Here is a 72,089-nt window from a genome sequence, read left to right as displayed (position 1 = left end):
TTTAATACATACACCAAGGTATTTTAAAAAAATAGAAATGTTGCTTAATCCAATGCTCTTTTTTTAAGGTAGTAAAAAATAAAATTTTAAAGAAATTGCCACGAGTTGAATCATATAATGTAAAAGAACAAAATAATATTATACTTTTCGTTATTCGTTAGGGGTATACTGTAGTCGGTCAGAATCGATCTTTGGACCAAACCACCGTCGAACTAACTAGGGTAAATTTAATTCTTTTAACTTTTTAACCACCATGGAACTGACTATGGTCAATTTAGTTCTTCAATTTTTTTTAACCATGCCTCTCTTCTTCTCCGACCAACTTCGATTCGATTGACTCAATTATTCGGTCCATCACGCTTCCCCCATACTTTAGAAGGTTAATGTAAAGGGAGGGTTAACGTAAAGGGAGGAAGAAGAAAAGGAGTCTTACTTTTGCAAAGGAAAAAGATGTTATGAGAATAAACCCATATAATTTGATCAATAGAAAACTTTCTTCATGAGTAAGGAATAATCTAAACATAAACACAGTTCAATTTCACAGGAGACGTCCCCCTTTCTTGAACATGATCTGAATTTACTTTTATCCAAATTCCCGTACTAAAATTGTAAAAATATAGTAAGAATTTCATGCACCAAATACAAGAAATCGATATATTATATATATTTGACAAGAAATTACTTGCGGAAGAGAAGTAGTAGGGGAGAAAATGGATTTCTTCTTTTTCTTTTTCTTTTTCTTCTTTTTTTTTTTTTTTTTTTTTGTTCTGGGAAGAGAATTGATCAGAGAAAGTGCACGAGTTATCAGGTAGAAGAATCGATACCAGAAGAAGATGAAGAAGAGCTTGAAACCAAGTTGACTATGGCGCTCAGGACTCGGATCTGCATCTCTAGTGCTGGAATGTAATCAGTTACTTCATCCAGAATCACCGGCAGCGGTTGTTTCCGGCAGCCGGGAACTAGCCGGCCTAGAAGCCGGACTTTTCTCTGTACAGTTGGTAATCCTTTCCCTCTCAACCGCAAAACGCTAACACTCGGCTTCTTCGTACGGCTGTTTCCGGCCACACGCGCCTTCTGCCTATTGTGCTTATTACGAAACTTCAGCTTGAGACGGTTCGTTAAGATTGCTCTGCTCCACCTACTTCTTCCTTTCGCCGTCATGGCTAGAACCGTATCGGAAGCCTCCCGCACCGCCCGGCCACGGCGCGGCATTTCGTTTGGTGTCGACTCAGGAGAACTGATCCTGACCTGACTCAAGGCGCGCAACAGCTTCGAAGAGTAAACTTGATGCTGAGCTTGCGATTTCCATTTGATTTGATCCTGATCTTGACGATCATCTTCCCTTGCTGCTTTCTTCTTCTTCTTCTTTCTGGATGAATCACGCGATCGCTCAGAACTCGCCACAGGATTCAGAATCAGAGACGACGCCATTAAAAAAAAAAAAAAAAAACCACACACCGATCCAAATTCAAGATATTCTCACTGCCGTAACCACCAAAACCTTTTTTCCAAAATGATTCCACAACGAATTTTTCCTCTCCGAATCACGTACGGACTGCCTTCTTCACTTCACAAATCAAATCAAATCCTCCTTAGGAAAAAAAAGGCACAGACGTAAATTCATCGATTCAACAAAACAAAAGAAGAAAGGTTCCATTCCGCTTCATTGAAAACATCAATTGATCAAAAAACAAACTCCACACAAGCAATCAACGGAAACAAGAATAAACAAGCAGAGCAAATTCAAAAGAGACAGAACAATCAATCAAATCAACATCATCAGCGCAAAAGGAACAGAACCGTGATGGAAAAGGCGAAAATCCGATAAGAAAGATACCTTTCACGGCGAGACAAGAGAGAAATGAAACGGAATTTTAGGGAAAAACGGTGGCGGAGAGAGAAAGAGAGAAAACGGAACGGAGTTTGTTGAGAGGAGCCGACTGTGAAGTGGGGAGAGAAAGCGGGAACGGTGAGAAGAGATGTTATAAAGGGAATTAAAAAGATAAGAGCACAGTTTTGATTTTCCTTCCAATAATAATAATAATTTTAAACCAAAACTAAAATCACAGTCACAGTTGCATTAACTTTTTAAAATTTTATTTTATTTAACTGTTTTTAATCGCTTTTATATGTTTCTTACACTCCCACAACTTTGACTTTGACTTTTACGGTTTGGCTCATTGTGGCTGCCGAAGCTGCCCAAGCTGCCCAAGCTGCCCGAGCTGACCGGACACTTAGTTCCGGTGAAAAACTCTTAAGACACCGCTGCCACATCCCCCACCCATCAAACTTCCACTTTATATAAAATTATAAGTCTCTTTTATTTTATTCATTTTCTTTTTTACAACAAATTACTTTTCTTTTAAATTACAAATTTTAATTCCAAATAATTAGCTTACTAAAACTTTCAATACAATCTAATACATCTTTAATCTTTAAATTTTGTTTTTGCATCCTTTCCAAATAATATATATATATATATTTTCTGCTTCATTCCTATATCTTTTTAAAATGACTTAATTTTTAAACTTAATATATATATAAATAGTTCATAGGTAAAAATTTAAACGAATTATAGACTATAATAATCACCTCTTGTTATATGGGGATTCGAACCTCCCACCTCTAAGATGATGAATCATGTCAATTATCGCTGAGTTAAGTTCATTTGAAACCTCATAAATTATTAAATATTTTTTAAAGTTTAAATGATCAACTAGATACAAACTAGAAATTAAACTTAACTTTAACCTGAGATTTTTGATAGAATTAAGTAAAAAAATACCAAAATAAATTACTTACTAATAACTAGAAAATAGTTTTTTTAAATAGAGTTTATAATGATTGAACAACTCAAGTACAACGTAACTTGATATAAAGATTAGAGGATAGACTCTAATTAATCTCCATCTTATTAAACTCGATAAAAAAAAATAAATCAAAACAATGTAGTAAGTTCATCTATCAAAACTATGATATAATACTTTTACTACTAAAAATCCATTTAAAAACATATAATGCTTGAAAAAAATCTATGTAAAAACATATAATATTAACAAGTTCTAAATGATAAAAAATTTATGTAAAAATATATGATACTCTATATCATTCTAAAAGTAATAGGTCGATTCTTTCCCCTTAGTAATTGTTGAACTTAAAAAAAGAAAAAGAACGATCAAATACTCTTCTATTTGAGACTAATATAGGATACTTGTTGATCAATTCAAACATTTCTAGAGTATCTCGTGTATCTATATAATTATAAACTTCCAAAATAAGAAAATACAACAAAAATCATAAAGGTATGTCTACTCTTTAAAAAAAAGCTCAAAAGAATGAGAATATGAAGAAAAAAAGAAAGCGAGTATTCCATATCTAAAATGTTATATCTTTTATCACATGTTTAAAAGGATAAGTAAATGAGTAAAGGTGAAGAAAGTTCAATTAATATAAAGTGTTAACGAGTAAGAAATACGTGGTTTAAATCTTTTTATTTTATTAAAAGAAAAAAAGAAAAGAAACTATTAAAAAGGTAGATTAAAATTGAATGTTGGGTGGTGTAACACTCAATAATTTGTCACAAGTTACAAATTGTTTTCAATCACAAAATTTCACCCATGTGTAATAGATATTTTAATCATTGAAGAAATGATCTCAGTAGGCAGCAATAAAGCCATAAAAAGTGGGATTTTTATTTCAAAAATATATATGTTAATGTACTTTTCAACTACATTTGACAGTGTCATTATAAAATCTCTCTTGGGACAATTTTATTCAAAACAAACCGCAGTAAAAAGGCCATTTAATTTAAAAACGTGTTGAAAAAATTGGTTAAAAATAGTGACATTTTGTCAAATTGATTAAGCTACTTAACTTGATCCGATAATCTACTTTCTTTCTTTGAAAATTTATTAAAATCAACCAATATTTATCAAATAGTCGGATTATTGTTACACGATATGAACTACACGAAATTACTCTTCAAAGCTTAGACACGTAACTAAAACTTCTAAAAATGGAAAAACAAAATGCTTGATTGAATGATTTCTTTAAGTATTTAAAAACGTGTTTTTAAACCCTCGAAAAATCTTTTCAAACACATCCTAAAACTAAACCCAATCAATCAAATGTCAAAATCTAAATCAATAATTCTATATAAGATAAATATACCACACATTTAATCTCAAATCTAGAGTCATTTCCGAACCTAGTTGTTATTAAATTTTATTCTAAACTAAACTACTCTACTATACTTGATCGAACAATCTACTTTCTTCTAACATGTGCGAAATCAACCAATATTTGTAAAATAGTCATGTTAGACCATTGTTAAACATCATAGACTACACAAACTCACTCTTCAAAGTTCAAACACGCAACTAAAATTTTTAAAAATGAAAGAACTAAATAGTCATTTCTAATGCATCCTAAAAGTAAACTCCGTCAATCAAACATTAGAATCCAAATAAAAAACTCAACAAAAGATAAAACGATACACACAATTAATCTCAAATCTAGAGTGATGTCCAAACCTAATAATTCATAAGCTACTTTACTTGATCCAACAAGCCACTTCGTCCTAATATCAACCAAGTCATGTTAGACCATCGTTAAAGAAGAAGATGTACACAAAATCGCTCTTAAAAATTCCGATACGTAGCGATTCATAAAAAGGTAGGGGAAAGGAATCAGGCAGTGCGGGAATTTGGCAGCCACTAATCGAACAAAGAAACAATGAAATAAAAGGGTGGTATCAGCTATGGTAATGCAATATAATGTTTTGTTTTTCAAAATTATTTTAATTCCGTGCAATGATTATTGGTAGTGGAGGTGGTGATGAAATATACAATATATATAAAAAAAAAACAATAAAGTAAAAGGGGATGCATGTGCAATGTGGGTCGGTTTTTTATTTAAAAATTTTTAATTAGGCTTGGTTTCGTATTTGTTGGTGCTTTGGAATTTTGCTACTTTAAGAGATGTAGACAGGTATGCTCCACATTTGCTGCCACTACCATCTCTGTCGTCTTCCTCTTAACAGATTTACAAACAGCTTGGCTTTCCACTGTTTCTCCCATTTCAAAATTCACTTGTATTTTGGTCAACTCACTGTGTTTGTATACCCATTTTTGGTACCCCATTCATCATCATTTCAATATAAATTATGAGAATTGGATTCGTCCTCTATTGCTTATTGTTGGGATCAAGGAGCTTAGAAACAAAAAGTCTCCTAATAAAAATGTTGGGAATCAATTGCCGGCTTCTACTGCATTTTCGAATCCGCCTTTTCAATATTTCCACGTCAAGGACGTTTGTTGTTTAGTATGTACAAACAACACAAGTGTTTTATGTAATTTGTATTATTCCCGAGGGGTAAAGTAAAGTTTGTGTGATTTTTTATGGGGGTGACAATGTGTTTTTTTTAGATGTCGGTTTCATAATTATTAAGTCTCATTTGGTAATCGTTCATTTCACTTTCAAATGAAATCTATTTTTTTATTGATGGTTAAAAAAATAAATCAAATTTTGAAAACTAAAAAAAAAAAAATAGTTTTTTGTGCTTGGAATTTGGATAAGAATTCCGTTCTTGTACTTACGAAAGATTGAAATTATTGGAAGAAATTGAGAGGAAATAGATTTAATTTTTAAAAACTAAAAATAAAAAACAAAATGGTTGTCAAATGGGGTTTTGATTTTTTTGTTTTTAGTTTTTTGAAAATTAAGCTTATGAACATAACTTTTACCGATGCATTATTTGTTTTGTTGTTCACTTTATATGAATATTTTCAAAATACAAAGTCAAATTTTGAAAATTAAAAAAAAAAAAAAAAAAAAACTGACTTTTAAAAACTCGTTTTTATTTTTGGAATTTGACTATGACTTCAAATGTTTGCTTAAAAAATACGAAAAACAACCACAATGTTTAAAAACTAAAAAATGAAGGTCTTGTTACATAACCATTTACTTTTTAAAAATTAAACTTATAAACATTATTCCATCTCTAAATTTCTAAGTTTTATTATTCTCATATTTTAAAAGACCAAACCAAGTTTTGAAAGTTAAAAGAGTAGTTTTTAAAAACATATTTTTATTTTTAGAATTTAACTAGATATTCACGTGTTTTTTTTAACAAAAGTGAAAATTATAACTAGAAAATTAAGAGAAAATAAATATAAATTTTAATAAAGAAATCAACATCACATATAGTAAATGATTATCAAACGAAAGTTAAAGTTTTCTTATGATTTTGAAAATTTTATAAAAACTTTTTTTAGGATTATTTAATGCACATAGAAGAGAGTGAAAGTTTTGGGGAATGGCAACCAGAAGGTAGGGGAATAAAAGGTATATGTGTTGAAATCATTATGTTTTAGGCCAATTCTCAATCCTAAGAGTCACCACAAAAATCATTTTTGCCATGTGTAATCACTTCACCATTTTTTTTTTAAGAATAGCCAAATGAGAAAAACCTATAGATATGATATGAAGGTGATACATATTATAAATTAAATTACCTTAAAAGATGAAGAGTCATTATGATGTGCCACAGAAACTGCCTCCCTAGCAGGCAGCTGAATGGCAAGGACCATTCTATTTTAAGAATAACCAAATGTGCAATCTAGGCAAAGTCTTCTCTGTGGTGGAAATTCACTAACAATGGTTCTTCAATAGTTGTGTAAAGAAAAGAAACATTTGGATTATGTATTGTAAATCAGATTCTTATTAACAATTATCATAGACCTAACTTAATTACCTCCTTCACAGAATGCCATTGGGTTGAAAATTCGATTTGATTATCGCAATAACGAGTGTAAAAAACTCAATGACCCAACAAATCCAATCAACTCTGTCCAAACCATTTGAATTGAGTTGGCTCATGGTTCCAATTTTATCTAATAATTGGAACTATGAGCGCGTCTGACATAAGAAAACTACCGATTATCCATATATCAATTCATTTATGCAAAGTACAATAGACATCCAGAGAGACAGTCTCCACAAATAATTCCATAAAAGGTTGATAAAGAGGAGATTATAACATTAGTTGCAAGAGCCTTCTAAATAGTTTTCGTGCTTACATGCCCAAGATGTTTATGCCATAGGTTCGCTTCATCTTGTCTAGAGAGATGACAAACCTACAAAGAATAATCAAAACTCCATAGATAAAAATTATCAGAAGAACGCAAACCTGTCATAATGAGAGCTTTGACATCATCTGTGACAGTATATTTATCTTTGGTAAAGCTCACATCCACTCCTTAGTCGCCCAACTGACTAATGTTGATAAGATTGACAGTAAGACCTTCAATCAAAATTACATCTTTCAGTGGAGGAAGACTCGGATTATTCAGTTTTCATTTCCCAATGATTTTTTCACAAGCACGATCACCAAAAGTGACCTTTCCGAAACTGACAAATTTAAGATTGGACAAATAACTCTTTTCACCAATCATGTACCTGGAGCTTCCACTATCAAAATACCAGTCACCTTTAGCAGAGGACCTAAGCGAATTTAGAACCACATTACATTTTTTCTGAAGATTTTTCTCTCTCCACGCCTGTTTGACTATTGTCTGTTTTTTTATAATGGTTCTATGAGAAGTAGGGAGTACTTCTGGAATAGATAGGTCTATAGAGAATCTTCAGTAATTGATAACAAAAAGGACGTTTATGCCCCATCTTTCCACAATAGTGATACACCCACCTTGGTCTAATCAAGTGATTATCTTTTAATATAACATTGTTGGTAGATGTGCCTGGAAAGCCATAAGACTCTGGATCTTCAGCTCTAATGAACTCAATCTTTTGCATACCTTTTAGTTTTGATTGATTGTAATGCTGACTTCCTCTTTTAGAAAAACCAAGCCCAGAGTTATCACCAATAGTTTTTCCTCTTGTCAGAATTTTTTCCAGAGACTCAGTACCAGTGTTCAACATTCTTACATTCTTGCAAACTGACTCCTTAGCTTTAACTTGAGAGAGTTCGCACTTCAAATCTACAATAGTAGATATAAGTCTACGATTATCAGCTATCAAAGTCCCAATTCTTACCTTATGCACATTAAGTGGTTTCTGATCATCTTGCCATTTAAGAAAAAGAGTATGATAAGAATGATCTGTAGACTCAAGTTCGGCAGTATCATGATCAATTTTTGCATACACATCATAATCATAAATATCACATGATGAGGTGTCCGTGTAGATGTTACTAACAAGCACTTTGACACCATCGTCTGAGCCACTACTATCTTCAGATTCAATACTAGACAAAGTTAATATATAGCCTTTGCTCTATCTCTTCAAAAAAGTGGGACATTTTGCCTGTATATGACTGGATCCACTACACTCTCTACATTTGATGTTCTTTTCCTTGTGAGAAAGTAGATTACCTGACATGTTTGTTTCCTTTTTACTATTATGAGATCTGAATTGAATGGGAAAACTAGAGCCTCCTGACTTGTTGTTACTGTAAGAGCTAGACCTCTTACCAAAATGCTTGAGTACACTGTTAAACTATTTTGAAAGCAATGTAATCGATTCAGCAAGAGTGTCTTCTACTTCTTTATCGTTATCAATCAATTCTTCTTTAGCAGCGGATTGAAGAGCAATTCCCTCATTTTTCTTTTCGATTTTTCTATCAAGGGACATTTCAAAAGTGAGTAAGGAGTCAAATAATTCATCTACTCTCAATTTTGTTATGTCTCGGGCTTCCTCAATGGCAGTGACTTTCATGTCAAATATCTTGGGTAGAGATCTAGGTACCTTCTGAACAAATTTTTCCCTTTTTCTGAAATCTTCTCCCCGAGAGCCAACGACTCATTTGCAATATCTAACAAACGAACATTGAATTCAACAATGGATTCTTCATCGTGCATTCTAAGATGCTCAAACTTCGATGTCACCAACTACAGCCTAGACATCTTTACTTTAGACATTCCCTCATGAACAACAGACAAGATATATCATGCCTCTTGAGATGAGACACAAGTATTAATTAATCTGAAAATGTTGCAATCTACACTATTGAATATGGCATTCAAGGCACGTGAATTTTCCAAAGAAGCTTCATCTTCATCTCCAGATCATTGAGCCTTTGGCTTCAAGATTTCCTTCCCATCAAAAGTTTTGATGGTAGGATGTGTCCATCTGGATACAACTTTCCAAGTTTTGTTGTCAATTGACTTTAAAAAGGCAGTCATTTGAGCTTTCCAGTATGAATAATTTGTTCCATCAAGAACAAATGGACAAGTGGTAGAGCCTCCTTCCTTGATTTCGTCCATGATCGAAGCACCTGAGATAAAGGTGACCCGTTCTGATACCAATTGAAAAACGCAATAGGATGATTTGTCACTCAATATATGGATGTTAAACAGAAAGCAATGATGACAACTGTAACAACGAAAACCAACAACAAGTAAATAAGTAAAAGCACATAGTAGTTGGTAATTGATGAAAAAGGAAGAGTAGAAAGAGAAAAAGGGCACACAGAGTTACGTGGAAAACCCTAATACAGGGAGAAAAACCACGGTATGAAGTTTTTTCATTAGAATTGATGCACTGGATACACAGAGGTTGTACGTTTAAATAGAAAAGTAGGAAACCCTAGAGTACAGTAAAAAGACATAAAGGCCCCTAGGGCTTAAACCCTACTTTCAACACTCCCCCTTAAGTTGGGGTGTAGATATCAGTGAGGCCCAACTTGCTAATACATGAGTCAAAAGTCTGCTTGAGAAGCCCTTTTGTAAGAACATCTGCCATCTGTTGACTAGAAGGAATATAGGGAATACAGATGTTGCCACTGTCAAGTCTCTCCTTGATGAAATGCTTATCAATTTCCACATGCTTCGTTCTGTCATGTTGCACTGGGTTGTTTGCGATACTTATTGCAGCTTTATTATAACAATAGAGTTTCATCGGACAGTCACTATCTTGATCAATATCATTTAGGACCTTTTTCAGCCAAATTTCCTCACATATCCCAAGAATCATGGCCTTGTATTCTGCCTCGGCACTGCTTCTGGCAACAACTCCTTGTTTCTTATTCCTCCAAGTGACAAAGTTACCCTACACGAAGGTACAATACCTAGATGTCGACATTCTGTCTACCACAGAACCTGCTCAATTAGCGTCCGTGTATGCCTCGATGTACCGTTTATCAGACTTCCTGAACATCAATCCTTTTCCAGGAGAGGTTTTTAAATATCTCAGGATGCGTTCCACTACTCTCATATGTTCTTCATAAGGGGACTGCAAAACTGACTGACTACACCGACAACATAGGATATGTCTGATATGGTATGAGAAAGATAGATTAATTTTCCAACAAGCCACTGATATCTCTCCTTGTTGATCGGAACACTGTTAATCAAGTTACTGAGTTTAGCATTAGCTTCCACAGGAGTATCCACTGGTTTATAGTTTGTCATACCAGTCTCCTTAAGTAAATCCAGAGTATATTTCCGTTGAGAAGCTGAAATCCCTTCTTTCGACTGAGCCACTTCTATTCCGAGAAAGTACCTCAATTTTTCGAAGTCCTTAATTTCAAATTCCTTAGCCATTTTCCTCCTCAATTTGTCAATTTCTGAAGCATCATCACCTAAAATGACAGTGTCATCTACATACGCAAACAGAACTACAATTTTTCCAAATACTGATTTCTTCGTAAAGAATGTGTGATTTGAATGTCCCTGACTGTACCCTTATGATTTTACAAAGGTAATAAATCTGTCAAACCAGGCTCTTGGAGACTGTTTCAATCCATACAAGGACTTTCTTAGTTTACATACTCGATGATTGAATTGTTTCTCGAACTCTAGGGGAGGACTCATGTAAACTTCTTATTCTAATTCTCCATTAAGAAAGGCCTTCTTCACACCAAACTAGTGGAGAGGCCAGTCTTTGTTAATTGCAACTGAAAGAAGTACACGGACAGTGTTTAACTTTGCCACTGAGGAGAAAGTCTCGGAGTAATCTATTTCGAAGGTCCGAGCAAAGCTTCTGGCAACCAACCTTGCCTTATACCTGTCAATCGTTCCATCAGGCTTGTATTTAATGGTAAACACCCATTTGCATCCAACTGCCTTGTGCCCCTTTGGAAGAGTAACCCGGTCCCAAGTGTTGTTTTTTTCAAGTGCCACCATTTCTTCCATAACTGCAGTTCTCCATTCAGGAATCTCCATCGCTATGAATACTGCTTGGTATCATAACTATGTCCAGGCTTGTAGTAAGGACCTTGAACTCGGAAGACAGGTTGCTATAAGATAAATAACTCTGCAGTGGATAAAGGAACTCTAAAATTAGAGAACCAGTAAGCGGAAGTGGATCGTTCCAAACTCCATTGAGAAAGAACACATACATTTACAGTCATTTAGAAACAGTTATGCACAAAGACTAAATTATAGCATGCTTCTTAAAGAACAAATAAGGGATCAAGTAAACATACCTTTGAAGAACCCTTTCTTCACACATTTCACTTGATCAATCTCCAACGCGTCCAAACAAGATCTCGAAGGCAACGATCAACACAGCAAACAACACGAACTGAAAAAACCTCGATCACAATCGAGTGCAACTCGATCCTCGACCCTCAAACAAAACTCGATACCACCACGAGGTTACCTTGGTATTCTCGGTGTGAGAATCTAGGAGTTGTGGGCTTTGTATGACTTTGGATAGAGGAATGGAGGAAGTAAACGATTGAGTAGACGATCGAGTATGCGATCAAATGATCATGTAGAAGAAGAAGGCTATCATATAGACTTGCTACTCGATCGTGTAGAAACGAGTACTATCGTTTAGTCTCTGCTAATCTATCGTGTAGTAAAACCTTTTTACTCGATAGTTAAATTCTTTGTGAGGCGATATGATTGATTTGAAAAAACTATTTTCTTTTTTTATCTCACAGTTACCATAAAATCGCAAATAACCTCCCACTCAAGTCGGTTATTAAGAAAAAGAATTATTAATTATCATATAATTAATAAATTATAAATAAATACAATAACCAACTTATCATATTATATATATAACGTATAGTTTTAATATAGCATCATATGCAATATATAAACCATAGTTCATTTTCTAGTTTATGGCATTTAATATAAATCATATTTATATTAATTCCTTCAATCAAATAATGTATCAAATACATCATATCAATTATATCACATATAATTGAATTAATTTAACTATATCATATATAATCAAATTCCCTCTTGTTAATTTGAACACTTCAAACAAACCCAAAATTTGATTCTCAACTTAAACCCATTGAACTACCAAGGAGACCTTATGGACCTGTAGTTTGAAGCTCTAACGGTATGTGAATAACTGACTAAACTATTTAATCACGATATCCACCATCCGTTAACTGTCGGGCACTCCACTAAAGATCGACATTCGCACTATTCGCACTATAGATATATTTCTGTGTCCATTGGATATAACCAATCAATAGTGCAATGACCTTTCATAAATCTCTCGTAAGTACAACTGAGCTAATTTACCATTTTGCCCATGTGGTTACATCTAACTCCTTAAGTACCACTGATTCCTCTAATGAAAATAAGTCATAGTCCCACTATGACTAAGTCCTCTCTTCCGAAGAGAGTGACCACTATGCTCAAGACCCGAAATCAGCCCTCAAGGGAGCAATTTATCTATTTACCCCTGCTTCGAGGAAGGAGTGAATTCCGTCTTGTGTAGCTGAGTTCCCCGCTCACCAATCAGACGAATCCCCAAAATGGTAGGCTTGTTGAGTTGGCAATCTGGCCACTCTCACTCATACAAATTAAAAGACTTCTTTATAGGCAAGAGTTCCCAACTCACTTAGGATTTAGGTCATGTCACTTATGGTCATCCTAGTGAAATGTAAGTCTCAATTATCAACGACATTATATAAAAAGACTAATCATTTCATGGTCCGATCTTATACAAACTCTTTGCATAGGATACCCCGCTCGCATGTCTCCACATGAATGAACAGGATCAAACCATTTGTAGTACTTTACAACACCTGTAACATCTACAAAGCGGGTCGTATCTATAATGTCACCAGGATAAGGTATCCTTCCTTATCCATCTACTACAGACCATTTAGGTTATTATTTAACCAAGATGCACCTGTATATCTTTACATACTTGTTTAAATTCACATAAAATAATCACAGATCTTAAGTTATTGGATTGAGTAAATGCTTATAAAATAACACTTATTATATTAATAACAATACATTCGCAGAATTTACAAACTACGAGACTACAAGGAGATTTAGGACACCATTCCCAACAATGGATACTTCATGCAGGATCTCGTACTTTTTCCCAAGGCAATAGGAAGAACAAGAAAGGCATCATGGCTTTTCTTCTCCTCTAATTTTCCACTGCATTCAACCTTCTGCTGATGAGTCTTGTCTTTTAAGGGATCTTTTTCACCTTCAACAATGTTATCTATTGGAATAGGTTTTTCACAACTGTCATCACTTGTATCAACAACATCCTCGGTACAATCGTCGCCATTTTTCTTGTCTTTACTTACATCACCTTCAACACGAGCATCATTTTAAATACAAACGTTACTATTATCAGGGGTAAGATTACTAGTACCTGGAACGATGCCGGTTCTGACTCATGGATTGGAGTCGGAGAAGTAACAGACGACATTATTTCCTTTCTGAGATTCCTCCTATAATATGTGATCCATGAGATTTGTTCAGTAGGAATAATGGGTTCGTTGATACTTATGACAGGAACAGGTTCGGGTAAACTTGGACCCCATTTAGTCTCTTCACTAGTACTCTCCCCCTGAAGATGACTAATGGGAAAGAATGGTTGATCTTCGAGAAAGGTCACATCCATTGAGACAAAATATTTTCGTGAGAAAGGATGGTAACATTTGTACCCACGTTGATGAAGAGGACACCTCACAAAGACATATTTATGAGCACGAGGAGTAAACATGGTGCGATGAGGACCATGGATATAGACAAACACAACACATCCAAACACCCGAAGTGGAACATCAGGGATAAGTCGATTATCGGGATAGGACTCCTTGAAACAGTCTAAGGGGGTTTGAAATTTTAAGACCCAAGAAGGCATTCGGTTTATCAAATGAGTTGCTGTTAAAATAACATTTCCCCATAAATAGGACGGAAGTGAAGTTGACAACATAAGGGAACGAGTAACTTTGACAAGGTGACGGTTTTTCCGTTCAGCTACCCCATTTTGATGAGTAGTATAAGCACATGAACTCTGATGGACAACTCCTTTAGAGACTAACAATTCCAAAAAAGAACTATTAAAAAACTCTCCACCATTATCACTTCAAAGGATAGCAATTTTTGTGTTAAATTGAGTTTCTGCAGAATTATAGAACTGTTGGAAAACCGACATGACTTTAGACTTATCGATGAGAAGAAAAACCCAGGTTAGTCTAGTGTGGTCATTAATGAAGGTTACAAATCAACGTTTGCTAGTAGCGGTAGTAATAGGGGAAGGACCCCAAACATCACTATGGAAGAGGATAAATGGTTTGGAAGGCTTATAAGGCTTAGGGTTTAGCAAGGCACGAGGTTGTTTAGCTCGAATACACATATCACAAGTCAAGTAAGAGAGATTAACATTGTGAAACATATGGGAAATAAATACTTCATATAATGAAAACTAGGATGTCTGAGTTGATAATGCCATAACATATAATCAGTTTCAGAAGTAGGATTGGCAAAATTCCCCGTGGGGTCCGGTCCCGGTTTGACTGGGGATGGGGTCAAACCGGAAAAAAATTTTGGGACCATGTTCGAGGATGGGCATGGTATCCCCGCCTCGTCCCCAACCCCGACCCCAATATGATATATTTATATTTTTATAAATATATAAAATAATTTATTTATATTTTTATAAATATATAAAATAATTTATTTATATATATGTTTATAATATATAGTGTTGGATTGGAGCCGATATTAAATATCCAATTTTTAACTCTATGCCCAAGAAGCCAAGCCCAAACTTAAAAAACTAAAAAAAAATGCCCTAAATTGAATATGGTAGGGGATTCCCCGCGGGAAACGGGGAATGGGGCCCCGCGGGGACCCTATTACCCGATGGGGAATCCCCACCCCCGCCATTATGGCGGGAACGGGGGCTAGGATAAGGGTGAATTTCCCCCCAGGGCCCGGGATGGAGGATGCCCCACCCCGAGCCCATTGCCAACCCTATTCAGAAGTAGAAAAACATGATGAAAGTAAACTAGTCCCTTCACATATCCTAGATGAAGCATATTCAGTAAGGAAATAGAGCCTCCTATCATGTCGGACAGTGTCAATCGTCGTTCTCGAGTTTAGGTATTGAAAAACAACAACATCAGGTGAGAAAGTAACTCGACATTTCGAATCTCTTGTAATCTTGCTAACAAATAATAGATTATAATAGATTTTAGGAACATGTCGCACATCTTGTAAAATCAAACCCTCAAAGGGAGAAAAGCGGTCTTTCCCAGCCATAGGATCAAAAAACCCATCAGCAATTTTGATTCTTTCATTTCCAGCACTTGGATAGTATGAAATAAACTGGTCGGAAGAGCCAGGTAAGTGGTCTATAGCCCCTGAATCTAGAATCCACGGCTTGCTACCAGTTATACTAACAACGCCAAAAGATTAAAGAGTATCTAATTGGGCGATCGCGCTCACACCCACTGCACTAGAGCTACTGTGGCTAGTTTCCCGACTCTAAGGTTGAGGACCCCTGGTTGCTGATTCACTTTCCAATGCTCATCCAGAACCTGACTGCCATAGTTTGCCATTAGGTGGATGACCATGCAACTTCCAACACTAGTCTTTGGTGTGCCAGAGCTTCTTGCAGTGTTCACATACTGGAGTTGGCTTGCCGTTCTGTTTGTTATGGAATGGACTTGACGTTTTAAATGCAACAGAGCCAGTTGACGAAATCAGCATATTATTCATAGCATTGGATCTGTCTTCCTCGAGGTGGATTTCAGAACAAACTTCCATCAGGAATGGTATTGAATGGTGTCCCAGTATCCAACTCCGTACCGTGTTAAACTTAGAATTCGGTCCCGTAAGAAAATCATAGACTCGGTCAATTTCCTGAGACTCGTAATGTAAGACTCCCCTACAAGAACAATTCCAGACCATCTCGTAACATAGGTCCATTTCTTGCCAAAGAAGAGACAACTTGTTGAAGTAAGTGTAACATCCATCGTTCCCTACTTGCATTTATGGACTTGTTTGCGTAAAGTATAGAGCCATGAAGCATTCTATCATTTGGAGTACATCTTCTGAACAACCTCTCAAATGTCTTGCGTAGTGGCAACATACAGTAGGGGTTTTCCGATTTGAGGCTCTATATTACCTACTAGAATAGACCGAAGTAAAGAATCCTCTCCCTTCCATATACGTTCTTGAGGATCACCCGGTCTCGGTTTCGGTATTTTGCCTGATAAGTATCCGAATTTATGACGACCCTCAAGGGCCATTTTAATGGATTGAGACCATGAAAAGTAGTTCTGACCATTGAATTTCTCCCCTACAAAAAAACCTACAGAATTTCCCATTGCCCAAAAAAAATAAATTTGCTATAGATAAGGAAGGGAAAGAGGTTGCCGAATTTCCAGAGTAAATAGATGGATTTAAAAGAAGGTATGACTGGACATTTGAGGTCGTTCCCAGTGCTTCTCCGAGAGCAGCTATCTGTTGCTGAACATACTCTTTCTGCTGTTTAATCTGAAGTTGGAGTTGAGTGAATTGGTCTTGGATTGCACTGGCTTATCCTTGATGGTGAGATGGTGACTCCTCAATTTCGAATCCACCAATTATAGGAGATGACTGACCCAGGCCACTGTTCAAATACAGCTGGAACGGAGAGCTATCGTTGGTCGATGTGAGGTGGCAGCCTCAGATTGGATCAGTTCCAGCAGAATGGAAGGCTGCGTTGGTTGGAATCGAGAACCTTGGCTGAGTCCAACTTGCTGGAATGGGTGCACCGGCTGGAGGTCGACAATTAACTGGGATCGCGCCAATGAGGTTGCGCTGGTTGGACATCGTCGATCGAATGGGCTGCACTGGTTAGATCATGCCGATCGCTACGTGAGCTGCTGCGCGTTGATCCGTGAGGTTAGCAGCTGTTGTGCGGCATGGATCACGCTGATCGGCAGCACACCATGAGTTTCTACTTTGGCCAGCTGCTGTTCGTTCGGCTGGTCACTTTGGTGAAGATGTGGAAAAGCAGTCTAATAATACCATTCTATGGCATTTTGCACAAAAATAGCTATATCTGTGTCATTATTGTCAACTACTGACAATTGCGATTCTCCTGTTGGGTTTTCCTCAATGGTGGCCCGAGTTTTGTCTCCATGCTCTGATACCATGATGAAAAAGGGAGAGTAGAAAGAGAAAAAGGGTACACAGAGTAACGTGGAAAACCCTAATACAAGGAGAAAAAACCACGCTATGAAGTTTTCTTATTAGAATTGATACATTGGATACACAAAGGTTGTATGTTGAAATAGAAATGTAGGAAACCCTAAAGTACAATAAAAAGACATAAATGCCCCTAGAGCTTAAACTCTACTTTCAACAGTAACCCATTTCAACGATAAACACCTACGTCTAAGGGGCAGAGTGTCGAGGAAAGATAATCCACTAATATTAAAGAGTTAAGCAGTTTGCAACGTAATACTTATCTGTAATACATCAACTACTACAGTAGCTCATGTAGAGCTTAACTCACACGTCGCCTAGGTTCCCCCTAGATGTGAGACTCACTTTCTACTGAACTTAGACTCCCCCTAAGTATGTTAATATTACCGTCTGACACTTCGGCACCTGATAATGTGTGAGTCTCCTCTCAACTTGATTATCCTTCTTTTGAATCAACAAACTCCTTTCACTGACAAACCTTAGGTCCTTCTAAGATAGAGAACTCTTTATTTGAAGCTGAGTCTTAGGCTCCCCTAAGACTGAGAATCCCTTCTCTGGTAGCTATGGCTTAGGCTCCCCTTAGGCCACGATAATCTTCAAAGTGTTGCAATCAATGGATTGAGAACTTACACAATGGAATAAAGTGAGCAATTATTAAGAACACAAAGTAGAACAATTTGGCCGGAATACTGCAAACGTCTTTCTCTCAAAACACAAATCGGCATAATAAAACTGTTTACCGAAAGTAAACCAAGATACTCCTTTTATAGATGAATCCAGAAAAGGAAACATCTCCCAAAAAGGAGAAAATAAGTCGCGCCACAATAAAGGAAAATATCAGACTAAATGTCACGGTTGGATATTTTCAGATAAGGAAAGTATTTCGTAGAGAAATAAATTTGTTGTCACAACCTGATGTTAATACTTTTTTTTTAGACAACTACAGAACGACTTCCTTAAAGAAAATTATAAAGTCAATCAACATATCTCCAATAGTCTGCTGATCTTAATCTAAATTTAAAAATTAGTAAATAGCTTACTTTAAGTTACTTATAATTTCACTATTTTGTTTATGTATTTCTCTAATATATAATCCAAACACCATAACTAACTCCACCCAAATAATTCACATTACATATTTCTCTAACCCCTTGATTGATGATATATGTCTTAGCTAGTTGATCTATGCTCAATTTGATCATAAAAGTCTTTCAACCTAGCTAAACCTATAAACACCATTTACACACGCATCCATTAATAAAAGTAGAAGCAAATGCATTGTCTGGACCAATAAAACTGATGAACTGGTCACTCAATAATCTTCTTGCATTTTCAGATGCCATGAAATAAAAAAGGAAAAAAAATAAAAAATAAAACGCCGGTACACTGCACTTTCTACCCTGATTCTTGCCTGTAAAGGTTTCCATTTCCTACTTTCCTTTTCAGTGCCAGAAGGCATCATTTTCATTGGTTCTACTTTTCAGTTCATTACAATGTATTCACATTTACCTGTGTTAGAAAGAATAATGTGCAAGTTGACTCCTGCTGTGCTATCAATTCATTTGATATGTGACATCAGTTTGGAGAAGGAAAAAAGGGGAGAGAGAGAGAGAGATCCGCGAAAGGATTCCATCTGCCAATATTCAGATTCTTTCATAATGCATTAGCATGTGATGTGAAACAATACATCTTGATGGGAAACATCCCATCGATAATTCTGCTACAGAAATAACATGCTATAAGAACAATTATCGCGAATCATACTTACAGTGCAGAAGTTCTAAGGTCTCCAAGGTACCCACATTCTATCATAACGGGTTCATTGTCTTCACCTCAACAGGAGAACTACTGAGCCTCTTTACCTTTGGCGAAGTCACCAAACACAAAACTCAAATTTCCATTCAAATTCCAACAAAAATAAAATAAAATTCTAGAAAACTAAAGGACTAATTTAAAAACTATATCACTGGAACTAGAAATTACTAACAGCTAGAAAACAACCATAGTTAGGAAACTCAATCGAAAAAATTTGAGACAAATTCATCCGATTCTTTAATATTTAAAAGTTTAAATACACATTTTTCCCTTCCATTATAATCTTACCTTCCCAAAAAATAGAATCATTTGTACAACATTCAAACAAAAAATTATGTTTATTATTTTTAATAAATTGATGCACACTTTGACTGACTCAATAAATCTATTCATTGATAATCCAACAATTAGAATTATGAAATTTATTGGATAGGACACAAATGTCTTAAGTGGTTACTAGTTAGTCATCAGGTCAAGATCTGGTAAATTTCATCTGAGAGATCAATTTCATAAGCTTACGAGTTCTACAATGCTCTAATTAGCATCCCATACGGCAATTCACCAACTTTCCAAGAAGTAACAAGCATTCCAGTATATAGATAAGAATGCAATACTGAAATAATAGGAGTCAAGTGCCAATATAAATTCAGAGTTGCGAGCTAACTTTCCAAGAAGCATCATAATACAGTGCACCATAAACTATGAAACAGATAATGGAGGAAAACAAAAGATGGAAGTATCATTCTTCAAGCAAGACACTTCAGTTAGCAGAAGATAAGTGCCCTAGAAACATGTTTTATCGTAAAATCTAAGTCCATACCATATACAAAAACTCAATATATGGTGTCGAGACATGTCCCTTACGGAGCTATGCAATCAAATCCATGAAGCTATCATTTTAACATGCAAATATAGACAAAGAAGATAGTAAGCGGATGCAAACATAAACGTTACTATGGACATCATAGAGTAATCAAACTTGTACTGAACTAATTCACAGGTTTTGTATCAATCAGTTCACACTTCACAAGTATATAGGTCACAATAACAAGATTCATGTCAGCACAACAACTCTGCAACTTGCGGAGGCAGGAAAGTAGATACACATGGAGAAAAACATGCAAGAAATTTAAAATTCGTGCTGATTTGGACTCTAGAGAATAATAAGCACATCTTGCATAACAGTTAGGAATCAGAAAAGGGTTCAACGCTAGACCTTCTAAAACCCAATTTAAAAGGAAAATGATTCACAGAGCGAAGATTCAATAAACCTTAGATGGCTTTTACTCCGATTTTATAAGGAAAATGATTTACAAACCAAAGATCCAATAAACATTAGATGACTTTTCATCGATAAAAGTACGATAAACCTGAATTCCCCTTCAGGCGAAGGATTTATTTGAAACGTTCTCCATCAACACATCTGGAAGATTTATAGATTGAAAATCCACATCAACCGGATTCAAGACCTGAGAAAGAGTTTGCCTGAGAAAATCTACCACTACAGGAAACCATGTTGGGTCCATTCACATCAAATCAACGACAAATCGTTGGAATCAGCAGCACCTCCGTTAATCACCAGAGAAAGAGACAAAACAAACAAGCTGGAAACTATAAATTTCAAAGTACTAATCCCTGGAACAGAATAATTTATGACGTCACTGTGCAATTCGAATATCTATCCAATCAAACAGTACACTCCAATAGCTTATATCAATTTCACCCTGATTCAACATTTAGCTTTAAAATAAATTCATGAAACTGAAGCATCCATCCACTCTTTTCTACGTAGCCATAAAATCGATGGTTTTTTTAGATGAATCTGACAAATTAGACTAATCCTGTCCAAGAATCTACCACAGCTACTCAAGACAAAATAAATAACTACAACGATTTACTCACGCACCATATAGAGACTCCAAGAACAATCGAGCAAGATGGAGAACATACTGATTCAATCAGCTTCCAGTTAAAATATCATCCAACTTCTTCCGCTTGATTGGCATCCATCTATGAAAATAACAGGGAAATACCAGGGATTCTTGTAAAACATCAATCGACTTGTCCTCAGAAACTGAATAAAATGCAGTAGTTCCTCTAATTGAAGATATTCGGCAGTAAATGAGAGACTAGATTCGAATGCGAAATCAAGCGAATTCGATCGCCGAAGAAAGGTATTGTAGCAATTGCGATTGTGATTGCTGTCTACAGGCTTTGAAGGTCGTGACTCGTGGGCGATCCTTTCTCCAAGTTCTACAGTTTTTCCTTCCCCCTTCGCACTTCACCCTTTGGCGGGAGGATATCGATTTTTTTTTCTTATTTTCTTTTTCTCACGCTAAATATATGTTTTGGTGGCTTTTTTAAACGAGGTTAAATTATAAAAATAAAATATCACTAAACTTTATACTGGGTTAAAAATGTCATTGAGATTTCAAAATTTTAAAAAATACCCTTAAGTTTTAAAAAATAGTTAAAAAAGAATAACCTTCTCATTCGTTTTGGATGACACTACTAAAGTTTTATTTCAAAAATATCATTAAACTTTCAAAAGTTTAAAAAATATCCTTAACTTAATAAAAAAAAAAATACCTCTATCATTAGTATTTGAATAGAAACCGTTAATTTCTTGTAAAAAAACAACTTTAAAAATTAAAATAAAAAGTTAAGAAAATGCTCCTACCATTAATATAGTGATCAATTTATTTGAAGTTTTCTTAAGTTCGAAAAGAACCAATTTTAAAACAAATTATACAAATATCCTCATTTTTTTAAATACAGATACTCACATATTTCTCTTAATTCTCCAATTATTAGCTTACACCAATTTTCTCAACAATCAAAATTTTAAGTTAAAACATAAAATCTCACAAAATTTCACTTCCAAAATCAAAATCCCCTCTTAAAATATACTAAAGCGATAAATAGGCAAATTTAAAAAAAAAAAAAAAATTTGGTTATTAACACACACAACTCCTATCATACCATTTTGTTAAAATATGCAAGTCTTAAAATCATTTGGTCCTTTATTTATTATTTTTCTTCTTCTTATAGTTCTTATACCTTAAGTGTGTAATTTTATTTTTATTTTTTTTATATACAAGTGTCAAATAGTTAACAAGAAAAAAAAGTAAGAGTGTATTGAAGAAGGGAGAGGCGGAAGAGATGGAAAATAGAGAGGTAATATGGTATTAGCGGTTTTTGTTCTTATAATAGGAAGGATATTTTTTTAAAAAAAAACTTTTTTTAAAGTTTAAGGATATCTTTGAAATTTTGAAAATTCAAAGGTATCTTTGAAATTTTTGAAAAATCAGAGTTATCTTTGAAACATAACTTTAACAGTTTCTATCTAAAACTAGTGACAAAAGTATTTTTGAACTCATTTTGGAAGTTTGAGAGTATTTTTTAAACTTTTGAAACTTCAGGGATATTTTTTACACAAAGTGTAAAGTTTAGGGTTTTTTTTTTTAAATATATAATTTAGCCTTTAAATTTCAATTTTATGAAAATGCAGATGAAAAAAAAAGTTGGTTAAATGTCTTTCGGACAGTATCGTACCCCATCTAAATGTTCAATCACAAACATATTTTTTATTAGTTAAAATATCATTTTGATTATTATACTTTTAATGAATTTTAAATTTAGTCCTCGTCATCATACTTTCAATAAATTTTAAATTTAGTTCACATTACTAGTTTATTATTGATTTTTCTAAAAGAATTGTTATCAATTAGCATTTTTTCTACAAATTTTTAAAACATATTCACATATTTTATTTTCTTGCATGGAAATTATTATTATTTAACAAATTTCAATAAAAACTAACTTTAAAGTGCTAAGTTTAAGGGGTTGTTTAAAGCATTGAGTTGAGATAGGTTGTCTGGAGTTCATATGTTTGTGGAGTTCATATGTCTCTGTTTGGGGTGCAGAGTTATTTAGTCTAAGTTCATATGTCTAGGGTATCTAGTGTAGTTGTTTGAACTCTAAATAATCTACTTTTAAGATTACTATTTTGTTTTGAACATTTTTTATTCAATAATGCTAAGGCAGGATATGTGTACCCAATGCCTTAGTACTTAAACAGGCTCTTTTGGAAGAGGCACATAGTTCAACTTATGTTATGCATCTAGGCAGTACGAAGATGTATAGAACACTGAATAAGTCGTACTGGTGGCCTGGCATTGAAAGAGAGATAACATAGTTTATTGATAAGTGTTTGATTTGTCACGGGTAAAGCTTGAATGACGGAGGTCGGAAAATTTTTTTAATCCACTCCCAATGCCAAAGTGGAATTGGGAGCATGTTACGATGGATTTATTGTTTGGCTTACCCAGAACGCCATCAGGTTATGATGGAATTTGGGTGATTGTGGACAGGTTGATTAAAACAGCTAATTTATTACCAGTAAAGATCACTTTTACCCTAGACAAGTTGGCTAAGTTGTATGTTGATAGAATAGTGAACCAGTTTAGAGCTCCAGTGTCGATACTATCTGATTGAGATCCAAGGTTTACATCAAAGCTCTGGCCTAATCTACCGAAAGGTCTAGGCACTAAGTTACATTTTAGTACAGCTTTTCATCCGTAAACAGATGGTCAATCAGAGCGGACAATTCAGATGCTAGAAGACATGCTAAAAGCATGTGTACTTTAGTTTAAAGGAAGTTGGGATACACATTTGTCGTTAATCAAATTTGCATATAACAACAATTATCATTCCAGTATTAGGATGGCCCCATACGAGGCTCTGTATGGAAGACCTTCTAGAACACTTGTGTGTTGGAATAAGGTCGGAGAAAGGAAATTGGTAGGCCTAGAACTTGTTCAGCAGATGTCAGATAATGTTAAGTTGATCAGAGAGAATTTAAAGATAGCTCGAGACAGGCTGAAGAGTTATGCTGACAAGCGAAGAAGGGAGTTGAAGTTTGAGATAGGTAATCAAGTATTCCTTAAGTTATCCTTCGAAAGAAATACTCAGGTTTGGCCAGAAAGAAAAGTTGAATCTAAGGTATATTGGACCTTATGAGATAGTGGAGCGAGTTGGTCCAGCAACTTACAGGTTAGATTTACCTCTAGAACTATTTCATATACACGATGTCTTCCATGTGTCGATGTTTAGGAAGTACATACCAGATCCTGCTCATGTGTTATCAAAACAGCCAGTGAAGTTAAAAGAAAATTTGACTTATGAAGAAGAACCAATAGAAATCCTCGACAGGAAAGAGTAGGCATTGTGAAACAAACGATAACTTTAGTAAACGTATTATGGAAGAATCACGGAGTTAAGGAAACCACCTGGGAGACTAAAGAGTAAATGAGAAGTCGTTATCCTCAACTATTTACTTGATGAACTTGAAGCAAATTTCGATGATGAAATTTCATAAGGGGGAGGTAAATTGTAAACTTTAGATTTAAATTCCTTAATGTCTATGCTTGACAATTTACAATGTTACTTATTGTTTTAAAAGTATGCTGGATAAGATAGGTTTATTTGTTAAGGTGTTTCAATAAAAACGAGTATGTGAATATGCAATTAAAAGGAAATTTCCTAGGTGATAAAGGAAAAGAGATGAAACTTGGTTAAGTAATTGGAAGACTGAAGTGATTAAGTAAGAATTAAATATGGAATTGGAAGAAAATTATTTAATATTTTTCTATATAAAAATTAAAAGGGAATAATTGTTTAATTATTAACAAAAGGGGAGTAATTTAGTCTAATTGAGTGGGGTAATCAATTTAAAGTAGTTGCTGGCAAAATTTTTAAGGAAAAGAAAAAGGTGCTGGCGATGCATATAAAGTAGCAGATTGTGAAGGTTGGTGTTCGAATTTCTTTCATAAACCCATAGAAAATTTAGTGGAGAAGTTGCTCCAAATAAACCTTTTTGTTGCTAACCCCAAAATATGGTGAAAAACAGAAAAGACTTGAGGTTGATCTGAATTCTGGCAATTTCAAGCAAGTTATGGTGTTTTGATGACACCGAGCTGTAGAAAAGGAATTAGAAGCTTAAATTTTGGGGTTAGCAACAAAAAGGTTTATTAACAGTTTTCATGAAAGATGTTCGTGCAAATTGTTGATGGAAATTGACGAATTTATAGGTAAACCGAGGCTATACAGGAATTCAGTTGAAGCAAAGTAGGGGTAGTTCTGGGAGCTGATTTTGAAGTATTCGAGGAACTTTAAAGCTACAAATCCTCATGTTAGTAAATTAAGAGGTTGTTCATGAGTTTAGTGTAAGAAATTTGAGGGAATTTGGTTTAGAAATTGATGAATTAAAGGTTGAAAGCTGTAAATGCTATTGTCACGTACAATTGTATACCCATGGAGAATTTGAAGAATTTTTCTCAAACCAGTTGATCAATCGAGATATTTGCTTCATGAATGTTGAAGAGAATCGAGTAAGGAAGAACTTCGAGGGCTGCTTAAAGAGAACGAATTTGGGAAGGCCATAAATTTTGAGAAAAACAATGGGTTGCACAAAATTTTGCAGAAATGGGGTAGTCGGGATTCAATCGAAATTTTGAGCTATCCAAGGTAATTCGTGAACTCTAAATTATCGAGTGATTTAATTTAGAGGTAGTTAATGAGTTTTGTAGAAGAAATTTGAGTGGTTTTGGGGCTGGATTGGGTGAAATTGAAGCTTAAAAGCTTGAAAGTAGTTGTCGTAAAACAGAGCAACTTGTAAAAAATTGGTGGTCTAAAGGAAGAAGATGATGTTTGTCATCTTTTGACGTCATCAAAATTCTGTTTTTGAGATTTTAGGTTGTTTAAATAATTTGGAGCAATGTTTAAAACTATCTTTGAACTGAAGGATGCTTCAACTCGAAAAAGGAATTTTATAATAAATTTGGAAGATTTAAGGTTATTTTCTTTTTTTGAATTTGTTTGAATAATTTAAAGACTAAGGATGCTTAAAACCTAAAATTTGGTCATTTTGGGGATTATTTAGGGGTTAAGGTGTTGTAGTTTGTACCCTAAAATCTCGTGTCTTGTAGTTTGTAAATGACTTTGTACGAACACTTGTGATGTATAATATAAATGATGTTTACTTCACTGCTTGACTTTGCACATTTAGATGTTTTTCATTTTACCACAAACCAATAAACTTAATATCCCTGGTTGTCTTTATGTAACTTAAGCATGTATGTAGTGACATACAAGTGGATCATGTCTTAAGTGACAACAAAAATAGTCTATACTATATGGATATAAGAGGGAAACTTTATCCTGGTAACACTACGGACGCGTAGTGAAGTAAATATCATTTATATTATATATCCATAGTGTTATGTAACTTAAGCAAGTATGTAGTGACATACAAGTGGATCATGTCTTAAGTGATAATAAAAATAATATGTAGTATATAGATATAGGAGGGAAACCTTATCTTGGTAACACTACGGACGCGGCCCACTTTGTGGAATTGTTACAAATGTTATGACTTGTCACAGATGGTCTGATCCTGATCATTTGTGTAGTGGACATGCGAACGGGGGCATCCTATATAAAGAGTTTGTATAAGACTTGACCTCGAAGTGTTAATGTCTTGTCATATAACACCGTTCATGACTGATACTTCACTTCACTAGGATGACCATAAGTAACATGACCTCAATCCTGAGTGAGTTGGGAACTCCTGCCATTGAAGGCGGTCCTTTGATCTGCATGGGTGCAAGTGGCCAGAACGTCGACTTAAACCTACCATTTTGGGGATTCGTCTGATTTGGGAGCTGGGAACTCAACTTCACAAGATGGAGTTCACTCCTTCCCCAAAGTAGGGGTACGTAGATAGATTTCTCTCTTAAGGACTGATTCCGGAGCTTGAATGATGTGGGCCCATGCATCTTTTCATGGCCCGAGAGGTGTTCACACATAGTATGACTATGTTGTATTGTTCATTAGAGGGATCAGTGGTACTTAAGGAGGAAGATGTAATTACAGGTGCAAAACGGTAAATTGGTCTGCTGTAATTACAAGCATTTGTGAAGGGTCATCGTAGTGATGATTGGTTATATCTAATGAACATAGAAATATATCTATGGTAAAAAGAGTTCAACTGTCGGTCTTTAATGGAATGTCTGGCAGTTAATGGATGGTGGAGATCGTGACTAAATAGTTTAGTCAACTATTCACGCACCGTTGGAGCTTTGAGTCATAGGTCCACAAGGTCCCCTTGGTAGCTTAGATATAAGTTGAGAATAAGTTTTTGGGTCAGTTTGAAATGTTCAAATTGATAAGAGGGAGTTCGATTATATATGATATAATTGAACGAGTTAATTAGATATGATATAATTAACTTTATATATGAGATACATTAATTTGGAAGAAATTGGATATAAATATGATTTATATCTAGTAGAGGAAAATATTATAATTAATATATGATATTAATTATATGTTATGAATATGATAAGATCACATTCATTAGACGGTTATAAAGGAAATGGGAAGGCGCCTCTTCTGTTCTAAATAACGGATGAGTGCATTATAAATAGCAGACGGTGTGTTGATCTCGTTGTGTGCGGACATTGTGAAAAGATAGTGTCATCGTTTAAAATCAGTGCCTATACGATAGTGACTGTACGGTCATTTAGATATACAATATTGCTAAGCGATCGCATACGGATTATACTGTCGTGTGCTATTATCTTAACGATCGTTTACCTTTTTCCTAAGTGATTGTTTAGCTCCTGGTATTTACTAAAGGATCGTATAGACGATCGCTTACTTTTTCCTACGCGATCGTTCGGACGATCGCTCACTCTTTTCCTACACGATCGTTTATACGATCGCTGACATTTTCCTACACGATCGTTTAGACAATAGCTTACTTTTCCTATACGATCGTATACTTCACCTAAACAATCAAGCATCTTGTCTATACGATAGACGACCTCTTCTCCCACTTGCTTGATCGTTGTGTACGGTCGCTCTTCCTACTTTCCTCTACTAAATCCGAATAAAGCCCACATTTTGGATTCTCACTCCAAGAATACCGAGGGCTTTGAGTGGTGGTGTCTTCTCCGTTTTCTTCTATCCGAGTGGTGATTGTTTGAGGTAGACGGTTGGGTTTCAGACTCTCTGTGAAGAAGAAATATTCATCTGGTATGATCTCTTGATCTCTTTAGTATTATGAATGCATATTAATATGTTTTGAATGTATTTGCAGTAATTCTGTCATAATAAATTGGAAAGATCCGCTTCTGCTCGTAGGTACTCTTGAATAAGAGTTCATTCATAAGGGAATCATGGTAAAATGATGAGTTATTTATGCAATGTTTGGACTGGATAACCATAAGTTAATTATGTGATTTTTAGGCGAAGTTCAATTAAGACAAGCTTATAAATCTGAAGGATCGAGTCAAAAATTGTGAGTGAGAAAACTAAGTATTTTTCAAATGTTCTAGTAAGCACATGTCTACTTAATTTAGAATCATGTTTGCCTCATTTTATGATATGCTTAAGTAGTTTCCAAGCAAACTAGTTTTTCAAAGAGCTTATTAATGCATACTCAGTTTAAAGAAATTTTTGAAAGCATGATTCTCAGTATTTAAGTTTTATATTTTAAAAGCATGTGTTAGAAATTCATGATCGCATGATAGAGAAGTTAAGCACATGTTTTTATGTTATTCATGCTTTCAAGTATACATGTTTACTGTATGAGTATTTATGATGATTATGTTAAACTTAATACTGAAGGACTTGAGAAGGTATCTGGGCAATAGTACCTAAGGTATAACGGCACTTAGTTATTACCACGTGCATGTAGGTAGAGTTGATGCTGATAGTGTTGAGATTACTCCATACCAAATAAGGATTGACGTTGAGGAATTGAGCAAAAGGGTTCTCTCTCAACTAAGGATTCAGAGATACTATGTTTTAAAATGTTTTAAGTATGAGTTTATTTGGCAGCTTTCAGTTTCAAGCATGATAAATATGTTTTATTACTCCCTCACTGGGTGAGTAGCTCATTCTTTCAGATGTTTTCCTTTTCCTAGGTAGCGACCATCTCCCCAGAGATTAGCTACCTTGTTGCTCTGCCACTCAAGGACTTCAGTTCAAAGTTCAAAGTCTAACGAGAAGTTTTAGGTGTTTATTCTATAAATGTCTGTACATATATGTTGCTCATATTAAGGATAGTGAAGTATGTTGAGACCCACTGAACTCTGTACCTGTTAATATGATGTAGTTATGTGGTTGTTGATGCCTAGTGTTTCGAGGTTGTTTTTAAAGTTTTATTAGTTTGGTGAATGTTATATATATATTCCAGGGATTTCTAAGAAAATTAAGGATGTAAGTTAGACATTAAGTGCCACAAAAGGGTTGGTATCGTCACATTCTCTTTTGGATTAAGAGGGTAATCTGAGAGGGGGTATGACATATAAAGTAGCAAATTGTGAGGGTCGGTGTTTAGAAATTCATCGTGCAATTTTCAAATTTCTTTCATAAAACCATAGGAAATTGAGTGGAGAAAATGACCCAGGGTTGTCGGAGTGAATCTCAACCGGAAAGATGGTGAAAAACATAAAAGACTTGAGGTTGGTTTGAATTTGGGCAGTTTCGAGCAAGTTGCGGTGTTTTGACAACTCTAAGTTGTAGAAAAGGAATTATAAGTTGAAATTTTATTAACAATTTTCATGAAGGATCTTCCTACAAATTATGGATGAAAATTGACGAATTTGTTGGTAAATCGAGGCTATACGAGAATTCAGTTGAATTAGAGTAGGGGTAGTTTTGGGAGCTGATTTTGAAGTATTCAAGGAACTTTATTTTAAGCTTTTATTTTTTTTATTTCTCTTTGGGTAATAAACAACAATTAACCCAATATATTTCTTGCATAAATTTGGTTAAATAAAATGTGAAACCAAAGAGAAATCAAAACTTTTGATATCTACTTTTTCTCCATAAATTTCATTATCATCTTCTTCTTTTTCTTTTTATTCCTGTTGTTGCTCTATATATTTTACTTTATCATGAATTTTTTTAATTCAATCTCCTCCATCATCTTAGCAACCAATAGAATGTCACCACATTTACTCAACAATTTCACTTTCAATTCCTCAAAATTTGGAGGATCATCATATAACAAATCTCCATTTTCACTAATTCTTGCTAGAAAATGTTCCAGAAAAATAAATCTTCATTTTATGTTTTTTTTGTTATATATTCAATACTTTTCAACTACATACATACTTTTGGTTTAAGTATTCTTAACACTTGATATGGAAATTCGATTAAATAAAAATATATTTTACAATTTTTTACATTTTAATATTGCACTTAATATAGAAAAAATACTATTATTTATATAATCAACAACACTACAACATATTTTAAAAATCATCAATCTTATAATGTCAGATGTGGTTGTTGAAGTTGATTATCGAAGATTATTTTCACTGGAGTTTGTAGTCGGAGGTTGTTGTTGGAGTTTGAACATGGTCGTATGAAGGTTGTATTGGAGTTGGTCGTCAGAGGTGGTTTTCGGAGCATAGAGTTAGTCGCACGAAGGTGGTCGTCGAAGTTTATTATCGAAGATGATTTTCGTTGGAGTTTGTAGTCAAAAGTGTTTTCGGAGCCTAAAGTTGGTCACATGAAGGTGGTACTTGAGTTGGTTGCCGGAGTTTGTCATCGGAGGAGGTTGTTGAAGCCCCGAGTTGGTTGTCAAAGTTGCTCGAAGGTGGTCATCGAAGTTGATTATCAAAGGTGATTTTAGTCAGAATTTGTAGTCGGAGGTGGTTGTCGGAGCCAGAAATTAGTCATCAGAGTTGGTCGCGTGAAGGTGGTTGTTGGTGTTGTCATCGGATGTTGTTTCTAGAGCCTCGAATTGGTCGTTAAAGTTGGTTGCGTGAAGGTGGTCGTCGAAGTTGGTCGCCGAAATTGTCATCGGAGGTGGTTGTCGGAGCCTAGGGTTGGTCGCTAGAGTTGTTATCGGAGGTGGTTATCAGAGCCCAGAGTTAGTCGCGGGAGTTGTCATCGAAGGTGGTTGTCGAAGCCCAGAGTTAGTTTCTAAAATGTGACAGCGATAGTTGTCGATAGTGATTGATGGGTGGAATCACTGAAAACATTGGAAGAATGGAGAGTTGGAGTAGTTGGTAAGATATACGAACTCAACTCCACCAACATTTAAAGTTGGCAGGCCAAATATTGAGTTGGTATAGAGACCAAAATTAAACTCATGTTGGTGAGTCAAATGCCCCCTAAAATTTATTAAAAGTATAGAGACCAAAATAATGTATAACTTTTTATATATTTTTTTCCATTGGTGATTAAAGGGGATGCATAAACATATGTGCACCCAAGTTGTATCACACATTACTTGGATGAAAATATGATAAGATGTGGATGTTAATGAAAATTTGGAAGAAACAATATATAGTAACAAAATCTGAAAAAAAAATTATATCAATAAATCAACTTTTTACACTTTTCAAACAAGCTAAAATATATTTTATTTATATTATATCCATATTAGTGATATTTTATTGCTTATTTCAATTGTTTCGTAAATATTTTTACAGTATAATTGAAATGTCGGTTCACTTCTTGTGGCGATATCAAATTTATAGATATCTGAAAGTATTGATAATCTAGATATAGACTTGACACCAAGAAGTAAGAATGACTGGAAATTATAAACCTGTGAATAAGATTGATGGAATTAAGAATGATTGTGTTTGGTTGTACATGAAAATGCTATTTAAATTTTATGGGAACAAATTATCTTTGTATTTAATTTATAAAATTAACTGTGAAGACTCTATAAAAATTTTTAGATTAATTGATAAACAATAAAATCAATTCAAAATTTTGAGAAAAATAATTATTTAACAATCAAATAATAATAATAATAATAAAAAAATTATTAATTACAAGTATTTGTAAAATGAGTAATTTATAATTAAAGTTACTAGAATAATGAGCAATTATAAAGTATTAAATTAAACCAAATTTACCTTTCAATAATTAATTTACACTACAATATTTTTAAACAAAATAATTTAATTTAATCTTAATTCATAGAATGGAAAAGCATGAGAATAAAATGATAAGAATGAAGTATGTAAAATAATAAAATTAAATGAAAAAAATTAATAATAAATAGAATGAAGAAGGAAAAAATAAATAAAATAAATATAGAAAAGAAAAACATGTAAAAATATCTCATAAAGCAAAAAAATGATTAAAAAAAGTTGAAGTAATATATATAAAAAAGAAGAGAAAAATAATGAATAAAAATAGAGAAAAATAGATTGAAAAAGAATAAAAAATGGAAAAAAAAAAAAAAAAAAGAAGAAGAAGCAAAAGTGGAGGTTTATTAAAACCCACCAATTACGGTGGGAATAAAAAGCATGCAAAGAGAGTCATCCTTGATACCTGGGAAAAATGTTTTTTTCCAGCTAAATACTTCAAATTCTCCAATCAAGGATTTTATATATTTATACCCATTCTCACCCTCTATTCCCTCAAACCAAACGACCCATTAAAGGCATATATCTCCGAGCAACAGAGATGGGAGTTTTAAACCGTCTCGTTTTTCTACTTGTCTTAGAACAAAAAAAAAATAATAAATCCATAAGTGTTAAATTATATCTATATTTGAGTAGCATGTAAAGAAGAACTAATAATTTGAAATACTTCAATTTAATGGTTTTATTACTTTTGTTTTGCCATACTTTCCTCCTTAATACAATCTAGTTCTTAAATTTTTTTTTTTTTAGATGGGTAAAAATGAAAAATCCACACTAGGGATATTAAAGATTTTGTTAAGAAATTGTGTTATAGCAAATATGAAAGAGATTGAAATGTCAAAATTACTTTAAAAAAATTAACCATTGAAAATAATTATTATTATGAAAATGGTAGACTTATTAAGTGGATGAAATTGACTAGTCTCACCTATATAGATTGAAGGATTATCCTCATAGACAGAAGTTTATAGCTCACTAGGATTTACACTACAACAAAAATACATACCATGACACATGCACATTAGCACATTTAGAGAGGGAGAGAGAAAAACAGTTATAAAAGTTCATTTCACGGGTTTTTGGCGAGAAAAAAGCGGAGTTTTCCTGATTTTTTGAAATTCATGACAACTATTTTGTGTCTTGATGACCGTAAAAATGAATCATTGAATGTAGGAAAATGAATAAGGCGCGATTTTGGTAGGAAAAAAGGAAAAAATTTCGGGTTTTTTTTTACTATTGTGATATTTTTTTTTTTTTTTTTTGTGTGTGTGTGTTAATAATTAATGAATATAATTAACAGCCAAAAGATAGTGGCAACTACTAAGAGTCATTAAGTTATAAAAATAAAAAAATTGCTTTTAGCATGAAACATTTTTTTTTTTTTTTAGAGTTTCTAGACTTTTATGAATGCTATTTAGGTCAAATAACTATTATTTGTATGAATTGTCATTAAAAAGTAATTAAGAAGAAACTTAGTTGTGGTTGACTTTCTCAACCACAAAGACGAGTGGAAAAAACATATCAGTAAATTTTGGCTATAATTTGGAAAACGAATACCTCATAATAACCCTTAGTCAATGTTGAAAATATCAATGTAGACAAAAATATCGAGGTCTTAGTTTTACAAAAATTCAATGAAAATATCAATAAAAATTCGATTTTGATGGATATTAGGGAAAAATTATAAAAACAAAAAATTTTAAAAATAAATTTACATTAGTAAATAAACATTTTAAGATTTTTAAACAATTTAACATATTTATTATGTATATTAAATTTACATTAGCGATATTTTGTTGTTGAATTATTATGTTTTGTGGATTTTTCTTTGTATAATGGAAATATCGATGAAAATATTGACATTTCATCGGAAATTTAATACTATAGCCTTAGCTAAGTTAAATTAAAATTATTAAATGATTAGAAATTAGAATCTTTTATTTAAAAATTTTCAAAAAGTAGGTTTTGGAGTTTATATTTTAAAAATTGCCTAATTCTAAAATGAAAACTCAACCTCTTTGGTTGAAATTAACAATATATTTAATATTTTTAACATTGGGGGTATTTAAGTAAATAATATTCAATAGCAATCTTAAAATTATTATGACATTTCATTTTTTAGGGCTTAGACGATGAAGAGCAAATCGAGGACTTTATCATCTCCCTCTTCTCTTTCTCCTTCGCGCAACCGTTTGGTTCTCATCTCCCTGCGAACTGCCTACAAATTGCCAATAGAAGCTCGTCGTCGCTGTCCGTCTCTGTTTGAAGGTCGCCTCATGCAGTGGCGGAGCCATGATATTATGCAGGGGAAGGGGGACACAAGTTCAGCTAAACATAATTTTAGATGCATCGACATAAGATTCAAATCATATAACATTGTCAAAACGATCATAACTAACTAATATATGAACAGTGGTAGATAAAATATTATATGTTAAGAGGCACAACTTAATATAAAATTAAAAGTTTAGCTCATTAACGTCTAAATTTGTGTCATATATAGTTCTTGAACTTTAAAAAATATATACTAGACTACCAACATCTCGATAAGTGGGTATAATATGTAGTATCAGACGTTAATGATTTTAGTTTTGATTTTTGATTTTAAATATAAATATTTTATTTAAAATTAGTTTTATAAATTAATTCAAAATTAATTAATTTATATAAAACTAATTTTATTTTAATTAAACCTTTTTAATTAAAATAGTATTAATTTAATATCTTAATAAATCAATAAAATATCAATTTCACCAATATGACTCAATTTCATATTTAAATTATAATTTTAAATATTAATTGATTCTCTAATTTCGTTTAATTTCAACCAAATTAAACATTTTTAATTATATCAAATACAATAAATTGAAAACCCTAATAATTGAATTTGAACATTTCAAATTCATAACCCTAATTCCAAAATTCATCCAATTAATACTCAGTTTGTTATTCCAATTCATGAGTCAGTAGAGGGACCTAATGGACCTACAGATCATGAACTCCAATGATTTGTAATCAATCAGTTAAACTCTTTAAACCGGATTAATTACTATTCGTTAACTATCAATGCATATCACTATAACTCGATAGTTGCACTCTCCTTATTGTAAATATATTTCTGTCCATTTCGACTATATCAGCAAGTCGATCATTCATAGGTCATTCGTATTTATAGCTAGGTCAAAATTATTATTTTACCCCTGTAAATATATCTTGCACCTTAAGCTCCCACTGACCCTCTATTGAACAACTGATTTGTAATATCATTTATAAATCATATCTCTCTCTAACAAGAGAAGGTGGGGCCCCGTTGTTCAAGACCAGGCATCAGTGCTTAAGAGAACAACTTATCTGCTAATCCTAAGTCGGGTAGGAGTGAATTTCATCTTGCATGGCTATGTTCCTAGTTATTTACCCAGTCTTACCCCAAAATAGAAGGTTTATTGAGCAATGTTGTTGAACTACTCTCACCTATGCAGATCAAATGATAATCTCGAAATAAACAGGAGTTCATAGTAAGCTCAGGATTAAGATCGTGTTATCCTAGGTTGAAATAGTTAGTTTTAACATTAAACGGTCGTTATAAGAAAAAGTGACTATTTCGAGGTTCATTCTTATGCAAACTCATTGCATAGGATGCCCCCACTCACATATCTCTACAAGAGTTATTTGTGAATCACATCATTTGTATCAATATACAAAATGGGCCGCATCCAATAGTGTTACTTGGACGAAATACTCAACTTCATCCATATACTTATAGACCATTTAGGCTATATACTATAATTTGATCCTATTTATATCAACACGTAAAGTTAAAGTATTCATACTATAGCCATGGATATGTTTATGGGATTTTCATAATAGAATGCAATATCAATAACTTTATTTGAATAAAATACTCTATAATATTTTATTGATAAATAGAATGTTTAACACAAAATTTACGAACTGCGAGTTCTAGGACATTCCCAACAATCTTCCACTTGGACTAAACTCGAGTGAGAATAAATATATATAATACAATGTTGAGAAACATAGAGGAAAAATACAATAAACTAGGGCATCACCAATACCATAGATACTCTCCCACTTGCCCTAGATTACGTTGCTCAGAGTTCTAATACAACCAGGTGGCCCTCAAACACTTTAACCAAGAGGGCCTTCGTAAATGGATCAACAAGGTTGTTTTCAGAGGCTATCTTCGTGACAATCACGTCTCCTCGGTGTACCATATCTCTGATGAGATGGTACTTTCTCTCAATATGTTTTCCACGTTTATGACTTCTTGGTTTTTTCAAGTTGGCAACATCACCACTATTGTCACAATACAATGTGATGGGTAGGTGCATATCTGGAACTACTTCCAAGTCAGTCAAGAATTTGCGTAGCCATATTACTTCTTTAGCGGTTTCACATGCAGCTACATATTCTTCTTCCATTGTGGAGTCAGCGATGCTACTCTATTTAATGTTTCTCCAAACTATAACTCCTCCATTAAGAGTGAAAACTGATCCTGAAGTAGATTTCCTTAAATTTTCGTCAGTCTGGAAATCAGAATCAGTGTATCCAGTAAGGATCAAATCCTTAGGTCCATACACAAGCATATAGTCCCTCATTCTCCTTAGATAATTGAGGATATTTTTTACAACAGTTCAATGACTGTGTCCTGGATTGGATTGGAACCTGTTGACGATTCCAACTGTAAAGCATATGTTAGGACGTGTACATAACATTGCGTACATCAAACTCTCAACTGCAGATGCATATGGAATTATTTTCATTTCCTCAATATCTTGAGGTGTCTTAGGACACTATTCCTTTGACAAATGAATTCTATGTCTAAAAAACAACATACCTTTTTTGGAATTTTGCATATTATATCTTGATAACATCTTGTCTATATAAGATGCTTGAGACAGTGTTAGGGTTCTATTCTTTCAATTTTGAAAAATTTGTATCTCTAAAACATATTGAGCATCACCCAAATCTTTCATTTGGAACTATGTTGCTAACCATCTCTTTACGTTAGCAAGGAAGCTTATCTCATTCCCAATGAGCAAGATATCATCAACATAAAGTACTAAGAATGGTACAGTCTTGTTGACTATTTTTTTGTAAACACAAGGTGCGTCAACATTCTGTTCAAAGCCATAAGATTTGATCGCAGTGTCGAATCTTATATTCCAAGATCTTGAAGCTTGCTTTAACCCATAAATGGATCGTTTAAGCTTACAGACTTTCTGTTCTTGTCTTTGTTCGATGAACCCTTCTGGTTGAGACATAAAAATACTTTCATCAAGATGGTAGTTCAGAAAAGCTGTCTGGACATCCATTTTTCATATTGCATAGTCATAGTATGTGGCAATGGATAGAAGTATTCTTATAGATTTTATCATGGCAACAGGAGAAAAAGTTTTTTCATAATCAACTACTTCTCTTTGAGTAAAACATTTTGCCATGAGTCTGGCTTTGTAGGTTTGTACCTTGCCAATTTAGTCTCGTTTTCTTTTGTAGATCCATTTGCAACCTATAGGTTTGACCCCATATGGTTGATCTACAATTTTCCTCTGATCTTCGTCTATTTGCTTCGGTTTTGGTCTTCTTCTTCAAAAACACTTGCTAAAACTCTAAGACCCAGATTAACAAACATGATTGCTGAATTAAGTGCCCAAAAACAAAGGATCCTTGCAAGATCGAATCAAGTAGAAAAACAATCTAAAGTGCCAAATCTGGAAACATATATTTCGCAAACCATATTCGGAATACAAAAAACAACCCACATTTTTCTCTAATTTTTGTTTCTAAAATGAAAAACAGAGGCACGATTTGGCTCCGATACAAATTGAATAGATCGAATTCCTCAGCAGAAGCATGTGAACGCATGTGCCTTTGAAATTCATTTTGGAAAATATGGAACCAAAGAAAAACGAAGCACATGATAAACACATTCCTATAAGTATTCTATAAAGAGAAGAAGAGACATTACCTCTTGAAGATTATCTTCAATATAATTCTTCTCTGCGACTCGAACTCCCTCAAAACCCAATAATAATCACGAATACTTTCACGAACAATCACAAACAAGTACCAAGACATTACCACCAAGTCTTCTTTGTTATTCTCCATACGAAATTAAGGTTTATGGGAACCTTTGGAAAGGAAAAGATTTACAGAACAATGTTTCTAAAAAAAAAAAAAGGTTGAGAGAGAGTTCTTTTGGTACAGAGATTTTGTAGAGATTACCCACATAATCAAGAGAAGGCATACATTTTTAATCTTCTGCAAAACCTCTTCCTTAATGTGAGAGGGAGAGCTAGTTGGAGGGGAAGTTTAAACTTGTTGGGTTTGATGCCCTAAATCTCATGGGTTTTGTAGTTTGTAAATTATTTATACACAAATTATTTATTTAATAAAATAAAGTGTTATTTTATTTGATATTTATTCTACTAACCTAATCTAATAAAATAAGATTCAAGGTTATTTAATGTAACTTAAACATGTATGTAATTAACATACAAGTGGATCATATTTAAGTAATAACCTGAATGGTCTGTAGTATATGGATGAGGCTGGGTACTTTACCCTGATGACACTACGGATACAACAAACTTTGTAATTGTTACAACAGTTATAAAGTGTTAATGATTTGTAGCATTGTAAATGAACTTACCTTGATCATTCTTGTGGAGACATATGAGTGGAGGTATCCTATACAAAGAGTTTATATAAAACCATACCACGAAATGATTAGTCTCTCTTTATAACACCATTACTTGAAGAGACTTACATTTCACTAGGATAACCATAGGTAACTTGACCTTAATCCTAAATAAGTTGTGAACTTCTACCTATGAGGAAAATCCTTTGATTTGTACTTTGATCCGTATGGGTGAGAATGACCAGTTTGCCAACTCAATAAGCCTACCATTTTGGGGATTTGTCTAAGTGGGGAGCTAGGAACACAACTACACAATAAGGAATTCACTTCTTCGCCTCTTGAGAGTAAGTAGATGAATTGCTCCCTTTAGGGTTGATTCTAATTCTTGAACAATGAGACGTCTCGCCATCTCACTGACCAGAGAAGGTTCTAGTTTATAGTTAAACTATAAATAATTGTTCATTGGAAGGATCAGTGGTATATAAGAAGTTAGATGTAACTACAAGGGTAAAATGGTAATTTGACTCAGTTGTAGTTATGAGCAATTTGTGAATGGTCAACTTACTGTAGATTGGTTATATCCCTAGATACATAAATATATCTATAGTGCGAAGAGTGCAGTTATCTGTCTTCAATGGAGTGACTTGCAGTTAATGAATATTGATTAATTTAATTAAAGAGTTTAATTAATTAATCTCACATCATTGGAGCTTCTAATCTATAGGTCCATAAGGTCCCCTTGTTAGCTAGTAAGGATAAAACAAGGGAAAATTGTTTTTGGAATAATTTGAATTGTTAAGATTATTTGAGGAAATTAAAGGTGGTAATTATATTAATGTGATTAATATATAGTATAATGTATGTTGATACATTATAGTATATAGTTAATTATAAATATGATTTATAATTAAAACTATATAACATGTGAAAGATATATGAATAAGATCCAAATATTATTTATATGAATAAGATTCATATAAAAACTATAGGTTAAAATTGATATGAATAAGATTCATATTAAAACTATCCGTTATAAGGGAGAATTGCATTTTAATATGATCTGAACATATGGTTCATTGATTAATGGTTAATTAATCAATCATATCAATATAATATTAATTTTTATTAAAATAACTCCTCATTACAGGGGAATTATGTGTGTAACTTGGTGGGATGAATTTATTGTAACTTCGTTCCCTTCTCCTATATGTTAGTGGTGTGAAGATACACAGAGGTTCCTTCTGAGAAACACATAGAACTCTCACACTCTCTCTCAAACTCTCACACTCCCTCTCAAACTCTTTGCCTTTTCCTTCTCCCAAAAACACGAAAAGAGACATTCTTCCAATCTCTTATCCTAAGAATCGCAGAGGCTCCAAGTGGTGGTGTACCGTGTTGAAGAGTTATCTAGGGTTCAGGTCATTCTGGTGTTCGTGAACTTTGGAGAGGAAAAACAAGAAGATATTTTCTACAAGGCTAAACAATTCTACTTCTCTTCTCTCTTTAGAAAAGCATGCATATAGAAATTTAATATTTATTCTATATAGTATATTTACTCTCTGTATTTTGAGTGTTTCAAAATTGGAAACCAATTGCACGCTATTCACACACTTCCGCAAAGGAATTCTATTCCTTCAAAACTTCCATCCGCTAACTCGTAGAATAACTCTCATTGGGAATTATTCTCATTTTATTTTATTTAATTTATATATTAAATGTAAATTAAAATATAATTAAATAAATAATATTTATTTATTTATTTATAATTAAATATCATATATTTAATTTCACTTGAATCATAATAAAATAATATCATCTCACATAACTTATAGTTTTGATATGAATCTCATTCCTATTAATTTTTATAGTTTTATAATCTCATTTAGATAAATAATATTAGAATCTTATTCATATATTTATCTATCTCATATAATAAAATGTAATTTTGAATATTATTCAAAATTAACTTTATATTATAATATTTCCATATACATTATATTAATCATATCTCATACAATTAATTTCTTTATTTAACTTGAACAATTCGAATTAATTCAAAATTAAATGATTCTCGTTTTACCCTTAGTGAGTTAGCGATGGGATCTAATGGACCTAAAGTTAGAAGCTCTAATGATATGAGATTAATTAATTAAACTATTTAATTAAATTAATCAACATTCATTAACTGCAGGTCACTCCACTAAAAACACAAACTGCACTATTCGTATCTTAAATATATTTCTGTGTCCACAGATATAACCAATCAACAATAAGTCGACCTTCACAAATCACTTGTAATTACAATTGGGTCAAATTATTGTTTTACCCGTATAATTATATCTAACTCCTTAAGTACCATTGATCACTCTAATGACAATCAGTTTATAGTTCAACTATAAACTAAATCCCACTTGGGCCAGTAAAAGGATGAAGCCTCATTGTTTAAGACACAAAATTAGCCCCTAAGGGAAAAATTCATCTACGTACCCTAAAATCAGGAAGGAGTGAAAATCATCTCGTGTAGCTATGTTCCCAGCTCTCTACTTTGACAAATCCCCAAAATGGTAGCTTATTGAGTCGGCAAGTCGAGCCACTCTCACCCATACAAAAAGACGAATTGCTAACTCACTCAGGATTGAGGTCGAGTTACCTATGGTTATCCTATCAAATGTTAATCTCTTTAGTCAACAGTGCTATAAAAAGAGATTAATCATTTCGCGATCGGATCTTATATAAACTATTTGTATAGGACACCTTCACTCATATGTCTCCACATGAATAATTTGGATGAAATCGTTTGTAATACTGACAACTCATGTAATATTGATATAGTGGGTCATATTCGTAGTGTCACCAGGATAATGCACCCAACTTTATCTATATATTACAGACCATTTAGGTTATTACTTGAACATGATCCACCTGTATGTCTACCACACACTGTTCAAGTTACATAAAATATCCTTAGATCTTAGTTTATTAGATTGAGTTACACAAGTCTAATGGTCAAATAAAATAATTCCTTATTTTATTAAATAAACGATTATTTTTATACATTACTAACCACGAGATTTAGCACATAATCCCCAACAATATGTTACTCGATCTTAATCTTGATTGAGTTATAAACTCTTGCCTATGAAGGCTCATCCTTTGACTTGTATAGGTAAGAGTGGCCCGAGTCATTGACTCAATGTACCTACAATTTTAGGAACTTGACTAAATAGGTAGTTGATAACATAATTTCGCAACATGAAATTCACTCATTCCGATATAAGAAAAATAGATGGGTAGTTTCCTTAAGTGTTGATTTAGGGACTTGAAAAATGGGGTCTCACCCTCTCATTTGCTAGAGAGATACTTGGTTTTTATGATTGAACCATAAGCAAATTATTCATTGGAGGATCAATGGTACTTAAGGAGATAGTGTTGAGATTTATGCCCAAAGGCTCGTAGTTATTTAACATAATAGTTGATTATTTTAAATATGCAATAATGAATTATCCATTAAGATAAAAATCCAAGGTTATTCTATGAGACTTGAACTGGTAAACATATTGGTGGATCATATTCAAGTAATAACCTAAAGGGTCTATAGTATATGAATAAGGTTTAACTCTTATGTTTCTTATGTGGGATTTGGCATTATGACATCATTTTCTTTCTTAAAAAAAAGTATGTTCTAAAAAAAACAAAGGACCCCTGAAAATAAAATTGTAACTCCACACAACTAGAAGTATATCAGAAAAGTCCCAAAATATTGGGTCATCTCATAAAAAACAAAAAAGTATAGGGGCAATTTTTATAATAACCCAAGTATTTAGGAAAAGAATCTAGATAGCCATTTTAACACCATGAATTTAAATTCGGTCTTCCCGAATGTCGTCACCACATACGTAACACCAAACTAAATTCCTCATTCTCCTCCTCCCATTCATTTAAATTAAAATAAAACAATATATATATATATATATATATATATATAAATATATATTAAAAACAAAAAGACTCAAGTCCAAGTCTGCTAAAAAATAAAAATAAATAAATAAAATATAAAATTCTATAAAGTCAGGGTTCCGGCTTGCTTCGCAAGCCATTCGGTTTCAAACCAACTTGGGCCCCAACAGACTGGGGAACCACGAAATTCCCGTCTCTCTATAAAACCCTTCGCGCTCTCTTCATTTCCATAACTTTTTTCCCCCAATCACCCATTGATTTGATCTCGTCTCTGTCTTTCAGCCATGTGCCCCTCTGGTACCTCCTCCGGTCGTTCTGACGTCGCCGCCGATTTCCGTCAGGCATTCGAGGCACTCGACGCCGACCACGACGGAAAGATTAGCCCCGACGATCTTCGCAAATTCTACAGCGGCGCTGGCGATGCCGACGAGGATACGATTGGCTCAATGATAGCCGTGGCGGACTTGAATCGGAACGGATTTGTTGAGTATGAGGAGTTCGAGCGCGTATTGTCCGGCGGACGGAGGAGATCGACGGGGATTATGGAGGAGGTGTTTAAGACGATGGATAAAGACGGAGATGGACGGTTGAGCCACGCCGATTTGAAGAGCTACATGCATTTGGCTGGATTCTCGATCTCCGATGAGGAGGTTGCGGCGATGATTAGATTTGGCGGTGGAGATGAATCGGACGGCGTTTGTTATGAAGGATTGCTCAAGATTTTGGCCGTTGATAATATCTTTTAATTTTTTTCTTTTCTTTTCATTTCTTTTATTTAGATCTGAAGTTTTGGAGAAAAGCATTTCTGGAAAATGTTGTTATTGTAAGAGCGGTGTCTTCTGGGGAAAAAAAACGTTTAAAACGTTACTTCTTGAGTCGTTTTTTTGGTTTGTTAATCGTCCTAAACCGCTTTTAGATATATGTATTTGTATTCAAGAAGTTTGCTTCATAAATTTTAGTGTTTTAAAGGGGAATCAAATGCGAAAATATGGGGTTTTCTTTTCTGAAAATTTTGACCGATAGAAAAAAAAAATTGTTAACTATCTACAAAATAAAATAAAATAAAAAAAAAAACAAAAAAACAAAACTGATAGACTATACTGCATTCTTCCGTTACCTTCTATTTATTTGGTTTGTGTTTCGTAAATTATAAATTATTAAATTTTAATTAAAAAATAATTTTCAAATTTGACGTCATTATTATTTTAAGTTAATGGAAATATAATTTAAACGGATTAAATTAAAACAAAAACTCAAATTAAAATTAAAGAACTCAAATTAAAATTAAAGAGTGACGATCAATTTTAGCTGGTTTTCTGTCTTTTCGCCTTGTTTTGATTGGTGCTTCTAAGAAAATCTTTGTAATAATTTGGTGTATTACTTCCATATGAATTAAATTATTTTAGAAAAGAAATAAAAAAGTGATTTTTTTTAAAAAAATTTGATGATTGAACAATTTAGGAGGCACAAAGATATGTATCGTTAGAATATATTTTTTTTATGAAAAAGTTCTTAGTTGCATTTTAGATAATACATATTTTGATGCATCTCACTAAATTGTTCGATAATAATTTATTATATGATAAATTTTATTATTTTTTTAAAAAATATTTTAATATTCTTTTATATGGATCGTGAGAAGGGATCAGTAAACGATTATCCCTTTTTATTTTGTAAACTTTTGTTTGGGAAAGGTCTATTATGTGGTGAGTAAAAAACTTGTAAGATTTTGGAGGGCGAAGCCAGCCACGTGGCATAATGTTATGATAAAGCGTGTTAAATATTATTTTATCTTATTTATTTATATTTTATCTACTTTTATATTTTTCACCAATTTTAATTTAACGGATATATTTTTAATATGTATATATATTCCAGAGAATTTTTTTTTACGACAATCTCAATTTATTATATCCTTCTCAAATGATTGGTTAAAAATAAGTGACATTATTAGATTAAAACATATATATATTATAAAATAAAAGCAAATTTGATGGTTTCAAAGGTTATATATAAAAAAGAGAGAAAAGGGTTATTTGAGTAATGAAACATATTCGTTCACATTGTTATTGAACTTATTTTTAAATTTCATATTTCAATTAATTAGCAAAAAATAATTAGTATGTGTGGATGAGAAAAAAAATAAAAAGATAAATATATGCTATAAAATAAAAATGAAATTGATCATGAAACCACTGATAGCTTTAGGTTATCAACACATTTCTTTTTTTATATTGTTATTTGAAACTTTTAATTTTCAATTAATTAATGTTGAAAATAAATGGTATTATGTGTGGATATCAAATGTAAATAAAAATGAAAATTTTAATTTTTTTTTTAAAAAGAAAATAAATTGTCAATAAGTTACATACGTTTGGCTGGATTTTCGATTCTCGACGAGGAGGTTACACGGCGATGATTCGATTTGGCGGTGGCGATAAATCGGACGGCGTTTGTTACGAACTGATTGCTCAAGATTTTTGCCGTTGATAATATCTTTTTAGTTTATATTAATTTGGGCCTTTTGGATTGACGTATAAAAAAAATGTCTTTTAAAAAAATTAATTTTTATTTAAATATTTTTTTATAAAAAAGATTAAAATACATATGAAAAATTGCTCGAAGAAGTTGTCAAACTCTTCAATTTTTTCTAAAATGACTTATATTTTAAATTAAATATTTAAAAATATATTCTAAATGCACCATTAACCTTTTAAAAAAATTGTGTTGAGATATGAAGTTTTCAAGAAAGCATTTTTGGAAAATGTTCTTGTTGTAAATGCAGTTTCTTACCAGAAAAAAAAAACAGTTTAAAAGAAGTTGTTTTACTGCATGGACTGCTTAGAGAAAAAATACTTTTCAAAAAAATTATTTCAAAGTATTTTTTTAAAAAATTATTTTTATTTAAACTCTTTTAATAAAAATTATTTAAAATTCATTTAAAAATGTTTTAAAAGTTATTTGGAATGATTCTCAAACACTCCCAACATTTTTAAAAATTGTTTATTTTCAAAATTAAACGCTTCAGAAGTTAAACTACACATACCTTTATCGTGGTTTGGTTAATGGTGAACTAGAGTTAGGCAGTTCTCACCCTTCAAGATGGTATTTGGGAAAGTGTTCTACGGTGTTTGGGAGAGTGTTCCAGGCGGGGTAATGAATACTTAGTATTCATGGACTCCTGAAAAGGGCAATTTTAAAAGATAAGACCTCTAACGAGGCTTAAAACTCATTTACATCCTCTCGGAATATGGAGATACTCGATTCTCGAAATCGACATTTTCTCATGATTGCAAGATGACCACTGTGTGGTCCTCTGTTTACGTCCACCATAAGTCACTTGTATTTTATTCCATAAGTTTACTTAGTTTTGGTGTTTTGAAAGAAAAACAAATGTGGAAATTTATATATATATATATTTTCTCAATATATGGAGTGAAGGAACCAAAATCTCTAACTTAGGTCGGTTTATTTTTGCCAAAAATGTGATTCATTGAAAAGAGAAAACAATATGGAAAATTATATTTTTATCCCAGTGTCTATTTGGTTAATTTATATTCAATAGAATTTTCCATCGATTGATTTTTTTAAGTCATATTCACGTTTTCTTAGCCTTTTGACCTTAATAAATATATTTGTGAGTGATTTTGAAGTAGTTAAAATCACCTTTATTATGTTCAAAACCACTTTCGAATCCATCTTTAATCATTTAAATTGATTCAGGTCATGTTTGGTTATTGTTTAGTTTTTTTTGTTTTTTATTTTTGAACATTAACCATATAATCATCAATTTTACCTCTAATTATTTTTATTTTGTTATCTAACTTTTACCAATATATTAAAAAAAACAAAGCTAAGTTTTGAGGAAAAAAATGGTTTTTAAGAACTTGTTTTGCTTATAGAATTTGATTAATAATTCAACTATTTTACTTAAGAAAGATTGAAACTCGAGAAAGAAAAAGCTTATTTTTCAAAAGTCAAAAACCAAATAGTTACCAAACGAAATCTTAGGGGACGTCTGGGCCCTAAGTGTTTATTTTACATTTTTAAACGTAATTTTACACCATCCAAAATGATTTTGAATTGCTAAGGTTCCCTTTGTTAACCATTTCATTTTTTATTTTAAAAAATTAAACATATTTCTTCCAAAATTTCTTATAATGATTTGCATCTTGCTAAAGTACAAAAATCGTATTTTTCAAATTTAAAAAACAAAAACAAGTTTTTAAAAACTACATTTTTAAGTCCATTTTGATAACTATTTGATTTTTTATTTTTGGTTTTTGAAAATCATTTTTTAGTTTTTAGTCTTTAAAAAACAAAAAATTATACATGTTTTGGTTATTAATTTTGGTCTTTTGTTTTTTTTTTCAAAAAATATATTTTTTATAATTATGTATATTAGATAGAAAATTATCTTAAAAAGGACTTGATTTTATATTTATAAAAAAACATATTAACAAACAAAAAAAATTAACAAAAAATTATTAATTTTTCTTTTGAAAAAAACCCAAGTATCAAACATGTTTTTTTTTCTTTTTTAATTTTTAGTTTAAAAAACAGAAAACAATTAATCAAATATATATATATATATATTTGAAAATAAAAAACCAAACATGGTATGATCTTTTTTTTTAAAAAAAAAAAAAACTAAAAATAGATTTTCAAAAACCAAAAATGAAATCTTAATAGTTTTCGAATGGAGTATTAGTTTTTAAAATTTCACTTGATTTTTCAAAACAACATTGGTAAACTATAGAGGTTGAGAGTGAATTTGGACATAACAAAATTAACCAAGATTAGAAATAAAGATAAGATTTGATCTAGTTTGGGATTAGAAAAATCTCATATCCTAATCCTATTTTTCGAATACTAGTAAATTTAAAATAAATCTCAGATTAAATCCCATATAAATACACCGTTATGGTTCCATGTGAAATATTTAAAAATTTATGACTTCTTATCTATTATTTAATTCTTGTATTGACTTTGACAACGAAACAACAGTTCCGCTGGTTAAAAATTACAAAAGACTCACTACTTTTCCCGTTATCATCATTATCGTTGCATATATTGTTATTATAATGATATGAAAATTATAAATTTGTCACATTTATTGTTATTTTTACTTACCGTTATTGTTACCGTTAGAGTCAAACGGTAATGATAACAATAACGGTAACATAGTAAAATGTACATATTCATAATTATCAAAAGTAATCAAATTATGTTTGCGATTCAGATCCATTACGATTCATCCATAAATAAAATTTCATTCGGATTATACCAATTTCTATTGCAATTTGGTAAATCTACCCTAAAATCAATCTCGAGCACATTAATTCATATAAAATGAAATGGAATCGGTTCCAAGAATTTTGATTTGATAGAGTTGAAATGACGTCCATTTAAAATCAAATAAGAGAATAAATTTTTATTTTCATTATTTTATTTTATTTTATGGATTTTATTTATTTTTAGATAGAAAAAGTTGTTTTGCATTTTGTTTCGTCTGATTGTTGTTTTGCATCAAGTTAACGTTTTGTGGGATATCGAATCCGACAGTTCACACCTCTAAACGTGGAGGGAATTGTCGCTATCTTCTTGGTGTCCCAAAACGTTTTGTTTGTGCCCTTTGTTTTTATTTATTTATTTTTTTTTAGGGAAAAAAAAAGAATAAAATGCGGACTTTTACTAAAAAGCCACTGGGGCATAATTTATTTATTTATTTATTTTTGAAAATGGGTCGGCCAAGACATTTTGTTTATATATATAAAAGAAATCCCATATTACTCGACTTTCTAAAATCAATTTGTGAAATATCACAAATATGGTATATTCGTGTTGATAAGTTTGAGTGTGTTTTTTTAAATGGTTTAAATTATTTTTATTATTTTTAAAACTAAATTTGATAATATAAAAATTATATTTAAGAGTATAAAATTAAACATTATAATTATTTTGAATAATTAAAGTCGTGTTTTGAAGTGATTTTAACAATTTATAACTCACTCCTAAATATGCAGATAAAACGTTGTATTCAATTCAAATTTTTTGAATGAGCCATTTTAGAAAATTGAAAATATATTTTTATGGCTCTAAGGTATGTATCAAATTTTTTTGTTCAAAAAATCAAAAGATATGTTTTAATTATGTTTCTAAACTTTGAAAAACGTTTTGGACAAAAAGTGAAGTTGTAAATGATGAAACTCACAATACGTAAGAAATCTACAAGTTACAGAACTCACATATGACTTAAAGAACTCTTTGAGATAAATAAGGAGTGGGATTAATAGCTACACTCTATCCCACCCAACTCCTTAAATACTTCTTAAAAATTTCACATTAATCTTTGAACTTTGAAATTGTTATTGAAGATAATACTTTTAGAGATTTTTTTCATCAAAATGGTAAATGGAAACCGTTAAGATAACTAATGTATAAGAATTAAAATGTGTACATGACATCCTTTATAATATTATATATACAAATTGATATGACAATTGATGTATAAAATTGATTATGTGAACGAGATTGCAAATGATCTCAATAATATATTTTGATTTGAAATGAATTGTAAAATCTAAACTCTCAATCAAAAGGTTAGATGTTCGATTGCTAAACATATTGTTATTGAACATTTAAAAAAAACCTTAATCATTCTATATAGTTGAAATTGAGTTGTAAATGATATCATGCATGCTTTTTAATAAATTAATTGATAATTTTGAAGTTCAATGGTTACAATCTTTTCAAACTTTAGGGGCATAATTGAGACTTATCGGTATTTTGAATAATTTAACATAATTTTATGAAATTGTTAATTTCATTGCTAGTTTTGATTTCTTTAATTAATTAACTTCTCTTATTAGTTTAACATGCCAGAGTAGATATTCAAACCTAAAATCCTTTAGTTAAGAGTATATGCCTTTAACAGATAGAAGAAATTACTTTTAATTTAGTACCATGTGAGTGTGGAGATTCACTTCAATATACCATCTATTTATTTTTTGTTAAGATCAATTTTTAGTCCTTGAAATTTCATAGATGAATATTTAATTTTAGTATATGAATTTTGATTTGTAACGATTTAGGTCATAGGTTTTCAATTTTGTAACAATTAATCATTGTACTTTATTATCTAACCATTTATTCCTACTACTTTCAATTTTTTTAATGATTTAGTATATGTACTTTCAAATTTGTAACATTTTGATCCATGTCGTCCATCAAAATTAAATGTCGATTTTCATTACATAACGATTTAGACTTTGTATCTTATAAATATTTTGGATCCCTAATTAGTTTATTGATCTACATCACATATGTAAGAGGTTTCATTAAAACTTCACAATAATTTTTTGATAAGGACTAAAACATTCTAAAACATTACATATTTTAAAATATAAAGATTAAATTGTAATAAATTAGAGTTTATTGACTAAATTGTTAGAAAATTAAAGTATAGGAACTAAACATTTAAAAGCATGGATCAAAAGTGATTTCTAACCTTTATTTTATTATGATTATTCTTTAAAAAAAAAGTTTTGAGAAATGTCAAAGGAGAGAAGCAATGACTAATGGTGTAAAGTAATAAAAATAGTTGGTGTAAATCTCATAGACTAAGGAATCAAATGTTATAAAGGTGTTACTGTTATTCATATTCCTAATTTTGATAAACACAATCAACGAGAATAAAGTGGGTCTTACATTTTTTTATTCTCATTATCAACGAGTAAACACATTAGATTGTTCTACATTATTTTGCATAGGTATATTTTTTCTGTTTTTTAGTGCAAGTTTACTTTTGCTGTATTATTGAGAGAGATCTATAAACATCTTGATTTTGTTTTATGGCTAGTATTGTTTCAAGTAGATGTGTGGTCGGAATGCAATTTCCCCCCCTTTTCTTCTCTTTTTGACAAGATTGGATATGCTTTGTAATGGTTAGAACATTCCATTTTTATTGAAGCATCTAAGTAGTATTTTATATATAAAATAAAAAAAAAAACGAAGTTTATCACGTGATAAATTATAGTTAGACTGCAAAAACATGAATGTCCTAAACCATCTAGTATATAAATATTTTTCTCTTATGATCAATTAATAAAATCAAATTTTAATATGTAGAAAACACTTCACTTTTTGTAACCTATAAAATCAAATAGGAAAATAAATCTAAATATGGAGGATACTTCAAATAATCAAAAAGTGTGTTACTCATTGAAACTTTGTGTTTCGTTCAATTATTTCACGGTTTTTTCAAGAAAAATTTGAAATGGGCCTCTAATAGCCTAATTAATAGGGTTAAAAAAATATTTCATGATTAGGCTAGATAGAGACCAGACCAAAAAGTTTATTAATGAAACCCCATAACATACCTTTCTTTTTATTCAAAAAAAAAAAAAAAAATGCCATTAGCACTTAGTGACCAAATGAGAAAAACTCTAATGCTATTGTGTGGATTTTTTTTTTCAATGATGGAAGTATTTAATTTAAGGATAATCTGGGATCTACAAAATAAATTAATATATCATTTGATAACATGTTTAAATTATGAAATAATTTTTTTTGTGACCAAATAATAAAATACAATGAGCAAGTTTGTGATGAACTCGGGCTTACTTACCGTTATAGGTCTGTGGCTTGGGCTTATATTGGTGGATCATTAGGGATAGCTGGGCCTTGGTAGATTCTTTTATGAGAAATTGTACCAAATGTCTAAAACGTGAGGCTCTTTTGAAAAATGTCTAATTTTATTATTTACTGAAAATGTCTAAAATATAAAATTTTGGTGTAGCCGTTCGTGTAGTTAGTTTGGGTTTATTCCAAATTTGCCCACTAACTAGTTCGGAATATGAAGAAGCAGGAAAAATGAAAAGGCAGAAGATAAAAGGGAAGACGAAGAGCTGAAGCTTATTTGCTCTTGATTTTCTGTGTATTTTTGCCTGTTTTCAATGTGTTGGGGTTGATGCCCTAGAGTCTCGTGTCCTGTAGTTTGTAAACAGTTTGTACGAATGCTTGTATTGTTAATATATGATATTTACTTCACATTTTAGTATTTTTGCTCGGTTACTTGTTATATTTGCCTTACCACAAACCAATAAACATTAAATCCTTGGTTATCTATATGTAACTCAAGCATGTATGTGGTGACATACAAGTGGATCATGTCTTGAGTAATAAACAAAGTCGTATGTAGTATATAGATATAGAAGGGAAACCTTATCCTGGTAACGCTACGGATGTGGTCCGCTTTGTGAAATAGTCATAAGTGTTGTGACTTGTCACAGATGGTCTGATCCTGATCATTCGTATTGGGGACATGCGAGTGGGGGCGTCCTATACAAAGAGTTTGTATAAGACCTGACCACGAAGTGTTAACGTCTCGTTATATAACACCGTTCATGATAGAGACTTCACTTCACTAGGATGACTATAGGTAACATGACCTCAATCCTGAGTGAGTTGGGAACTCCTGCCATTGAGGGCGGTCCTTTGATTTGTATGGGTGCAAGTGGTCAGTTCGCTGATTCAAATCTACCATTTTGGGGATTCGTCTGATTTGGGAGTTGGGAACTTAGCTACACAAGATGAAATTCACTCCTTCCCCGAGGTAGGGGTAAGTAGATAGATAGCTCCCTTCAGGACTGATTCTGGGGCTTCAATGATGTGGTGCCACACATCTTCTTTTGGCCCGAGAGGTGTTCACACATAGTTGGACTATGTTGTATTGTTCATTAGAGGAATCAATGGTACTTAAGGAGTGAGATGTAACTACAGGGGCATAACGGTAATTTGACTCAACTGTACTTACGAGCATCTGTGAAGGGTCATCTACTCATGATTGGCTATATCCGATGGACATAGAAATATATCTGTAGTAAGAAGAGTTCAACTGTTGGTCTTTAGTGGAATGTCTGACAGTTAACGGATGGTGGATCTCGTGGCTAAAGAGTTTAGTCAGCTATTCACGAACCGTTAGAGGTTCGAGCCACAGGTCCATTAGGTCCCCTGGGTAGCTTGGATAAAGTAAAAAACCAGTATTTGGGTTAATTTGAAATTTTCAAATTGACAAGAGGAAGTTTGATTATATATGATATAATTGGACTGGTTAATTATATATGATATAATTGGCCAAATGTATGAGATACATTTTTTTGGGAGGAAATTAGATATAAATATGATTTATTTCAAGTAGAGGAGAAAATACTATAGTAGATATGTGATATCAAACTATAGGATAAAAATATAATATGATTATATTTATTAATTAATTAGTTGATTAATTATATGATAATTAATCCAAATTTCACGTTCGGACATGGGTTAGTGGGGAGCGTCGGTTAATGTAACCGATGAATTAAAATGAAAAAGGTTTTTATTTTGATCGTCTATCGCCAAATCGCCTGAAGAGATTTCGGAAGCGCGCGTTGGTGAAAGTAAACGATCACTCGAGAGCCTATACGATAGTCGCCTCTCCACGTAAACGATCATTTACCTCGCGCCTAAACGATCGCACACTATCCTCTACACGATCGGATAGCTTCTCTAAACGATCGTATAGTGTGCCGATTTTACTAAACGATCGTTCAGTAAATCCTACACGATCGTGTAGTTCCTCCTAAACGATAAGTATTTCTGCTATGCGATAGCATTTTCTTCCCTCCCACTTGCTTATCGCCTATACGATTCGTGTTCTTCCTTCCTCTACCAAATTCACCAAAGCCCACCCTTTGGGTTTTCATTCCGAGAATACCCGGGGTTCTTTAATGGTGGTGTCGTCTCCGTTGTAGTCGTGAGTTCGCATTGTTCGTGCTGCTGTAGTCGACGTTTCTGCTGGGCATTGGTAGATCGCGTGGAGGTTTTCCATTGCGTTGGAGTTCCGAAGTGTGAAGAGTGTCTTCATCTGGTATGGAACTCTCTCCCTTATTGTTTATCTTGTTTATAACATGTCGTTAATTAAGATTTGTTTGCATAACTGTATGTATTGAATGTATAATATGTATTTCAGTCACTATGAGATCGGAGTGATCCGAACGCGCTCATGGAACTCTTCGGTATGAGATCCTTCACAATGATATCATTACAACGGCTTTAAATAGTCATTTTGTGAGAAATAATAAAGAATAAATGAATATATGTGTACAATTTTGATTGGTGGGGATAAATATTCTTTCAAACTTTCCTTCTAGAAGAGTGATGACATGGCCTGAGTGTGCTGACTGTGAAAGGCTGTTTGTATATGTGTACTGCTGACTGGGTGGCTGAGATGGACTTCTCTAACATCCCCTCTTCAACGAGAGGGTACATTAAGTACATCGAGTTTGGAAAAAAAAGACTGGAAGTGAGAATGTGTGAGTGGTTTTGTGAGGCAGTCAGTAAGTTGACTTGCCGAAGGAACATACCGAACTTCTAAGGCTCCACGAAGAACATGGTCACGCACAAAGTGAGCATAAATCACAATGTGTTTTGTTCTGGCATGAAACACAGAATTGGTGGCAATCGCAGCAGCGCTTAAGTTATCACACCATATGATGGGTTTTACAGAAGATAACATCCCAAGTTCCGACATCAGTTGATTAAGCTAGATGACTTCAGAAGCAGTGTGTGCTAAGGCCCGATATTTAGATTCAGTACTTGATCGGGCTACAACTGTTTGCTTTTTGGATGACCAAGAAACTAAGTTGTTTCCAATGAATATATACAGTATGCTGCAACTGATTTTCTATCGTCAATGTTGGAAGCCCAATCTGCAACAAAGTAGGCAAAGACTGATAGGTCGGAGCTTGGTTGAAACAGTAGACCAAAGTGTTTGTTGCGCTGATGTACCGAAGGATGCGTTTGACAGCTTGCTAGTGAACATCAGTTGGTTTTTGAAGAAATTGGCTTGTGGTTGACTATATAAGCGATGTCCGGTTGGGTTGTGGTGAGGTACTACAGTGCACCAATTGTGCTTCTATAAATAAAGGGATCATCGAGATGAGTGTCATCAGCAATAGGCAAGTGTTTGCCAAGAACACTGGGGGATGGAGTAGGCTTTAGATTTGTGAGTTGTAAACGATTTAAAAGGTCATCCACATATTTTGCTTGATTTATGATGAGACCAAAATCAAGATAGTGGACTTGAAGGCCAAGGAAGTATGTGAGCTGTCCCAAGTCTTTGAGAGCAAAGGTGTTATCCAACAACCGAATGAGTTGATTGATTGTTAAGGGGTCATTACCAGTGACGATAACATCATCAACATAGACCAGAAGGAAGATAATAGAGGACTGCTTGTTGTAGATGAACAAAGAAGAATCTGACCTTGAGTTTGTGAATCCCCATCGAAGAAGCTCCCTTGTAAGAGCAGCATTCCAGGCCCTTGGAGCCTGCTTTAAGCCGTAAAGAGCTTTGTCCAGATTGCAGACATGATGTGGGTAGGATGGATGTACATACCCGGAAGGCTGTGTCATATACACATTTTCTTCTAGAGTTTCGTTCAGAAAGGCATTGTCAAAGTCTAGTTGTCGTAGACTCCATCCTTGAGAGGCAGCAATACTGAGAATTACTTGACAACTGGACTGAATGTCTCAAAGAAATCGATGTCTGGGTTCTGGTGAAATCCCTTTGCTACAAGTTGTGCTTTGTAGCGTTGGACTGAACCGTCGGAGTTACGCTTGATTCTGAAAACCCATTTATGCCCCACAATGTTCATGTCTGGTGTAGAAGGCACAAGCCGCCAGGTTTGGTTTCGCATTAAAGCAGCATATTCGACATCCATGGCTTGCTTCCAAGGAGGAGAAGCTAAGGCATCTTGAGTTCGAGTAAGTTCGGTTACAGACCAGTCAATAAAGGATGAAGTAGTGAGGATTTTTGGTTTGAAGATACCAGTTTTCCCTCAGGTTATCATAGGAAGAGTGGGTAAGGGGACAGGTTTGACTGATGGAGGATTTGTAAGGTTAAGTTGAAGGTGTCGGGTGAAGGAGGTAGGAGGTGCACGATCGGGTGGTGATGATACTGGTATACGATCGGGTAGGTGATCAGGTATAGGTGAACGATCGTTTAGTAATGGATTTGGTAGACGATCGGGTGAAGAAGGGATAGGTAGACGATCGTTGGATATAGGTAAATGATCGTGTAAACAATCGGGTATGGGTAGACAATGGGTGTTGGGTAAGCGATCGTTTAATAATGAGGGAGGTGAATGATCGGGTTGGGTTGATATAGGTAAACGATCGTGTAGAGATGGTATTGGTAAACGATCGGGTAGACGATCAGGTGAGGGTAGGCGATGGGTAGTAGGTAAGTGATCGACGTGCGGTGAATGATAGTTTAGGGATGAATCGTGTGGGCGATCGGGTAGACGATTAGGTAGGGGTAGGCAATGGGCATTTGGTGAACGATCGTGTGGTAAAGGATTTGGTATACGATTGGGTAGGCGATTTAGAGAGGGTGAGCAATGGGTGGTAGGTAAGCGATTGGGTGATAATTTTTGTAGGCGATGATCATTTGGTGAGCGATTGTGTGGTACTAATTAGATATACGATCGGGTAGGCGATTGGTAATAGGTAAACGAACGGTTGAATTTTGTGGGCGATGAGCATTAGGTGAGCGATCGTGTAGAGATGAGGTCGGTGATCGTTGAGGTTGAGGTAAACGATCATGTATGGGATCGTTCCGTGGGCAAGGATCATTAGGTGGAAGGATGGGCAGGGTGAGATTGGGTGAGGAATTAAGCTAGTTTTGGGGGTTAGCCTGGAGTAATTGGGTGAAAGGAAACTTATCCTCGTTGAAGGTGAAATTCGGAGAGATGATGATTCGGCCTGCTTTGGTCAGACATTTGAAGCCTTTATGCTGTTGACTGGGGCCTAGATACACACATTTTTCAGAGTGAAGGTTGATTTTGTTGTGCTGAAAGGGCCAGAGGTATGGAAAGCAAGTGCAGCCAAAGACCTTGAGCTCTACAAAACTCAAGTTCTTGTTAAAGAGAATAGAGACAGGGGATTTACCTTGCAATACCTCTGTTGGTAGTCCATTTATAAGCATGGTGGCTGTGAGGAAGCATCCCACCGGAAACTCAAAGGTAAACTGGCTTGTGCTAGCAGTGTAAGGCTGGTTTCTACTACATGTTTGTGTTTTCTTTCTGCTCGATCATTTTGAGCAGAGCTGTAAGGGCACGATAGCCTAGTTATGATTCCTCTTGAGTTGCATAGCTGATGAATTTTGGCATACTCACCTCCATTATCAGACTGAAGAACTTTGATTGTTTTGTTAAATTGGTTCTAAACATATATAAGAAAGTGCTAAAAGGCTTCCAATGCACCACCCTTTTGTCTCAAGTGATAGATCCAGGTGTATCTGCTATAATCATCGACAAACAAAGATGTAATATCTATACCCATATGATGAAATAACATGGGCAGGTCCCTATAAGTCGGAGTGAATCAGTTCAAATGGTTTGGTAGCATGGCTTTCAGACTTAGAAAATGGTAGAGTATGAGCTTTACCCAAAGGACATGATTCACAAAGCATAGTCTCTTCATTACTTTTAACTTTCAGATTACAAGCACTAATAACAGAATTCAAAATTTTCAATGAAGGGTGTCTTAAACGTCTAAGCCAGATGGCTTTAGATACAACTACATTAATACTTGCTGTTTTTCCAGACAAAACTAATGCAGAGGTGTTCTTATTTATGTTCAAAAGCCTTCTTTACTCAGTGTTTTGATTCTTCAATTCCTCATTCCTTTTCACAACCACTTAATCCAGGTGATACAACCCATCCTTAAGTTTCCTTTCGGAAGAGTTTGACCCGTACGCTTGTCCTTAACAAAGCAATGAACATCATGAAACTCAAAATAGATGTTATTATCTTGGGCTAACTTAGATACACTGACCAAGTTCTTTGTAATTTCAGGCACACACAACACATTCTCAAGTATAACAGTGTTGTTTCCATCAGTCAACGAGGTATTACCAACATAATATATTTGCAGTTTATTTCCATTTCCTACTATGACTTTCTCATTACCTGAGTATTCTCTTGGATTGTTCAAGTCTGCATAGTCAGCGGTGACATGGTTTGTTGCTCCACTGTCCACATACCAATTCAGATCCACAACTGTCTCTGGTCCAGCAAAGGGGTTGGAGTTTTGGGCGGCTATGAATGCAGTGGGATTGGGTAGGGCATTGTTACCAGGATTCGAGCTCTGTTATCTTCTATTCTGTCCAAAATTTCCAACAAACTATTTGTTAAATCGATTAAAGCATACAAGGGTTGAATGGCCATATTTACCACAAACTTGACAAGTAGGTTTGTTGTCGCGTCCACGACCTTGTCCTTGACCAGTGTTAGAGTTGCCATTACCTTCTCTAGTTTGTCTGATGGTAGTTTTTCATTTGCCTGGCATCACTGGAGTTCCGACTTTGAGCTACATTCACAGTAGGCACATGTTGCTGAGATTTCTTTGAGCATTTTGGTGTTCCAATCGTTTCTCATAAATAAGGAGCTCTGACTGCATATCCAGCCAAGAGATGTCTGGTTTGCCTTGTATGACATCAATTACCGGGTTGTAAACTTTCTCCAGACCGTGAAGAACCCGAGAGATTAAGGATCGTCTAGGTACAGGACTTCTAGCCTGTCCTAAGTTATCGACATTAGTTTTCATAATGCGTAAATAATCTTCCATTTTAGAGTTACCTTTCTTGGTAGTATGTAAGATGTGGTGAAGGAAATCCTCCTCTGCTCTTGATTGCCCACCGAAGAGATCTTGGGTAGCTTCCCTTAGATCCTTAGCATTGTTGATGCCGAACAGCTGTAGGGCATTTCAGGGGTCATCGAGTTATAAAGCCATCCAAGGAGCAGAATATCAATTGTGACCCATTGTTCGAACAGGGGATTAACTGTTCTGGAGCGAGCGGAGCTCGACGAGGTTTCATCGGTGCTTTCGGTGGTGTCCCCACCTTGAAGGAGGCTGGATTCTTCATTCATTGTTGAGACAAATTTCGGAGGACAGGGTTTTTCACCTGTGAGATGGCCTTCTAGTTTGTAGCTTCTTAGGATGGGTAATGCAAGGGTTTTCCATAATAAGTAGTTGCTTCGGTCGAGTTTCACTATGGTTATCTGGTTTAACAACTGATTCAATGGTGGGTTGTTGAAAACGATGGTGGTTGAGGAAGACAAAGCGTTTGAGAGGATGTTGGCCATTAATAGGCTTTGATACCAAGTTAGGAATATGAAGAAGTAGGAAAAATGAAAAGGCAGAAGATAAAAGGGAAGATGAAGAACCGAAGCTTATTTGCTCTTGATTTTCTGTGTATTTTCGCTTATATTCAATAATATCATTACAGTGGCTTTAAATAGCCATTTTGTGAGAAATAATAAAGAATAAATGAATATTTGTGTACAATTTTGATTGGTTGGGATAAATATTCTTTCTAACAAACTTTCCTTCTAGAAGAGTGATGATATGGTCTGAGTGTGCTGACTGTGAGAGGCTGTTTGTATATGTGTACTTCTGACTGGGTGGCTGACGTGGACTTTTCTAACATAACTATCCTCTATCCTAGTTGTTGGGAATCCCATTTTTATGGATTTTATTTTATTTTTGGGAATACCAATCTTTTTTGATTGATTTGTTTGAATTATGGGTGGATCTTTTAGATTTTTTTGATACATTATCTTTCTATGTTTAAAATTGTATATTTGTAGTATTTTTAATTTTCTAAACATAAACAAAATTCTTTATTGATCCCCTCCTAGGGTTTGTAATTGTGATTCTGTTTCTTTCATTGCTTTTATTTCGTATGTATCATTATAATAATCAAACTCATTGGTTATCGAGCAGAAATCGACTTCGTTGCCGATATTTATTTGTTACTTATTTTGTTGGTTTTATGCTTTCTACATAATTTTATTGTTCTTTTTTTAGTTTAGTTTAGTTTATTGTTTTTTTTTTCTTTTTTGCAAAAGTTCATTGTGTCAGCTAATTAATTCAAATGATTTTCAATTAAATCTTCCTTCGTTTTTGTTTTTTTAAATTATTAGGTTAGTTTTTAATTCCTTTATTTAAGGTAGTTTTGAAATGATGAATTAGACTTTACATTTAAATATTGTGTATTTCTGTTAATTGTCAGGAAGGGTATATCTGTCAACTTTTTCAAATAATTATCTTGTATTTTTATTTATTATTTTATGTTTAGACATATTTGTGATAAAAACATTGTTTACATATGTTTCAAAATTACATTTTAAATTTATACATTTATCCAATCGTCCCTTTTTTTTTGTAACACTCCCTCTATTCACATTATGAATGTTTCTTTGCAAATGATTATTTAATATTGTTAGACTCCACATCATTTCTTATATAACTCTAATCTTGCTAGTGACAAGTGAAAGTAATGCTCACTAGTATAGAAGATTCTCTCTTCCTCATCCACTAGTTGTCGTTTGAAAAATTTTCTAGACCATATTCTAAATAGGAAAATTGTAATGGGTGACAATTTGAATATGTTATTTTGTAAGTGTGTCACCCATATTTGATATTTTGCAAATATGGCAAAAAATTCAAATCTAAATTTCTAATTATTTTTTATTCCATATTTGCTTTAAACAATCAATTGATAGAGGAAAAAAAACATTGATTAACGACCAGTGATTGGACATGCGATAGTCGATGGAGGTAAGGGGTGGGGAGGTAGACTGATGGTTGGCAGCAGATGGTGTTGAGTTGGTGAAAAAGAGATGTTAGGGAAACTAAAGAGAGAGAAATGGCCACCGATGACCGGGGATTGGATATACAATGGTCAAAGGTAGAATTGGCAATGGGGCTAGGTCGAGTCGAGGCGGGGAGGGGTTCCCCGTCGGGAAAACGGGTCCCCACGAGGACCCATTCTCTATTTCCTCTTTTGTTTTGTCATGGAGACTTTTTTTTAAAAAAAAATCTTTAAATTACCTTTGGTTTGAGCTTGAACACTTTAATTAGACTTAGATTGAGCTAAATGAAAAATTAAGTTAAATGTAAAAAGTTAAAATACTTTATATATATATATATATATATATATAAGTATATTAAAATCTAATCGGGGCGAGGTTGAGGTCAAAGACGGGTCGGGGATACCCTCTCCATCCTCGCCCCATCCCGATTCGGAAACCCTAAAGAGGTTTTTGATTTGACCCATCCCTGGTCCAACCGAGGATTCTCCACCCCGATTGGGCAAGGCCCCACGGGAACCCGATCCCGTGGGGAATTTTGCCAACCCTAGTCAAAAGAGGTCAGCAGCGGACGACAACAAAGGGTGTGACGAAGCTAGTTAGTGAAATAGAGATGTGAGGGGAAGGGGTCTATTGCATGCGAAGAATCAACTTTAAAAAAAAAAATTAATTGAACTTAATTTTTATTTTAAAATCTAACTGTATATTTATGAAGTATTGCATCTAAGTTAAGTGCATTATTATTAAGTTTATCAACAGTATGCCAATAGTATATCAACCAAGTATATCGGTATTATAAAAGTGTAACGACCCAGATTTGTACGCATACAGGAAATTAAATATCAAATAATAAGCAGGACGAAATTTTATTTAAAGGGGTAGAAATTTAGAAGAAAAAAAACAATAATAAATAAATAAATTGGAAATTGGAAATTTATTCATTATCCAAAAGATAATGAATAAGGGAGCGAGAAAGTGGGAGAGAGCGAGAGCCACACCAGCGAGAAAACTGAAGAAAACAAGATTCTGAGAAGAGAGCTACGCGATCGAAGAAAGAATTGGAGAGCGAGAAACCCAGCGAGCGATGCTAGCGAGATTGAGGCTGGCGAGAGTAGAGAGAGTAAGATCCCTGGAGAGAGCAAGATTGAAGGAAAATTGGAGAGAGCGAGAATTGTAGCAAGGAAGTTGGAGAGAGCGAGAGTAAAGAGAGCTATTCTTAGCCGAGAAACCCAGCGAGCGATGCTAGCGAGATTGAGACTGGCGAGAGTAGAGAGAGCGAAATTGAAGGAAAATTGGAGAGAGCGAGAATTGTAGCAAGGAAGTTGTAGAGAGCAAGAGTAAAGAGAGCTATTCTTAGCGAGACAGTAGGAAAGAGCGAGAGCGAGAAAGCTGGAGAGAGCGAAACGGAAAAGAAAATTTGAGAGCGAGAGTGGAGAGAGTGGGATTTCCAGCAAGAAAGCTGGACAGAGTAAATTCCTAGCGAGAAAACGGGAAAGAGCGAGATTTTAAGAGCAGAGTGAGCGAGATTTGGACAGAAGCGTGAATTATGCGTTGATTTTGGCCACGATCTTATAGATTATACATAGAAAAACCCTAAAATTGAATACAAACAAAGAATGATGACATAAGGGCAAACGTTAGCCAAGATTAGGTGTCTTATTGAAAGGAATCCATAAACCATAAGTAATTTTAAAGAAGCCACCTGTACGATGATTTGTCACACTGAGAAGAGCTGAAAACTACTATAAATAGGACCCTTTGCCGAAGATTTAACCTATTCTCAAACAAATCTCAGTAACAAAGAATCGTGTGAAAAAGTAAGTGTGAGTGAGGAAGTTCTGTGAGATTAAAAGAGAAAAGCTCGGGTAAAGTGCTGTCCAAATTTCCTTCTAGTTTAGAAAGGGAAAGCTCTACAGATCAAATCATAAAGAATAATAAGAAATAATTATATCACCGTCAAGGTAAGTAGTTTATCTCACCCTCTCTTTAAATGTTCTATGGTAGTGTACCTTTATTATGTTGCATGGTTATGTTAATTGTTATATTGCATTACATGTTTAGAACACGTTTCTCTACAAGGGACCCCATGCATTATGTTTGTTCACGATTACGTTAAAATCAAGTTTTAATTAGGTGTAAGTTATGCTTCCAGTCTAATCTTATGGTTATGCTAATGGTTGATGTTGGATGTGACTCTGACCCTACTGACTGCATGACCCGCTAATCATCAGATGGGTTAGTTTCCGCTTAAGTCCTCATCTTTCTATCAGGGCGGAGAAATTTATGCTTCTAGGGCTGGCAGGGCATGTATGGTTGCACCCCTCCAGACCTAATCTACGTCATGTTTATGCTAGAGACTAGCAGGGTATGTATGGTTGCACCCCTCTAGTCCAATATTACGTTTATGCTAATGGTTGATGTTGGATGTGACTCTGACCTTACTGACTGCATGACCTGCTAATCATCAGATGGGTTAGTTTCCGCTTAAGTCCTCATCTTCCTATCAAGGCGGAGAGATTTATGTTGGAAACATAACGTTTATGCTAATGGTTGATGTTGGATGCGACTCTGGCCCTATTGACTGCATGACCCGCTAATCATCAGATGGGTTAGTTTCCGCTTAGGTTCTCATCTTCCTATCAGGGCGGAGAGATTTATGTTGGAAGCATAACGTTTATGCTAATGGTTGATGTTGGATGCGACTTTGGCCCTACTGACTGCATGACCCGCTAATCATCAGATGGGTTAGTTTTCGCTTAGGTTCTCACCTTTCTATCAGGGCGGAGAGATTTATGTTGGAAGCATAACCGACCACCACATGTTATTATACGTTTTCGGTCCCAATCATATGTTTTCATGACATGTTGCTTGTGATTGTGCATTTGGTCACTACCCTACGTGAGAACTACTTACTGGGTATATTATATACTCATCCTATATTTTTACAGACTTTGTAGGTAAGGACACAACATAGATGGCAAAGTTGGACGTTGCTCAAATGGTCAACCATCAAACTCACTATTATAGGCACATGCATTTTGTACCACCACGCTAATGTTTTATGGATCCTGGTGTTTTGATAAATAAATTTTTATATAGTTTTCCTATCTAATTAATAAAATTTAGATATGTTCTTTGAAATTTCAACCAAAACTCATCTCATGATAGAAAAATCTAAGTATGCATGTCGTAGCGGTCGGATCATAAGGTGTAAGGATCCGGGCGTTACAAAAAAAGTGCATTGAAATGCACTCAAAAGGTACGTTTTTAGGCCTAGAATTTATTGTTAATTTGTGTTCGCTAATACACTTTTATGTTTAATTTGTAGGAATCGAGCATTTGGATTGAAATAGGATATTTTGACATTAAAATGACAAAAATACCTCTATAATAGGTCAAAGTTTGACCTAGGACAAGAAAAGAGATCAAAGTTGATGAAAAATGGTGAACTAGGCAAAAAAGAGATGTCAAAATCGTGTGGGTGGTGTTGTCCAGCTACCTTAAAACCCGTAGTTCGTATTTTCGTCACACCTTTTGATTCAGGTGACCGTTTTAGGCGAATGACTACTCTTTTTTTTTCCTTCTCTATCTATCTACAACATTAGATTTTAGATTTTTTTTAATCTACTTTTTGTAACAAGTTAAATGGTGATGAGTATTATCTTTTATTTATCCAATTCCTAAACAATTCGGGAAAACATTTGCCTATATAAATGAGGGTTTGCAACAATTTTCATAATCAATTTTTGGAGTTTTTGAAGTAAAGAGAGGGAGTTATGAGTAGAAAGTAGAGATTCCTTGGTGCCGAAGTTGATTTGGGAGCATTGGAGGGTCAATTCAATCATGTCAACTAGTTCAAAACGCTGAATAATTCTTTGTTTTCCTTTTTCATCTTGGATTCTTTTCTGTATTTTGTATTCTTTCTATGGTTTTGTCTATGAAAGCCAAGTTAGGCTGAATTTTTCATAGTTTTTGGGTAGATGAATTATTTGGTTTAATTATTAAACTCTTTGCTTCTTGAATGTCAATATGCATTTACGCTTTCTAGCATGACTGTTCTTAATGATTTTGAACATTTGATCAATGTTTGAATGATTTTATGATTTGAATCTTACTTGAAAGAGTAAGCTTTAGACTAGATCATGCATGCTATTCTATTGTTTGAAAAAAATGAGAGTGGTCAGATAACAGTAAAGGTTGTTGATGAAGAGTTGTAACGCGATGCTTAATTATCGAGTTTCAAAAGATTAGTAATTAGTAATCAGGTGAAAGAAAAAAACTAATTTTGAGAGGGATAATCCAAAAGACTTCTAGATCTAAGTGTTGTGTTAATTGGTTCATGAGCGAAAGCAATTATGACTAGTAATGCCTTTGATGAACTCTATTTCCTAAAACGTCTCTTGTTGATAATCTTCGTATTTAATCAATTTTATTGCTTTCTTAGATTAACTTAGTTTTAACTTACATCACAAATCAGTCCTTAAATAATATTGGAATGATCTTTAAATAGCTAAAAGACTATCAATCCGATTCCCTGAGGACGATACTTGGTCTTGATCGTTTTAACTATATTATTATTTGACACGTTCGCTTACGCGTTATCATGCTTAACTATCAATTTTATCAACAGTATATCAGTCAAGTGTATATCAATAGTACAAACGAGTGAATGATTGATCAGTCAAGTGCGCCATCATCAAGATATTAGTCATGTGTATCGAGTTTATCAATAGTATAAGCGAATGCATGACTGACAAGTGTATGACAAACAATAGTTAGAAATGTAAACATGACGAACGGTAAAAAATCTGCACAGAAACCTCTCGCTACACTCCAAAATCCATCTTTCACCTCTATTTTTGGCCTTTTTCACAACAAACACTTCACCACGAGCAACTCAGACTTACAGACTCGAGTTACATAATACATGTCCAGAACATCGAGCCTTTACATTGATCAAAGTAAAGTAAAAAATTGTAAATCTAAGTGCCAATATTTGTAAACATCTATTATGCATACCCACATATATTATGCGGAAAATAATTCACATTTTCTCTAATTTTTCGTTTTGAAAATGAAAAACAGAGGTACGACTTGGCTCTGATACCAATTGAAGAAATGGAATTCCATAGCGAAAGCGTATGAATGCACTTGCCAGTGTAATCATTTTTAAAACTTGAAATAACAAAGAAATTCTAGAAGAAGTATAGGATAAACATATATACATACAACATGCTTTTAAGGGAAAAAGAATAATACATCTTGAAGATCTTCTTCAATGTAATTCTCCTTTTCACAAACTCACGAATATTGGAACTTCTTCCTAAATTCACGAATGAACCCGAACCTGTAACAAGACACCACCACTCGATTTCCTTGCTATTCTCCGAATAAGGATCAAGAATTTTAATTTGATAGGGGGAGTTCTTGTGAGAGAGAAGAAGAATTTCTTGTAGAGAGAAACTCTCTTTCTTTTATTTTTTCTTTTGTGGAATGTACAAAAATGATATTTTTCAAAAAATTCATCTCCTTTTCTTTTACGTAAGAGAAGTTAAAGTGATTGGATAAGGAGATATAACTCTTTTCCACACTTCACAAATAACTCGCAAGGGAGTTATTTCCTTAAATTCAAATATAATTTAAATAATTTATATATTAACTCTTTAATATATAAAATTAAATAAATATTAATGAATTAATAATTATTTAATTAATAAATTAAATATCATATATTTAATTTAATTTGAATTATATTCAAATAACAATCTCTCATATAACCTATAGTTTTAATATGAATCTCATTCATATTAATTATAACTTATAACTTTAATATGAATTTTATTCATATTAGTTATAACCTATTTTATTATATGAATTTTATTCATATAATTAATATTTGAATCTTATTCAAATATTTATCTCTCACATATTATAATGTATAATTTTGAATCTTATTTAATATCAACTTTCTATTATAATGTATCTATATACATTATATTAATTGTATCTTATACCATTAATTTTTTAATTTAATTTGAACAATTTAAATTAATCCAAAAATAATTTGTTCTTTGTTTACCCTTAGTGAGCTAGCTAGGGACCTTATGAACCTACAGATTAAAAGCTCTAATGAGATTAATTAATTAAACGATTTAATTAAATTAATCAATATTCATTAACTGTAGGTCACTCCACTATAGACCCACAACTACACTCTTCACACTGTAGATATATTTCTATGTCCATGGACAAAACCAATCAACAGTAAGCCGATCATTCATGAATCGCTCATAACTACAGCTGGGTCAAATTACTGTTTTACTCCTGTAGTTACATTTAACTCATTAAGTACCATTGATCTCTTTAATGAGCAAATAGTTTATAGTCCAACTACAAACTAGTTCAAGACCCAGAATCAACCCTTAAGAGAGTAATCAATCTACTTACCCTAAAGACGGGAAGACCATTTGTGTATCTATGTTTCCAACTTCCTACTCGGACAAATCCCAAAAATGATAGGCCTAGTTAATCAGCGAACCTGGCCACTCTCACCCATATAGATTAAAGAATTGTCCTCATGGATAGAAGTTCACAACTCACTTAGGATTAAGGGCGAATCATCTATGGTCATCCTATTGAAATGTTAATTTCTTCAATTAACGGTGTTGTAAAGAGAGACTAATATCATCTTGCGGTCTGATCTTATACAAACTCTTTGTATAGAATACCTCCACTTGTATGCCTCCACGTGAACGATTAGGATCAAATCATTTGTAACACTTTACAACTATTATAACAATTATGAAGTGGGTCGTATCTATAGTGTAACCAGGATAAGGCACCCAACCTTATCCATATACTACAAACCATTTAGGTTATTACTTAAACATGATCCACCAGTATGTCAACCACATACATGTTTAAGTTACATAAGATCACCTCGGATCTTAGTTTATTGGATTGAGCTAATGCAAACTAAATATCGAATAAAATTACTCTTTATTTTATCAAATAAATAATTTATATACAAACTTACAAATTACGAGAGCCACAAGATTTGGGGTACTAATCACAACAAAACCTCTGTGGAAGTTTGTAGAAGAGCCGACAACATTAAACTCCAAATGTTGTCCTTTGACTTTTATCAAGGACTCATAGGTTTGCATCTCTTTAAGAAGGGTAGTTAGGTTGTAGTCTAGCTTGTTCATAATAGCTTTACTATGGAATTGGAGAAAATTCTTCCAAATAGTCTCCAGAATAAAGTTGACCTGCCTAGCTTTGTTAATAACTAACCCATTTATCTTGGCCACATTGAAGTGGACCATCATGTTGCGAACATGTTCCTTAAGATAGGTCCTTTCTTGCATATAACCATTAAAGATGAATTCGAGGACATCGCATGTGATCTGCATGGATGGCTGCCCATACATATCACGCAACAAGTTTATGATCTCTTGAGCAAAGACCAAGTTCTCATGCTTCTTGGCTAGAACTTCAGATAAGCTAGCCAAGATATATGCATGAGCTTTTTCGTTGACCTTAATCCATCTTTCATCTGTCTCATAGATGTTTTGTGTGGCATTAGGGATATGTATTTGAGGGCATTCCTCAATTATGACAGGTTGTTAATTATCAAGACAGTGTTAATTGTACTTTTTCATGTCGTGTAATTATTGCTAGTAAGTTTATCAGCAGAGAGCAGGTTAATAACAACACTAGTCATTATTTTTGCATAAATAAAAAAAAATCTAAGTTAAAAAAAAACAGCATAGCTCTTTAAAACCCAATCTAGTTTAGCATGCATAATAATAAAAACACTTAAACTCTTATTTTGCAATGATACTTTAGTGATTTAAAACTAAAAGCTATCGAAGGGAAAGACCATATTGGTTTGACTCTCCATTTTAGATCCTAGAATTCCACCCTAGTAAGTCTACTGGAGGGAAAAACCATATCAGTGCAAAAATTAAAGCGATCCTATCAACGTCTAGAGTTTGCCTTGATCTTGACTCCATATGTTTACCTTTTGAAGGGAGGTGCACCCAAGGCACCACGAGATCGAGTATGAAATCTCACTTTGCAAACTAATGAAGGAGATTGTAGGAATGTTGACACATATCTTTCTCTCACTTACTATAAATACTCTCTCCAGAGGGAGGATGTACCCAGGACACCATGGGGCTGAGTATTGATCTCACGTTGTGAACTTTTTCGGAGAACGTGAGAGAAAAATTATATCATATATATATTTTTCTTCCACTAAGTATTTTATAAATTAGGGTTTATTAATTAGGTAAATTTAGGCTAAGTCATTTATCTAAGTAATTTATTTGCCCAATATGACACTTATATAGGATAGTTTAATAACATATGATTATCATTTATCAAACATTTTAATAAACTTTAATTATTTATTGCATGCTTCTAAAATGTTGACAAGTTCACCTTCCAGGTAGGTTCTCAGGTAGAGGTATTTCGTTTCGCCTAAATACCCCAATCCTTAGGAAGAACCGTCTTTAGACAAATGTCCCTTAAAGTCAATATTTTATAAATTTAATCTTTTATGAACTCATTTTAATTATGAAAAAGTGATAGAATGACTCGTCACACAAAATATGGATATTAAATGGAAAGCATTGGCAAGCACTATGTAACATCCCAAAATTTTCTGGTAATTTTCAATAAATTATATTGAAATGTTTGGGCACTAGTTTGATAAATTAGGACTAAAAATTTAATTTGGGAGGCAAGATAATTATTTTAAAAGATATTTGTAAAGAAATGGAATTTTAATTCAATTAAGAAAAAAATGAATTAATTTATTTGGGGAAGTATGATTTTAAATTCATTAAATATTTGGAAGGATGTGATTTATCTCAAGTATTGGAATGTATATTCCCTTTAATTTTGGATTGGAGCTAAAATTAAGTTAATTGGAGAAGTTATTGGTTTGAGATTAATTTAATAAGAGATTTGGAAATTTTTGAATTATTTTGGATAGAGATTTAGAAATAAAGAAATGGAACGGATTTGGAAAAGATTTGATAAGAGATTTGGAATTTTTAGATTAATTTGGATAGGATTTGAAAATTAAAAAAAAAAGGAAAGAAAAGAATTAGGATTTTGGAAATTAAAAGGAATTTGAAATTTAAGAAGAAAAAGAGAAAATTGTAATTTTATATTTTATCCTCTTTAATTTTGAAGTTTGAATCCAAATTAAAGAAGATGATTAGTTTAAATTAAGTTGATAAGAGAAATTTGGATTTAAGTTAAATTAATAGATTATGGAATTTCTAATTTAGTTAGATTGTGAAATTTTTAATTCAATTAGAATATAGATTCCTAAATTAATTAAATTATGGATTTTCAAATTAATTAAAATATGACTTTCCTAATTAGAGAAAATGTTTTATTCAAAAAAGTAAATCTAATCTATCTACTACTTTGATTATTGGTTTTTAAAAAAATAAACTCCTAATTAGATAAAGTGTTATATACAAAAAGAAACTTAATTTATCTACTACTTCAAGTTATGGAATCCCAAATAATTTAGGATTAGGATTATTTTTTCTCTATTACTTTCATATTTTTTTAGCTATTTGTCGTTGTGCGTCTACCGGTCGCCACCGCTCACCGAATTTTTATTTGGTAAGTATTAAGACTATGGAACTTTTTGGATTAGTTATAAAGGTTAGAAATTGGATTTTAAATCTTAAATTATGGTTTATGTGTAGTAATGGGTGTTCATGGGTTGGGTTGAAAGACTTTTTAGACCTAACCCATTATAAATTTTTTCAACTCAAATAACCCTTATTAAAAAATGAACCCAACCCAACCCAACCATGAAATATTTGGGTTGGGTTGGTTCGGGTTAATCGGGTCATTTATTTAAAATTTTGTTCTAAAAAGAAGCAAAATGTAAATATGTAAAAATATAATTTAATTACTTTAATATATTTAATTAAGATTAACAACTCAGTTTCAATTTATATAGTGAAAAATTTCTTTCTATAGTGCAAAGAAACTACTTTTAAGAGTTGTTGAATAATAAATTATTTAAAAAATATTGGAATTAAATAAAACTAAAATCATTATATGCATAAATAATTGTATTATAGGTAATAAAAAATATATTTTTTAAAGTTAATAATAAATTTAGGTTAGTTCGGATTGGTTTGAGTTATATTAGGTAAACTCATGAACCAACCCAACCCATAAAATTTTCATTTATTTGAACCCAACCTAATCCAAATGAGTTGATAATCCAACCAAACCGCATGGGTTGGGTTGGGTTGATCGGTTTTTTTGAGTTATCGGGTTTTTTGAACACTTCTAATGTGTAGATTTGAATCTTTAAGTGAAGTTTGGAATAAATTTGGAGCAAATAAAGCATTTGGAACTTAATTCAAGTTTTTGTTGGAGATTGATTTCGTGGATTAATTTTGGAATTTAGATCCGAGGTAAGTGTCTATCTACTGTCTCGCCTTTGAACCAGTCGTCTCTACCATTTGGATTGTCTATTTTAGACTGATTGGACCGTTTATTTTAGTCTGGTTGGACTGGTTATTTTAAAATGATTCTATTGCTTATCTTAGACTAACTGGACTATTCGATTTAATGAGATTGACTGGTTGAACTGTTTTGATTGTGATGATATTTAAAGTTGACCGAGGACATACTGGTAATTTTACCCCTAAGATAAACGATTGTAATTATAACAAAGAAGTTATATGTGAACTGATACATGCTAAGTTTAAATGGTTCTTGTTAACTTTTCTTATCTGGGCAGGTGTATACATACAACTAATTGTATGCTCATTCGAGTCCACAACATGACTGTATATATGCACGCTTACGACTGATTTGTGTACCTTCGAGTTACACAATGATTGTACTGTGTTCCTTCGGAATCACATTTACGACTGATGATTGATGTGTGTTCCTTCAGGATCATGTTCACGACTGATGACTGATGTGTATTCCCTTGGGATCACATTTACGACTGAAAATTGATACGTGTTCCCTCGGGATCACCTTTACAACTGATTTTTGTACCTTCAGTTTGCACACTATAACTGATGCATGTTCCTTCGGGATCACGTTTATGACTGACATGTGACCCCTTTGGGATCACCATGACTGATATGATATGGTGTACATCGATGCCTAGATAGACTAGTTAACAGGTTACCTAGAGGGCCTAGTAACGGGTCACTCATTAGGTATTGTTAAACTCATTCTTTATTCCTTTATGTTTTTTTGGCAATGATAAGAATTGATCGATGAGTGACAGACGGGATCTGTGACAAAAATTTTAATTTTTTGAATGCTTTTTTTTTAAAAAAAATATTTTAGGGACCCCTGATAAAGGTTTTAATTATTTGTTATTTATTTATTTTCTAGTTTATTTTGGAAAACGATCTTTATTGTTTTGATGAATTTTGTGGTTAAAATATTTGGGTTTTAATGTGTACTATGAGTAATGACCCTTGTTAGAGTACTTGAAAGGTTGGGGTCGTTACAGTTGGTATCAGAGCGTAAGTTTGAGGTTCTA

General features: G+C 33.3%; 4 protein-coding genes and 1 long non-coding RNA gene across 9 annotated transcripts; 2 read left to right on the top strand and 3 right to left on the bottom strand.

The window, feature by feature from the left end:
- Positions 1–640: 640 nt before the first annotated feature.
- LOC120076991 (transcription factor bHLH147-like) lies at positions 641–2,056 on the bottom strand. Of its 4 annotated transcripts, none has more exons than XM_090316979.1 (3): positions 1,838–2,053; positions 1,459–1,591; positions 641–1,369 (listed from the first exon to the last, which is right to left on the bottom strand). In XM_090316979.1, exon 3 carries the CDS (start codon positions 1,210–1,212, stop codon positions 805–807), a length of 408 nt encoding a protein of 135 aa, XP_090173105.1. In that variant the 5' UTR covers positions 1,213–1,369; positions 1,459–1,591; positions 1,838–2,053; the 3' UTR covers positions 641–804. The 4 variants fall into 4 exon arrangements, with proteins under 4 accessions (XP_090173105.1, XP_090173107.1, XP_038886807.1 ...); XM_090316981.1 differs by having other exon boundaries at positions 1,459–1,567; positions 1,838–1,977; XM_039030879.2 differs by having other exon boundaries at positions 641–1,591; positions 1,838–2,056.
- Positions 2,057–15,830: 13,774 nt separating this feature from the next.
- LOC150038332 (uncharacterized) lies at positions 15,831–16,573 on the bottom strand. Its single transcript, XM_090312745.1, has 2 exons — positions 16,338–16,573; positions 15,831–16,131 (listed from the first exon to the last, which is right to left on the bottom strand). Exons 1-2 carry the CDS (start codon positions 16,571–16,573, stop codon positions 15,831–15,833), a joined length of 537 nt encoding a protein of 178 aa, XP_090168871.1.
- Positions 16,574–18,693: 2,120 nt separating this feature from the next.
- Positions 18,694–21,563, bottom strand: LOC120089905 (uncharacterized). Of its 2 annotated transcripts, none has more exons than XR_016531680.1 (4): positions 21,160–21,563; positions 20,624–20,722; positions 19,207–19,300; positions 18,694–19,071 (listed from the first exon to the last, which is right to left on the bottom strand). It is a non-coding gene; the product is annotated as an uncharacterized LOC120089905 (long non-coding RNA). The 2 variants fall into 2 exon arrangements; XR_016531679.1 differs by having other exon boundaries at positions 20,624–20,888; positions 21,204–21,501.
- Positions 21,564–23,978: 2,415 nt separating this feature from the next.
- Positions 23,979–24,477, top strand: LOC150038331 (uncharacterized). The gene is made up of 2 exons (XM_090312741.1): positions 23,979–24,183; positions 24,281–24,477. Exons 1-2 carry the CDS (start codon positions 23,979–23,981, stop codon positions 24,475–24,477), a joined length of 402 nt encoding a protein of 133 aa, XP_090168867.1.
- An 18,481-nt stretch (positions 24,478–42,958) lies between these two features.
- On the top strand, positions 42,959–43,846 carry CP1 (Ca2+-binding protein 1). The gene has a single exon (XM_039035350.2). It carries the CDS (start codon positions 43,121–43,123, stop codon positions 43,580–43,582), a length of 462 nt encoding a protein of 153 aa, XP_038891278.1. The 5' UTR covers positions 42,959–43,120; the 3' UTR covers positions 43,583–43,846.
- The last annotated feature ends 28,243 nt before the right edge of the window (positions 43,847–72,089 follow it).

The sequence above is a fragment of the Benincasa hispida genome, chromosome 1 (genome assembly GCF_027475165.1).
Source record: "Benincasa hispida cultivar pf3 chromosome 1, pf3_genome.v1.1, whole genome shotgun sequence".
NCBI lineage: Eukaryota > Viridiplantae > Streptophyta > Magnoliopsida > Cucurbitales > Cucurbitaceae > Benincasa > Benincasa hispida.
Note: the sequence above shows the minus strand (reverse complement) of the source record. Positions and strands in the feature narration are given on the sequence as shown.

Excerpts from the sequence above, each read along its gene's own strand:
- LOC120076991 (XM_039030879.2), bottom strand. The coding sequence starts at position 1,431 with ATGGCGTCGTCTCTGATTCTGAATCCTGTGGCGAGTTCTGAGCGATCG.
- LOC150038332 (XM_090312745.1), bottom strand. The coding sequence starts at position 16,573 with ATGGGAAATTCTGTAGGTTTTTTTGTAGGGGAGAAATTCAATGGTCAG. Across the intron at positions 16,132-16,337 it reads CAAATCGGAAAACCCCTACT|GGGAGTCTTACATTACGAGT; the intron begins GTATGTTGCCAC and ends TTGTTCTTGTAG.
- LOC150038331 (XM_090312741.1), top strand. The coding sequence starts at position 23,979 with ATGGCCCCATACGAGGCTCTGTATGGAAGACCTTCTAGAACACTTGTG. Across the intron at positions 24,184-24,280 it reads GGAGTTGAAGTTTGAGATAG|TGGAGCGAGTTGGTCCAGCA; the intron begins GTAATCAAGTAT and ends CTTATGAGATAG.
- CP1 (XM_039035350.2), top strand. The coding sequence starts at position 43,121 with ATGTGCCCCTCTGGTACCTCCTCCGGTCGTTCTGACGTCGCCGCCGAT.